The sequence below is a fragment of the Silene latifolia genome, chromosome 3 (assembly GCF_048544455.1).
Source record: "Silene latifolia isolate original U9 population chromosome 3, ASM4854445v1, whole genome shotgun sequence".
Lineage (NCBI taxonomy): Eukaryota > Viridiplantae > Streptophyta > Magnoliopsida > Caryophyllales > Caryophyllaceae > Silene > Silene latifolia.
Window position 1 is genome coordinate 104813332 of NC_133528.1, and position 72089 is coordinate 104885420.

Genomic DNA, 72089 nt, shown 5'->3' on the forward strand with positions numbered 1-72089 from the left:
GCATACAAACTCATGACTATGGAAGGGCAACTCATACATAAGCCTTGGAACATTACTCGGCTAAAGGGGTACTACATTTAGGTTCTAGCTGCTGAACCACAAAAGCCTTATCCTCAGAAGGTACACAACTATACGTATGACAAACTTTGAACTCGTACCGTTAGCGCCTGAACTAAATCTCTTGTAATGAAACAGTATTCATCTGAAGGGGTACAACGCACATAATTCACCCGCTGGAATCCCAATCCAATTTCTTAGTAGGTATGACAGGAGAAGAGGAAACCCAGAACTTTAAGTTATGGCACCAACTTCTTATTTATTCGCCTAACCAGGTATTACATTGTTGCTTTTTGCAACTCAACAAAAGGAACATTATCTGCCCGACAAGGCATGTCCTTCAAAACGTACGTGTTAGCCACCTTGGATCTGTCAGATACTGCTAAAGGGGTAACAACTTAAAACACGCTCTCAAATTCTTCCCAAATATTTCAAATTCTTATTTTTTCCACCCTCGAGTGTTATCTGTCAACAAATAGCGCTATGGGAATAAAACATGGGAGTCACATCTTTAAGACTTCTTGCAAAAAGGGCCCAGATTAAGTTTTGTTTTCTTTTAAATTTTTGGTTGTACTATTTGAAGGAGTACAATTTTTACTCCTGGAACAATTTCTTTTTTAATCCACTCCCATTTGCGATTCACTTTCTTTTTTAGGGTTTTTGAGAACTCTTTAAGTTGGAAAATAATCCCCGGCAGTCTGAAAGAAAAAAAGGACTAGCAAAAACTTCCTCCTGCAGGACGTACATGGTGCGCGTGGTTGGATAGGGGCCTAAGCATCCCGTAAGGACAGAAAACCCCAGGACCACCAAAGTCACCCCAACAGAACAGTGAGCAGGCTAACATACAATGCATGCATGACAAACAAACCGCAGTACGCACAGTAAGTACATAACAAAGAGAAAACTTAAACATTACTGTCCCCCAGATGGGAGCAGAAGCAAAAAACAAATGATTGTTCAAAACAAAGAAAAAACAAAGCCAAACGCCTCATAGGGCTGAGGCCAAAAAGCAAAAAATTACAATTAACTAGAGGGCATTCCCTTGTCAAATCAGCCTGATCTAGAACAGACACCTCATCAGGAACAACAACAACAGATTCAGGGACGTCTTCCTCCACCTGCACCACCTCTTCAGCAGGAACATCCGCCCCCTATCCAGAGCCGCTTCCTTCTCTGCCATCAGGTCATCGATAATGCTAAAATCAGGCTGAACGGGGAAGGTCTCAGCAAACTGCCTCTCCTCCTCTACCAGATTCCAAGTGGTGTGCATACAAGCTTGGAACTCCCGCATGCGCTTGATCTTTGACTCCCAGGCAGCATACAACATGGCATCCAGAAGCAGCTTCTTCAGGGTCTGCACCTGACCCTCAGCAGTAGAAAGGTTATCAGCCAAAGAGGAATTAGAGCTATATGCATTCACCAGCTGGGTTTGAGTTTATGCCAACTCTGAATGGGCGGTGTTCTTCTCCTCGGCAGCAACAGAGAGCTTAGCCTCCAGATCAGGAACCCGCTGGTTAAGGTTGTTCACCTCCCCCATCAGACGAAGAACCTCCTTATGCATGAACAGGTTCAGCTGAAGACTCTGCCAGAATAGAAAACAGCTATGAGCAACCACGTCAGCAAGAAGAAAAAATAAAATACAGAGACAGATGCGCTTATAGCGAAGGCAGTTTCCACTGAGATGTCCAGCATCTTAGGCATATTCTTAGTACTCAATTTCTGGATCGTGGCAGGAAGCAAAAACTGTTCTAGCTAAGGCCAGAATAGAATACCAGCCTCACCACCATATCCATAAGGGAAACGGATGAGGGTCGTAGAGTTGGGCAGAGGCGTCCTGGGATGAACCGAGGCCAAGGGAGGAACAAACTTCGCTTCTGGCTCAAGAGCCGGAACAGCTTTCTTCTTTGGAGCGGGTTGGGAGAAGGAGGAAGCAAGCTTTCTTTTCTTCAGTTCCATTGCAAAGTCAACACTGAAAGGGGCTTTACCTAAGAAAAGCGATTAACACACCAGTCACACAAAGCAAAGTAAACAGAACGGAAAGAAAAAAACAACAGAATAATGTCTCACCAGAAGACATCGAAGGTTCCGTCTCAAATTCCTTTTCTGGGTTGGAGGGAGTCTCTTTTTCTTCGCCTTATTCTTTGTGAGGCTCCTGATCCTCTTCTTCCTCTTCGTCTATCTTAAGCAGATGAGAGGAAGAACCCATGGTCTGCGAAGCAAGGAGGGCGGGGAAGGTTCTAGCTTGGAGAGGGAGACTGAGGAGCCTGGTCACCAAAGTAAGATCCTTGGTAGGAATTGGTTGCACCAAGTCTGCAAGAAAAAGCTAGTAAGAACAGTGAGATTAAAAGGAAGAACAAAAACACTGACAACAGAAGTTAACTTCAATAGGAGCCCACTTATCGAACAAATAATTGAGGGTAGGGGAGATTGTGTTGATTTTGACAAAGATGCAGCGCTTAAACCAGCCCTCATCCCTCACTTTGGGAGAAAGAATCACCCCCGAGTTCATCTTATTACAGGACCTAAGGGTCACTTGACCATGCTTGACGAATCTATAGGTATACAGCACCGCCAGATCGCCAAAAGTCAGACCCAAGTTATAATCCTTATCTAGAATGCACAAAGAGACTAGCACACGCCATCCATGTGGTTTAAGCTGACAGATCACCAGCCTATTAAAGAAAAGCACCCGCTGAACCAGAGAAGGCAGGGGGAACGAAAAACCCAGATGAGATGGATACTCATAAAGGCAAGTCCACCCTGAACGATTGAAGTCAGGAGCTTCACCAGGTTGGGGGAGATGAATTTCCACCTGGTCGTCCAGCCCAAATTTTTGCCTCACCTCTGAAACATTCTAGTGAGCATAGCAGGAACCACACAACAACAGTTCAGAAAGAACCCCCGTGGATTTGAATGAAGTAGAGGAAGAGGAAGGAGATGGTGATGCGTGAGATAAAGGACGGCGAGTAGATTTTTTGGTCATCTTGAATGGAAAAAGAGTGAGAGAAAAGAAAGAGGGAGAAAATACCTGAGAGAAAGCGTTTTTTGGAAAAGAGAAGTAAAGATAAAAGAGGGTTGGGGGTATTTGTAAAGGGGGAAGTAGAAAGGAGAAAGTGTTGGAAGTTGAGAGGGAGATCGTGGGAAAGTGGATAGAGGTAGTTGAGGAGATAGGCGGCGTGGTATTAATGGGACTCCTCTGACAGTCCGACTTTTTAGGGAAAGCAATTCCTATCATTGCATTGGGCAAGTAGACGGCAATTACTTTGGGGGTAATTGTCTAGTTTATTTTTACATAAAAACCCGCTTGATGACGTGGCAGCTAGTAATTGGATCAAAACAAAAGCAACGCATTAACGACAAGGTAAAGAAATATCTTAATCAAGCCTCACATAAAGCTGCGGTCAAATACAAGTTAAACAGAGCCTGTGAGACTCGCTCCAACAACAGATCCCACGAAAATAGGGAAGTTAAGAGAAACAGGGAGTAGGCGCTGAGGCGGAATGGGTTAAAGGGAACAACTATAAATACAAAGCAAAGACAAAACAGCAAGGATCGTTCATTCATCCACTCACTCACTCATAAAATCTCTACTCCAGAAAATCATCATCATTATTATACGAAGCATTAGTCAATATTTCCTTCATAACTGTAACATTACACTGTTCCTCCTCAGTACCCCATAAAGTCATAGTGCATACATTTGGCGGGATACCAACTCCCCCCATGGTTTTTTCCACATTCAGGTTTTCCACGGCACCAATTTCTTGTGTCCTTTACTTTTTTGCATTCTTTATTTCATTCCATCAGTTTGCAGGTACAATCACACTACCATAAAATCGACTAACAATTGACCGCTTTAACCCACCTAAGACAAAGTAACTATTAGGTAATTTTTTACCAAAACAATTGTATGCATTATTGTTATATGAGGTGATTTCGTAGAGGAGGCTTTTTGATCTGTTGCTATTGTTGTTGGTGATTCCATTTCAGGTAGGGTGGTCCTTACTCGGTTACTGTATAATTGATTTAAGTTAATGTGATAGATGAATTACATGATTATCATTGGGGTCATAATTGTATTTCTGGGTATTGGCATGATTATCAGTATTGTGGATTTTGGTTGTAATTGTCTGTGGTTCGCGATGTGCGCCCTCAGCTGAGTGGAGTCATTTTCGGGAATGGCTTCACGCCCTTGATTTGCCCCTTGTGGTTCCCATCACAAAGGGGGTGTGCACATTAATGGTCATGGGTTATTCGCTCTACGGTTTTGAGCGGGGCTTAGGTGGTAAGGCTGCGGTCACCACTTGCGGAGTGGAATATCTATTGCGATGGGTATTCTAGCAGGTCTACACACTTTAGTGTGTAGACAGGTGATTGGTGATGAACTGGAGTTGGAGGAATGTGCTTATGTAATTGGATGTTGTTGTATTGCTTATTTTGATTATTCAGTAACTAACCCCGTTTAAATGTTTTGAAAATTATGGTGATTCATTCAGGGATGGTGAGCACTTGAGTAGCAGGTATTTCTATGGAGTATGCACAATTTCTAGTTGAGGATGGAGTCATCAATAGTATGAGTCTTTTAGTCTTCCGCTGATAGTATATGACAGTTTTATTTGAGTTTTGGATTCTAGTATGAGACGATTGTAGTTTTATATTTCTAGTTTTTGTTTTAGGTTGTACGCACTTTTAACTTTTAAACTTCAAGTGTGTTTCTATATTGTCTCCTTTGATTAATATACCTCGGGTAACCGAGATGGTAGCGTCTCCATGTGCTAGGGTGGTCTTGGTAAGGCACATTGGTGTTTGAGGGTGTTACATGGAGCCCCTGGAATCAATTTAATCTGAAGCTCGATCCCTCTTATCGGTGGCAAACTAGTAGGTAAATCATCCGTGAATATATCTGCACTTTCAAGAAGCAACTCATTGATAGTATCGTGCTCACTTACTTGTGGTTGGGGCTAATTTATGGCTATGAGCGCATAAACACACCCATCATTGTCGAGCATCTGTTCAACCTCCCTTTCGTTAGCAAACATCGTTAAGCTTGACTTCTTACCCCTGCCCGATTAGATAGAACGAATAGCTTTCGGGGTATGGGCTTCAATGTTACATTCTTACCATCAGAGAACAAAATGTACTCGATGCTCCTCCCACGGTGCGTTACATCCTTATCAAATTTCCAAGGACGTCCCAATAGAAAATGGCACGCATCCATAGGTATAAAATCGCATAAAACCTCATCCTTATAAGGACTCATTGCAAAACACATTCGAGCCTATTTCGAAACCTTTACCTTGCTTCCGTCATCAAGCCAATGCAAAGTATAGGGCTTTGGATGCGGTGTGGTCACAAGAGCAAGCTTATCAACTAGCTTCGTAGCAGCAACATTGGTGCAACTCCCACCATCGACAATCACGCTACACCACTTATTACCCACCTAACATTTTATGTGAAAAATCTGGCCACGTTGCTCTACTAACAACGATTCAACTTTAGAGTGTAACATTCGTCGTAAGACCAAGGTATCATACATAGGTGCTTCATTAGACAACTCCTCATTCGCGCCCTCCTTCTCTTCCTTCAACACAAATAGTCCCTTCTCCTCAACAGCCAAATCATATAATATCTCATCACGTAAATCCATGGTTTCCCATAAAGTAATATTCCATTTATTAAGGTAATCACTTCGAAAGTGACCAAACCTTTGACATTTGAAACAACGGACCTTGGCCATGTCCTTTTCTTTACTACTCGATTCAGGTTTGTCACAAATGAGCGGTTTTGGTGTGGTGGCAGCGGAAACTACAGTAGACACGGCCCCTCTAGACCTAGCTCCCTTGGGTTTAGACCATGCATTACTCATAGGGGTGAAACTTATGGTAGAACGATTCACCTTCAACCGATTTTCAACTTTAAGCATAATTGGCATAACATATCAAACGAATCACACTGCTCCAAATCTACAGCCCGAACAATGTTCTTATTTAATCCCCTACAAATATCGCCACCTTTTATTCCCTTAATTCATCCAACTCACTCATCAAAACGAGTTTTTAAAATTCAGCAATATAATTGGCTACGGACAATCTGTCTTGGCTTAATTTAATAATTTTTCTATAAAGATCGATTCTATGGCTTTTCAGAACATACCCCTGTCTGAGTTTTCATTTTACTCCATCCTAAGATTTCAGTTTCTCCTTGCTTTCTCTTGCTCGTTTGGCCTTAAGATTCTCGAACCATAAAGAAGAATTCTTCAGCTGTTTCAGAATAGCGAACTTGCAACGCTTCTCATCAGAAACCTCCTTTAACTCGAACATCCTTTCTGTGTGTCGTTCCCATTCAAGGTATACCTCCGGATCTGTATTACCATCAAATTCTGGCAACTCCGTCACCTTGAACTTGCCCATAGGCCTTGCATTCCCAAAATGCCTATCATTACCAAAGTTACGATTCCCTAAATCTGGGTTTGCGCGAAACAATTCACGCAATTGCTGAAAAGATTGACGCCGTCTCCCATCACCCTTGCTATGATTACCACAAATGATATAAAACGCGAAAGCAATTAAAAATTTCTATAAGACAGATTTAGGCTTGAAACGCAGCAGCACAATAGTACAAGATTAACGAGTCAAGTTTTGTTCTTTTTGTATTTTTAGCGTGATAATAGCTGTAAAATAACAAGGGAACCAATGGAATTTGCAGAAGCGAAATAACAACACAATTATGACAGTTGAATAACGAAAACAATATCAATTATGACAAAGAACACATCACAAACAGAGATATTTAGCCTTGAGATTCGACCTGAATTAGCAGCTAATAACGAAGGAGTTCGGAGCCCGAACAAAAATTGCGAAAGACTTGAAGTACGTTCTCAAATCTAGGGTTTGGTGATAACACTTGATCGGGTTTTCTGAGTTTTATTAATAGTTGAATGAGGAAAAGCATCAGCTATTACAATACCTTATATAGGCTGAAAAGTAAGCTAATAATCTGACCTAATATTATCTCCTATGAGATATTATACTTGCATAAAAATATAAGATAAATAAACTCCCAAAAACTGAAATATGAAATAACAGAATAAGGAAATAACAAAATATAGAAAACAACAGAGTACGGAATAAATAAAAGCTCTTAAACAGCAGCTCTTCTACACGCCTAAGTCAGCTCCTCACGTGTAACTTAAGAAACATCGATGACCAAGGCTCCAGTTCCTTGGACATGGAAATGCGAGCCCATGTAAGCACTTGTTCGAGAATTATCAACAACCAGCTCTTGTTCACTTGTTGGCCCAATCGTGACCTCCTCTTCATCAATTGCATCCATAATTAAGATGAATGTCAATTTAATGTTATTTAAACCATTATTAAGCTAGTTTAAAATCGGGCCATGCATCGGGTTGAGAAAATATCGGGTCACGAGTCGAGTCGAGTGGGTTAAGGTCGGGTTCGGGTTGGAAAAAATAAGGCTGCTATCAGTTATCAGGTCAGTTCGGGTCGGATCGGTTCGATTTCAGTTCACCCAATTTTCGGGTTGTGTCAGGTCGGGTTTCGGGCAGGTCGGGTCGGGTAAGCTTTTGCGAGCTCTATCCAAACACACCGTAAAGGTTTGGGTTGACCTTTACCCTTCCTTTATATTTTGATTTAACTTCCTCACATTTGGCGTTGATTTTAATTGAATAACTACTTTCATATGCTGGTATTGATGGTGTGTTCCATTTGACTAGTTATTTATCACTTTATCCTAACATTTGTAGCCTAAAAAGAAGTTATGGGTGACGATGTGGAATCAGCTAAGAGCATCCACAATAGAGAGGATGAGACATCCTTTTAAGAGCATCCTCTTAGCACTATCACTACTACACAACCCTTACATTAATGACGCTTTGGTATCGACGCTTTATAAGGCATCGAGCCTAATTATTGGTTTAAAGTAATTTGGCCAATTGACTGCCTCAAAATATGAAGACCCGCTCATTTTAACATTCACAAAAAGCTTTATTGAGCGCAACATTGAAAACTTCAACCGCCTAACTTTTACTCCATCCTCTAACTAAGTGCACACCTAACTTGCTTGTTGATGCCTCTTGCATATGTAGGGATCACCATCTCCCCGGGGGAGTGGGCTGTTTCCCCGCTGAACCCTACCAGTGGGATGGCTTTCTTTTGGAGGTCTCCTTCATTAAAGCCTATCCTTTTCAGTGTTTTTAGCATGATTAAATTGACTGATCTTCTTGTATCTACCAAGACTTTCTCCAACCGTACACATTCCTATGAACAATGTTATCACAAGTGCATCATGATGAATGTCCTCAAAGTCACGAGCGTCTACCTCGTCGAATATGGCGGTCGGTAGATATTCATGTTGACCCTGTAGGAAGTTTCTGGCCTATTTCCCTTCAGCTGAGTGGCATGCCGTTTTGCGGCCGAATATGTTAGGCCACAAAGATCTGAGCCTCATATTATCACATTTATAGTTCTGGTGCAGACTGGGGTGGTGAGGGCAGAGTCTGTCTTGTTGAGCTAACCTTGTCCTGTTTGCCCCCACGTGATAGCAGGTGGTCCAGAATCCAGTGATTGTACTGGACGTTCACCTCCCTTCGTATAGTGATCAATCTTACGTGTTATGCCCTATGTTATGATAGAACTCGCATTTCTTACTAGCGTTCTTTATGAAGGCTTAGCCCTCAATGGGTGGCTTGGACCACTTGACTTTATCTCCTAAGTCTTTTAATGCCTGGAGGAGTCCCTATATTCCAGTATTGAATCCGTACTCCTCGAATTTTGGTGGCAGCTTCTGGTCATTCTTGTAATCCCTGGTGACTTTTGCGAATAAATTGTTATAGGGTTTTGCTTTTTCCTCCCTCTTGTCTGATGTCTCCCTTTTAGTATTTCTCCTAACCGCTGGAACTTTCCGCCTGACTTTGACATCTTATTCATACCTCATAGCTGATTTGGCCATAACCGGCACATCCTCGAACCTATGGTAAGGATTTCTGGTCAGATCTTTGTATAAATCTGAATCCGGATAGAGTCCCCGAGGAAATGATTCTATTGCTGTGGTAATGTCGCAATTTATTATCGATATCTTTTCCCTGTTAAATCTGTTGATGAAATCTCTCGTTGTCTAATAAAATCCTTGTATTATCCTATGTAGATCGCTAGTTTGCTTTTCTGGCTTTCAACTGCTCGAGAATTGCTGCGTGAAGGTGTTCACCAGTTCAGCAAATGAGGATATGGATTTATTGGGCAAGCTTACGAACCATTGCAGGGCAGCTTCTAATAGCGTTGAACCAAATCCATCAAACATGCATGCATCTTTCAGGGATCCTATCGCCGCTATCACCATCATCTTCTGTTTGAATTAACTTATATGGTAAAAGTGTCTGCAGTCCCGTCTTAAAGAGTCATCATTGGCGCGTTAAATCTCTTGGGGACTGGTGTTAACGCAATCTGGTCTATGAAAGGGAAATCTGCATAGCTTTCTGGCGTTGCTTTCTCCATGGGTGCAGGCATCCCTGGTGTAACACCCCAATCTACGAAGGAGAATTAACATGACCTTTCCAAGCAGATAAGGGAGTAAACATCCCGGTTGCCCGAGGAATAGTAAATATCAAACGTCAATAAAAGAACAATTAAGTTATTACAAGTTATATCAACAAAGGAATGTACAACTGATGACAAACTATCAACTACATGATACGATCCATGCAATGACTCATGATAGACTCGTCCCTCCAGAGCACCCAGCTAAGCTCCAAATATGAATATCTGCTAAGACAAACTGCTCACCATAATGGATCACGGCAGACACAACACAAGAAGAAAACACAGACAACACCACACATGGCCAGTAACTTAAGAACAACACAGAACACTAATTACAACATACACAAACCCAACACCACCTCCAATCATCCATCACACCTCTGACTACCCGAAGGTCAAGTCCTGCGAGAATATCCATATCAACAGATATCCCACACCGCCAGTGGAGGACCGCAGCCGTTCCCACCTAAGCCCCGCTCATCTTTACCGAACGAAAACTTATGTTCCTTAATGTGCACATCCCTCTTGTGGCGGGTTCCACAAGGGGCAAATCAAGGGCGTAAAGACACTCCCGCAAGTGACTCCACTCAGCCCAGGGCACACCTCGCGGACCACAGACAAGCAACCACAACCAATTTACAATACCAACAACAATACCAAAACCAATTAGACAACACAACCGACATACTAAACAATCAACGGTACTAAGTAGGAAAACCTACCATTAGCAATCCGTATCAACACCGCATATGACCGTATGACGATAAGCAACCACCATTACCACCTATTGCAAGCAGTATGACAAACCTTATTGCTACTAACACAACCATAACCAAAACTAAGTAAGACGATGATGATGATGATGATGATGATGATGATGATGATGATATTAATGATGATGATGATGATGACAACTTACCTATACTCAGCGTTCCAGCGATTAGAGCGCTACCCGACTCATGCTTCCCATCCCCATGGTGTCTCAACTCACAAATAGCTCCAAAGGATGAATATTGGTGAAGGAGATAGATGTGTCGACATTTAGGTGTACGAGAAATGATATGAAACTGATTTTGGTTTCACAACTTCACGATATATTTTAGCGCTGAACTCTACTTACTCGATCGAGTATGGGACCTACTCGATCGAGTCACAGAGTTACTCAATCGAGCCTCCTAATCCCAAAGGTTATTATGACGTAAGTTCGAACTACTAAGGCTTCCAGAGGTCTAGACATATGTCTAAGGTCAGTCAATGACGGTCAACGATTCCCTAACAGGGCGGGTATTACAGTCTTCCCCCCTTAAAAAGAATTTCGTCCCCGATGTTCAACTTATCATCTCCCACAACTCAAGGTGTAACATGAACTAAGGTAACCGATGATAACTCGTTCCGACAAGAACAATCGTAACCATTCCCAACATACCACCTAACTGGCCAAGCCGACTATTCATCATCATCATCTACTTCCGCAAAGGTAACCATCAAACACAACTTCCTATCGAGTTATCAACCACGTATCGCATCCGAAAAGACACACTATCACAAACTGCTACTTCCATCTTATTAACCAAATTTTAACACCGCACGACTCTATACACCATACATATCATACACATTTGGCATGAACAATCTACTTACTCATCCAACAATTAATCATTTAACATCCAATATGCAGTAAATTATCAACCAGTTACTCAATAAATGATTCAACACCCATTTAAATTATTTAAACAACTTATATAGCACAATAAATTAAATTACTAAATAACTTTCACTTAACAGTTACCTACATTACTTTACTTACCCGAAATTCAAATTTTATGTTAACAAAATGGAGTACAACATAGAAACCTTTTACCAACAATTTACTCCAAACATGTTGTTTTTGGCGTTTTTCTCACTCGACGTTACTCTTCCCCTCTTAAAAGGAACTTCGTCCCCAAAGTTCACCTTCAAGACAGATTATAAATATTACACGAAAATGATATCTTCCCATAATCCTGACATTTCTAAGTGATCCAACATATAATGAAACAAACAATTACCACCTCCTTTGACATTACGTGTGTAACATGTGTGCCTATGTGTACACTAAATGAAAACAACGCAACAATGGATATATGGAACACCGCGTTACCAAATCAATATATGAGGAAATTAAGTACTTGCTTAAGGTGACATTACTAAAAACACGATCACTCAATATATAACCAGCTTTGGAATTACCATCAACAACGATATGACTTAACCGCCATTTAAAAAGATAAACAAGGAAACAATTAAGCACATAGGATTAGAACTAGTGTAAACCGCCTAGATATCACATGAGTGCAAAGATAAAATATAGAAACGTGATTAATAACCATGAAACAATATAAAACAACCAAATCCTCCCATAATCCCCAAGGAAACGGAATGTAAGGTTTAACATGGGCACTCGATCTATTTGATCGAAGGCACTCGATCGAGTCCGGATTAGGCTACTCGATCGAGTACCTAGAGGTCAGAACACTCCCTCAAAGGTCCACAGCAGGTACTTGATCGAGTATCTGCAGGTCATATCACCCTCCAAACACAACATTAAGCCAAGGAAACGTAATCAATCTCCGGGCTTTCACCCCGACATCACACACCTGCATAACGAGTTCAGAAAAATCTATCAAAATGCGGCCTTATGGTCATATACAACGAAGATAAATCCAAGTACAATGAAACGAATGTAACAAGTATCATAAGTCTGCTAAACAACAACAAGAAGAAAATCATTCGAGGTCGCAACCTCGGTCCTCCTCTATCTCCTCCTCCTCCTCCAGATGTACCGGCTTCTGACGTGCCTCCTCCTGTGGTCGCTCTAGGGTCTCCTCCTATCGTCCATGGCGCAAGACATCTGTACGGATAGCTCTCAGGGACTCCGCATGTGGCATGGTCGACTCCATAGGAGTGAAAGACACCACTATCGTTCCCGACACCTCGCCACCAAACTGCATGGGCAAGTTGGGGCCCACCCCCTGCATGTATGCCATCTCGCGAAGGTTCTGGAGCACTAACGCGTTAGACACCCTCTCTGCGAGCTCACTCACCTGCATCTCGGGGCTAAAAGAGGAAGGGTAGTTAGGTTACTGATACCGTGGTGGGACGGGCTGCACTGGCAGAGTTTCTCCAACCATCTCTCTCACCCTCCTGGGGCCTCTCCCCACCCTAGCTACCTGGTCCTCTGGTCTAGCCTGGTTTCCCCCAACCGGTCTTACATCTCCTTCAAAAGGTCATCCATGATCTGGTGGGTGTGACGGGTAGGAGGGGGCTCATCATCATCCGAGTCCGACGGAACCACAACCGCAGTTAACGGCTCAGTCACTGGAAGATGATTCGAGTCGGGTAATCTCAACCAACTCTTAACTCTCACCCTCCGCTAACCCACCATCATCCAACACCCTCAGCCATTTCTGGTCGATGAAGTAAGCCATGTTCATAGTTGGCACAATCGGAACCAAGGGTTTGAGAGCTGATGAGGCCTCAAAGCTAGTCAACCTCTCTGTTAAACGGGTGGCAATAGCGCCACAACTCAGGTATCGGGTCGGAGACTTGGCCATGAAAGCCAAACTGGCACACACGATGGTCGGGGCACTATAAGCAACAAGCTGCACTCGGCTGGGGTTCAGATAGGCGACCAATTACATAACCTCATGCGAGTTGAGCTTACTCACATCCTTCCTATCATAGAGTAAACAGGTTAGGGCTTGGAGAAAGATCTTCAAAGTAACATGCTGAACATCATTAATCAAGATATTACTTGAAGTAGGAGCAGGTCTACCGGTGAAACAAGGCATGTAACTACTAGCACCACAGTCAGTCGGGACATCTCTAAGATATCCCTTCTTGGGTCGAGAAAGCCTAAGGTGATCAACGAATTGGTCCATGGTTAGGTAAAAACTGGTGTTCATCAGACGGAACTCTACTGTCTTCTCCACCACATCATAAGCAAAGGAACTCATAAACTCTAAGGTCAGAAAAGGATAAGAGTGTTTCCTAAGGTGATATAACCTCTCCAAACCCAGATTCTCAAAGATATGCCTGACATCAACCTCTATTTTCAGGTCCTCCAAAATACCCGTGTCGATGCACCTAGTGGGTCTCATACGGCGACTCATCAACTCAACAAAAGTATCCCTTTGCTTAAAATCAGCAAAGACTATAGTGGGGTATTCAGTGGCCGGTGGAATAGTAGGTCTCTGACTCCCCTTCCCTACCTCAGGCTCAGCGGCTCTCGACCTCTTGCTCTGGCGTGTTGCAGCTGCAGCTCTTGGCATCTATTTCAACATGTTTTTAGCCACACATATCGGGTTTTACATAAACAAAGTGAACTTTTCATGGGATTCGGGTGGAGAAAAGTATCAACTGAAGTAAAACTTTTAAGACAAAATAATAATTCCCACTTCTATTTACCCTTATAATTTCATAAAAAGACGATTTCCAATTTTCAAACATCAAGTTTTCACAATTGATAGAAGTATTTGGACCTTAATCCCTCAATATAAGCTTCAAAAAAAAATTATTATCACAAAAATTAGGGCTAAAATTTAAGTTTGGGCACTTTTAAGACGGTGTTTTAAGACGAAATTTTGGATGAAATTAACCAAAATCAAGCACTAAACATGATGTTAATAAAATTCCTTACCCTATTTCAACCTTTATTTTTTTTTAGACAAATGTGTACTATTTTATAAAACTATAAAGATGAGATTACACAGTATTAGATTATAACCAGGAAAAACAAACTTACAATACAAACATAGAAGAATTAGATACCCCGAAACTACTAGAAATAGAACTAACCGAGCGAAAATTACAAGCCAAACTAACAGAAATTGAAATACGAAATTTCTTAAAAGGTGGATGATAGTAGTCCTCGAACTGCAGTAAGTCCGCCTCCTTCCGTTTAGACCTTTTAATTGCAACATCATTAGAAGTAGCATTTCCTGTGTACCTGCAAAAAAAAAGGTAAACTATCAACAGAAACCCGCGATCTTTTCCTCGAATTAGCACCCGACCTAACCATTCGACCCTTGCGAATGGAATGCTGCACCTTGCGACAACACTTCATGCTCGATTTCTCTTTGACTGCAACAAATTGTAACTAAACGAATGATACTTTGCTAACCACAGACGTATCAGACGAAAGCCGTTTCTTCTTGGCAATATACGAATCAGCCTCCTCTAGACCCAACTCATCACTCTCAGACCCCAAATGCGAATCAGATAGCTGACGCTGATCTTCATGTAAAGGATAAGGAATGTGAACTGCTGCTTCCCTTGAAATTTCTTCATGGGGAGTTCCTGTCGGAATAAAATTTGTGGAGATATGGGAACGAACCTTGAAGGATGACAAAGATCATTGATGGAAAAAAACAATATTCCTCCCAAGTAACAAATTCTCATAATCTTGGGATGACAAAATCAAATTATTATTAGGATGCTTTTTGTTGGAGAATGAGTATTTTCCATGTCTTGAGATAAAAGTATTGGAGGGATTAGTGTCATCCTTAGCTGGCAAAGCAGGATAAGCCTCATTAAGGCTTTCCGAGTTCAAAATAATGTTAGAACCAGAACCAGTTGCAACAACTAGATTTTCAGAGTCCATATTAATTTCAGAATCACTCACAAAAGGGATTTCGGAATCGAGAGCAAAAGTTGTAATTTCAGCCAGAGAAGAAGAAACAGCATCTGCAACCAAAGGAACGCTACTACAAGACGCTTCATCCAAAACAGAAGGGATTACAAACTTATTAACCACATCATTGGCAAGCAAAGATTTCTTACCTTTCTTGACTGAGCCCAAAGGGTTGAAAGGATAAGAGACTCGTTTCCCATTAACATTTAAAACTAAAAGGTCAGCCAAACAAAGGAGTTCCCGATTAACATCTTTGTTATGCGGATCAAATTTTATGGCAAGTTCAAAGTCACCAAGAGCCTCGTTGAGAATATTCAAATGCTTAAAAGATAGGCCTCTACGAAATAAGGCCTTAATGTTACTCGGATCAAAAGATAAGACGAAAGTGCTATAACAAACAACCCGATTATACTGATACAACTTTAACTCACAACCTGCTAAATTAGGGACAAGGGAGAGGCAGAGGGAAGTGGCTACAGGCTGGTCATGCGCGGGTGGAAGGCCTAGGAAACATAAGAGCTTAAGCGCTTGAGTGTAGTGACGAGCAGCCAAGACGAAATTCCCTTCCTTGAAAAGGGAGTTACCCCTATCTTTGACAAGATGAACATTAGAGATAGAAGGAAACCCCAATTCCATAACCAACTTAGCAAGGTCATCATCATCGACACCATCATCCACCACAACAACCTTTAAAGATGCAAAAGATGAACAAAAATCAAACTTTGAGAGCAAACCCCTAGAAATTTCGGTCCACATATGATCACAAACCGGTTTGATTTTTCACTTTCTAGCATCAACAACAATGATTTAAAGTGATTTCTACCAACATATAACAATTATAATACAAAACTTTTGGGTATAAATAAAAATTTCAGAAAATCCAATACTACCACATACTACCAATTGATTAAATTCAAAGAAAAGAAATAGAAATTTTACCTTGAATGAGTTGCAATTAGTTTGAGTGAATGAACTAGAAGGATTCAAATTAAAATCAATCACAAATTACCCCAAAGATTTTGAGAGAAAGGAGTTTGATGGGATTTTTAAGGTTTTTGAAAGTTAGAGAATGAGAAAAGAATGAAGGAAAAGGGAGTATAAGTCCCGATAAAGCCCGTGTACTGTAGCATACTTACTCGATCGAGTGACTTGGGTACTCGATCGAGTAGCCTCTACTCAATCGAGTTAGGGTTACTCGATCGAGTTTCCCCTGAGCAGAATAAACAACGATTTTGCTTTCCAACGAATTCGATCAAGTGACCCACCTACTAGATCGGGTAAGCCCTACTCGGTCATGTAAGCACTTGTACTCGGTCATGTAAGATTAAAACAAGGACAAAGATTACAATTCGATTAATCGTTTCTGCAAAACAACAACTCGTTCGGAGTCTAAGGTATACTTAGAACTCGTCACTGATTATCTCCATATGATTACTATCAATTAACATTAACTTGCATCTAACACGATTACCGTAATCAAACATTAAAAATACCACTCTACCCTATTTCAAAAAACACACGATTCAATCTGACCATGACATACTTTAACTCACATATCTATCTTTAAGAATAACATTACTCTACTTATACTTATGCATACCAAATTCTATCATCCAACATGTGAATTTTATTTTATTAAACATTACAATCGGTAAATTAACTACCACTTATTACTCAAACTTTACTCTATTACTTGACATATCTCAATCAATCCGGTGATCACATGTTATAATTCACATTTTCAGCATATTCACAACGGTATTCTACATCATTCATCTGTTAAATTCCACATCACTATATAACAAATTCATATATCTAAAACACATATAGTAACTTGTAACTCATTACGAACTTTCACGTCATCATATATTCTCATGCAAGCTTTCTACACACTCTACCGTTTCTCAACATACATACACACATACTCAACTATACAAACAATTACACACTCCTACTCTACCACTTGCACACCCACAAGGCATCATTTAATACTCACATATTCCTAGATCCACTTCGTATACTACACACATATGCACACACATAAAATTCTCAACTCAATATTCCCATTCGGAGTGGTTGGCTTAAGCATATTGGGGCCAGGATTTTGGAATGAAGGCGCATTCCCACCCAAAATCAAGCAATTGCCAGGTCTCCCAATACACATACACCAGGTTCATTTTACTAGACTCACTATGTTCATTAAGTTCATTGGTTAAAAGTTCCAAAATCGTCGCTCTAATACCACTTTGTAACACCCCCCATCTTTCAAGGAGCCTTAACAAGACCTTCCCCAGCAAAGGGTGTTACCATCTCGGTTGCTCGAGGAATAGTTAATATCAAATATTAATAAAAGAACAATTAAGTTATAAAAAGTTATCTCAACAAAGGAAAGTACAACTGATGACAAACTATCGACTACATGATACTATCCATGCCATGACTCGTGATAGAGTCGTCCCTCCAGAGTATCCAGCTAAGCTCCACATATCAACACCTGCTAAGACCGACTGCTCACCATAATGGATCGAGGCAGACACAATATTAGAAGAAAACACAGACAACACCACACAAGGTCATTAACAGAAGAACCACACAAGACACTAGATACAACATACACAAACCCAACACCACCTCCAATCATCCATCACTCCTCTGACTACCCAAAGGTTAAGTCCTGCCAGGATATCCATTGCAATAGATATCCCACACCGCCAGTGGGGGACCGCAGCCATTTCCACCTAAGCCGCGCTCATCTTTACCGAGCGAAAACCGATGTTCCTTAATGTGCACATCCCCTCTTTTGGCGGGTTCTACAAGGGACGAATCAAGGGCGTGAAGCCACTCCCACAAGTGACTACACTCAGCCGAGGGTGCACCTCGGAAACCACAGACAAGCAACCAAAACCAATTTACAATACCAACAACAATACCAAAACCAATTAGACAACACAACCGACATAATAAACAATCAAGAGTACTGAGTAGGAAAACCTACCTTTAGCAATCCGAAACAACACCGCATATGACCGTATGACGATAAGCAACCACCATTACCACCTATTACAAGCAGTATGACAAACCCTATTGCTACTAACAGCACCATAACCAAAACTAAGGAAGATGATGATGATGATGATGATGATGATGATGACTTACCTATACTCAGTGTTCCAGCGACAAGACCGCTACCCGACTCATGCTTCCCATCCCCATGGTGTCTCAACTCAGAAAGGGCTCTAAAGGATGAAGATTGGTGAAGGAGAGAGATGTGGGGACAATTAGGTTTTCGAGAAATAAAATGAAACTAATTTTGGTTTCACGACTTCACGATATATATTTTATCGCTGAACTCCACTTACTCGATCGATTATGGGACTGGCTCTACTCGATCGAGTCATAGAGCTACTCGATCGAGTAGCCTACGCTAGATCGAGCCTCCTAATCCCAAAGGTTAATATGACGTAAGTTCGAACTACTAAGGCTTCCAGAGGTCTAGACATCTGTCTAAGGTCAGTCAATGGCGGTTAGCGGGTCTCTAACAGGGCGGGTATTACACCTGGGATCTGGAACATCATAGCTTTGAGTTCATAATACTGCTGCTCCAAATACCGTTGATTGTCTGTTTGTGGGCCTTGCACGAGCTGATGTGGACCTGGTACCTATCCTCGGTCCAGACATGCGCTTGGCTTTGAAGCTGCGTAATAGCCGATTTTGCTTAATAGCCGCCTGCAACGGGGGTGGTTACCATGGCCTGGTGATAGCTTTGATCCGGTGTTGGTCCTCTTGCCTGGTAATAACCTGGTACAGCGATTGGGATTCTATTCAGATTGTATCCGGGTATGGATGCTGGCGTCATGATGGTTCCTGGCATCCACCCTATTACCTGTTGACTATTGAATGGTGCAAAAGGTACACTTTTAGTAGTAACCAAATCAGTTTATGGGACACTACCTGATTCGAGTTCTTCGTTTGTTCGTGGTGTTTCTGGGTTCAGAAACTCTAATCCGGCTGAGGTGATACCACTGCCTGCTGGCGTGATTCCTAGATCCAACCTGGTTACCAGATCTGAGGGGAACAAACGTGATGGTTCCTAAGTAGTGGATGAACTTGGCTTTTGTATTACTTCTAGCACCCTGTTTTAGGGGTTCTGGTCTCTGACCTCTGCCACCGGATTTACCCGCATGGAATTTATTTGCGTCCACATCTCCCTATTTTCTTTTATAGCTTTTGCCCTCAAGCTCTTGTTTTCCCTTTACGCTTGGGCTCCCATACTTCTTTTTTCTTCCCTCAGGTCCTCCATAGCCTATTTTAGCGCTTCTAGTGTACCCATCACATTCTGCACCGTGTTGGGTGACGGCTGCTGGTATTTCACTTGGCCGGAGGGCTTAGCCTCCTCTGTGAGATTGTTGCCTCTGTCGGAGCCGAGCCTGCTCCCTTTTCTGTCCTTGGTTGGGTTGCGGCAACTGCCTTATCTGTTGGTCGCTGCAGAGTTTTCGGAGAGTGGGTCATCTTATGTGGGAGCCTCGATGTTTGAATCGGAGGTCTTGCTGACGTTGCGGTCATTAGACTAATTGGAGCAGGTGACGGCGGACTCATCTTTGGTTTTGAGACAGGTCTTGGACTTCCTTCTTTGCTTCCTGACATAATGTTCACATTTTCTTTTGGCACGATTATTGGTGACGACTACCTTGCCCCACGGTGGGCGCCAAACTGTTTTGGTTAATTTACCGCTTTTAGTTGACGGACGGTGAGTCAAAGTAGGCTTATTCTATAATCGATTATATATATGTTCGGTTGATTGATGTGATTGTATGTAAAGAAATTGAATGCGGAAAACGCTAAAGGGAACGGCCGCGGAGGGATACGGAATCCCACCAAAGATTTCACTAGCAATTGAATAGGTCACGGGTACAATTAGGCTAAACGGTTAATTGCTAGTTTATGATTTTGGAGCTTTCTGTATTGTATGTTTTCATGATCCTTCTTCACGTACTCCTTTGCTTTTATAGTGCACAACCCTATTAGGGTTTCTTAACTTGCTCCTCAAGACATCAATCATGGGCCGTTGGACCCATATTGCCTATTTATGTTCTTCTTTTGCTCTGTTGCCCATGACCCGTCCGCTGACTACCCTAGCACCAGCCAACCTCAACTGCCCTGGCCTAATGCAGAATTTTAGGCCCATACACTTAACACAATATCATCAAATCACACGTTACATTCACATTACAATCGACAATTCCGTTGCAACTTAACAACTTCTAGATTCGTTCATTCAAAAGCTACGCATTCTACATCAATGGCGCTCTATTGCCTAAATTGAATTGTTTCCTTTTTGTTTAATTGAGTGCACTTTATCGCGGTAAGAATTGAACCCCAACCTTATAATTGGTTGAAAAAGAAGAGTCTTACCACTTAAGTTAACGATTATGTTTGCCTAAATTGAACGGTAAGAAGTATGTATGAAATATGACCCAATCATTAGTAAAACCAGTCCCTAATCCCATTACAGAGGCTCTTGCTTATTCTTTTTACTTACTGGTCATCATCAGTTAACACTAACTAAATGGTTTTGTGCAATAATCCATATGCGCCCCTTATTTACGCCCCCTGCTTTCATCTTTCATTCATTTTATTTATATTTTTGTTCTTTTGACTTTTTATCCCTCCTACTATTTCTTCCATTAGTTTTATACTCTCTCTACAACTTGCCATGAATGCCATCAACAAACCCACTCTTCTTATAAACTCCCTTACATTTCTCTCCTTGACTCATGTACAACTACAAATCTTCTTTTAAACCACTTTTTCTCTAACTTGTCCCAAAAATCATCAACAATTCAAAGAATTCTGTTTCTCGGTAAGTTCTTTATTAAAGGTCTTGTACTAGAGATGTCTTAGTCTATTTATTAGTTAAGATAGAAGGCGGGTATTGTAGACAATATGTCAGAGGTTCGATTCCCCCTCTCCTCTATTTTAATGCGACTAAGTGCACGTTTCGTTAGACCCAAGAAAAAAAAATTAAGGTTTTGTACATTTTTGAACTTCATGTCATTAGCAATGCCAATACTTACCAGATGCGGTATCTTATTTAGTTAGTTTTTTAATTGTTCGAATACCTGTCATTTTTACTTTAAATTATAAAAAGAAGATTTTACATGATTAAGAATCGAGAGTTTTATGTAGGTACTGTGAAAATAAATTACAGTGCACGTTTTAAAACTTGCAATAATTAAGAAACTAATTTTGCATGTAACTTCCAGTAATTTAGAAACTGATTTTGAACATTTGTAAAACAGAGTGTCCAAGCAATACAAGCATGGGAAAGCCCAAGGAAACCCAAGACAATAGGTACGAACACGCATCAGATTCGGGAGGGAGTGTGCGATCACAATCACGCGTCACATTCAGTGATAACAACGAAACGAACGAGTACGTGGAGATCACGGTAGACATACTCGAGGACGACACCGTATCCATGAAAGACATTAAGGAGGCCAGCGAGGTGGATAAAGGGCGGCCAATGAAGAATTTGAGTTCTCAGCTTTCGGCTAAGTTCAAGCAGGTTTCACGCGAGCTGAAGAGGGTGGCATCTTCGAACCACCGTGTCGGGTTTGATAAACTTGAGAGGGCTAAGACCACTGCAGCGCGTGCATTGCGTGGCATCCAGTTTATTAATGATAGCGTTGGTGATCAAGGGTGGGAACAGGTTGAAAAACGCTGGAATAACTTGGCTGTTGATGGTTTGCTGCTTAGGTCCCGGTTTGGTCACTGTATTGGTACGTCTAGCTCACTTATTTGTTTATCGTATACTCGATCCCTCTTTCCTGGTCATTTATTTACCTATTCTATTTTTAAGTGTCTTGTTCAATTATTTACCTTTCTATTTTGGGAATGTGTTGGATGAAAAATTTGAAAAATTAATATAAACGTTAGAAAAACGGTTATATTAATTGAACATAAGATGGAATATGAGAAATTAGACAGTGGTAACTGGTAAAACCCTCTTGTGTAACTTAGAAGGAACATACTATGTGTGAATACAGGGATGAATGAGAATGAGAATGAATTTGCGGAAGAAATATTTGATACATTGGCTCGTAGGAGGGGAATTGTAACTGCAACAATAACAAAGATCCAACTCGGTGATTTTTGGGAGCAGCTCTCTGACCGCACTTTTGATGCTCGCGTCCAAACCTTCTTTGATTTGTAAGATTTCTTAAATCATATACGGAGTACTCTGCTTATTCTCCTTAAGTGGATAGCTTAATAACTAGCTTTAATTGTCAAAGTCGTTAAATGGATAGACCATATTTTTTTTATTCATATCATGTCTTCAAATCTTGTCATGGCAAAAACTATTCTTGTGCCTTAATTTAATTGAAATAAGAGGTACGGAGTATACTATGTACAATAGTTGCTAGATATTCAGTGGCGGTTTTTGAAAACTTACTCCAATAGACAAATACTCCGTATCGTTCTAAAATAATCGTAATTAATTAGTTGGTTGAAAAGGTTTTAATTTTCTCAAATTGATAGTCCACCATGCATAAACTAAACTTTGCAAGCTGTATTTTTGACCAACACCAAAACTAGTTCAATCCAGAGTTTTTGCATTATTCTTGATAATAATGTATTTTGGATTTATATAAATCAATCGTATTAGAATAGTGTTCATAGATCAACGTACCCATGTGACATCAGTGACACCATGCATAAACTAAAGTATGTTTTGCACCAATGGCATTACAATATTTTATTGTAAAACCGTTTTACGTTATCGTTTATTTTTATTAAGATTGAAGAAGGCAAATGTATGTGTTAATAAATTGTAGGGTGGATAAAGATGCAGATGGTAGGATCACAGAAGCGGAAGTGAAAGAGGTAAAAAAAATTGATTGTTCTTCAGTCAACATTTTATTATTCTTTGGGAAGAAAATTGACTACTATATAAGGGAGTAGGATCTTAAAATTATGCAATTTTGTAGATTATCACACTTAGTGCATCAGCCAATAAACTCTCAAAAATACAAGACCATGCTCAAGAATACGCGGCACTCATCATGGAAAATCTTGACCCTGATTCCCTCGGTTATATTCAGGTTTGTAATCTTATTTTTTTTCCCCACAAATTATTGAACAATATTTTACAAGTTTTGTCTGCAAGGGTGGAGTCTATTGTTAAAAAAAAAAAAAAAAAAAAAAAAAAACTTTACTAGTTTTATCAATATGAATATGTGATTAACAATTCGCTCGTTAATGAAAGTATGCAAATTTACCTTAACATGTATTACACGTGTCATTTGTCAACTCATTATTATAAACAATCCGCATAACGAATGTCCTTGGCACCATGGATACAATCCATACTAGCCTTATTACACTACCAATTACATAGAAATATTACGCTGTAATGCTCTAGACACTTCTATTATTATACTGTATTACCTTAACTCGAGAGGAAGGAGTTATAACTTGTACCGTCAAACTTTGTAATGAAAAGCTCTTAAATATTGTATGAGTGGTGACAATAATTATTTTCAATAAAATGAACCTTGACTTGTATTCCGAAATAGCCAATGCATAATAAACTATCTACGGAAGCTTGTAAAATAAGAATCACAGTAATAACCGCGATTCGGAGCGCGATGGACGAGTCGAGGACAATTCCACAACACCGTTACCACAACTGTGATTTTAAACCATGACCTAGATTGTTTTGGTTGACTCGGCTTCTATGCATTTTGCAGCTGCATAACTTGGAAATGCTGTTGCTTGAAACCCCAAATCACCAAAATAACTCAGTCACAGAGAGTAGAATGCTGAGCCAAATGCTTAGCCAGAAACTAGTTCCAACTAAGGAACCCAACCCGATGAAGCGAACTGCGAAAAAAATTGGATATTTTATTGAGGATAACTGGAAAAGGATATGGGTCATACTCTTATGGCTTAGCATATGCATGGGCCTCTTTACTTGGAAATTTTTACAATACAGGAACCGTTATGTGTTCCATGTCATGGGGTATTGTGTTACTGCTGCCAAGGGCGCGGCCGAGACTCTCAAGTTCAACATGGCTCTCATCCTTCTTCCTGTGTGTAGGAACACCATCACCTGGCTTAGGAGCAGGTACAATTTCTAAACATAATTTGAATGCATACATCTATGCAACTAACCACTTATCCTTCTTTATCGAGTTAATATTCTAGGTCGATACTTGGTAGTTATTGAATTCTAGTTACCAAACAAGCTTTAAAAGTCTCCTATTCTTTGTAATCAGGACAAAGCTAGGAATGGCCGTGCCTTTTGACGACAATATTAACTTTCACAAGGTGGTAGCCATAGGAGTGGCGGTTGGGGTAGCCATACACGTCCTTTGTCATCTCATGTGCGACTTCCCGAGACTCCTCAATGCCTCGGATGAAGCCTATAGACCGCTCGCACAATACTTTGGAGAAAAGAGACCTCCCAATTATTGGTGGTTTGTCCAAGGAACAGAGGGTTGGACTGGCGTAATCATGTTAGTACTAATGGCCATTGCCTACATATTGGCACAGCCGTGGTTTAGGAGGAACAGAGTTAGCCTTCCTAGAATCCTCAGAAAGCTAACTGGGTTCAATGCCTTTTGGTATTCTCATCATTTGTTTGTCATAGTTTATGCCCTCTTCATTATCCATGGGTGGTTCCTCTATCTTAGCAAGACATGGTACAAGAAAACAGTAAGCGTCTAAATCCCTTTTGTAAGATATCTTACCAACTAGTTGTTAAGTTCGACTAACTTTAAATGGAAATAAGGAATGACTCTGATACTAAAAACAAAGTACCTTCATAATCTATGAATTATAGCTTGGCCTCTTCCGGCTTTAATCTAAGTCACCATTTTGTTGCAGACATGGATGTATCTTGCTGTGCCGCTTTTGATATATGCATCTGAAAGACTGCTCCGGTCTCTAAGGTCAGGCTACGAGACTGTTCATATCCAAAAGGTTAGCCTTCATGTTGGAATTTTATCCACAACAATAAAATTTTACCAAAATGATGAATCCTTGATTGAAAAGCTTTCATTTTGAACATAAAAGGTTGCAGTCTACCCAGGGAACGTATTATCACTACAGATGACAAAGCCTCACGGATTTAAATACACAAGCGGACAGTACATTTTTGTTAATTGTGCTGATATTTCTCCGTTTCAGTGGTAATTTTTTTTACTTCTGTTCTTGTTACACTTGAGAATTAAGATTACGCTCCATTATTAGATAAAACGTTGTGTAGTAACATGAAACTGTGTAATGGTTTAGGCATCCATTCTCCCTGACATCAGCTCCGGGGGATGATTACATAAGCCTTCATATTCGAACATTGGGTGACTGGACTTCTCAGTTGAAATCACTCTTCTCCAAGCTATGCCAGCCACCTACAAGAACGGACCAAAGTGGTCTCTTAAGGGCTGACATTGTCAATGGATCGTCTTACATTCCTAGGTAATCGATCACACCCGACTGTTAAAATCATCTCTATTATTTGTGTGTAACGTAATAAAGTTGATTATGAATTGTTTGCGCTTCTTTTAATGTGTAATAGCAACTAGTCGACCAAGATTTCATTATCTTTAAAAACAGTATCTATAATAGACGAGAGTATTGGAGTGAAATAGTTAATGTCGTTGCATTTGTGCATATTCTAATTCTCTAGAAAATGCGAGTAATGCTAAAATGCTCAATGTTTTGTTCAATCTAGAATGCCAAGGCTGAGGATTGATGGTCCATATGGAGCACCAGCACAGGACTACAAGAAATATGATGTCCTCTTGCTCGTAGGTCTAGGGATTGGAGCAACGCCCTTGATAAGTATACTTCGGGATGTACTTTACCACATCAAGCAACAAAAGGATGACATGGAGACCGGAATGCCTAATACCAACCATGGTGCTACTAATGGTAGTAGTAGCAACAAAAGGAAAGCCTTTGCTGTGAAGCGTGTCTACTTTTACTGGGTGACCCGAGAGCAGGGCTCCTTTGAGTGGTTTAGGAGTGTTATGAATGAGGCGGCAGAGAATGATCCAGACCATGTTATGGAGCTACATAACTATTGCACAAGTGTATATGAAGAAGGCGATGCCAGATCGGCTTTGATCGCCATGCTTCAGTCCCTACATCATGTTAAGAATGGCATGGATATTGTCTCCGGGACTAGAGTTAAAACACATTTTGCTAGGCCTGATTGGAGGTCTGTTTTCAAGCATGTTGCTATCAACCATACTGATCAAAGAGTTGGTAAGCATTTCTCGTACTTCTAACATTGTATATGGCCTCTCAAGTCTAGCATGTGGTTAGGTGTATGTTTGTTTATTTCCTAACTGTTGCTAATGAACCAATCCAAGTCGGGAGGTTTCTATTCTTTAATCTGCCTTCTGGTATACTTTCCGGTGGAACATACAGGTACTCTTAGTTTACCTGGTAATGGCCGTTGTTTAGGTCTAGTGACATCCAGTATAAGTTATTTGAGGTCCTAGACGGTTTGGGCGGTTAAGAGTTGAGTTATTTCGGGTCATGGTCGGGTCGTTTTGAATCATGATTCTTACCTTTTTCTTCCAGTTAGTCATTTAGGTGTTCTCATGACATTTGAATCATGATCATTCAAGTTAGGGTAGCTCCATGCTGGCTTCCAACCGGGTTTGGGTTAAATCGGGTTGTATTTTAACTAATGTTCTAGTAATAATGCAGCTTCAGATAGCTTTGTTCAATTGTTCACCATCATAACTGTGGCTTATAAATTATAATTGTTACATTTTTGGGACTCCAGGAGTATTTTATTGTGGTGCACCTGGATTGACGCAAGACCTCAGACATTTATCACACGATTTTTCTAAGAAGACGGGAACAAAGTTTGATTTTCACAAGGAAAATTTTTAGAAGATGTTCGCCTTTAATTTAGATTGGCCTATGGTTTACATGACAATTAAGTTCACCCAACATGTATATAGAAATATATTTTATTTATTCTTTTATTTGTGAGAGATGAATGTTAATATGTTTTCTCTACTAACTGTCTGTGTTCTTTTATAAGTTCTACTTACCATTAAATTTGTTTTTTCATTAAATAAAATTATTTAAAGTTGCATAACTCATAAATTTATCACTAATATATTTTTCTATGACATATCATAAACACAAAATTACGATAAAATTAAATTTTGAGACATATTCACTACTCATGCTATTGATATTCCCGGTTTGTAAACATCGACGACGCTTTAGTAATTATCGGCGACATTTTCATTTTAAAAGACGAAAATACCCTCCGTCTCTCACTAACTCTTAACATTTCCTCTCTAATTCCAAAACCAAAAAAATTGAAAATAAACCTCCACCACCACGACCACCCCCTACCTGCCGCACCACCACTGCCACCACTCCATTGCCGCACCACCGTGAACAAGTAAGTCCTTTTTTTTTAATCAAATGTTAGAACCTTGAAATTAGGTTGTTTGTAATTGTTTGTTTCACTTTTTCTTGTTGTTAATCGATTAGTTGGTGATGTTTTAATTGAATTAGTTGTATATTACTTGTTATTGTTAATCGGCAAATGTTAGAACCTTGATGTTTTAATTGAAAATTAGTTGTATAATTAATTTATAATATAGGTTAATTTCAGTTTTAATTGAATTAGTTGTAGAATTGTTGGTGAAATAGGCTGTCTTTGGAACTTCGCTGCCATTGTTGCGTATATGGTCACGATGTTGAAGGAGTTGAACACCATGGTGAAAACAATGAGATTCATTGTTATATCCTTGGCAAAACGTTCAAACTGAACGTTTAAACCATGCTCAAACGTTGGTGATGGACGTTTCATCCATGTTGAACAATCAAACTGACCGTTTGATCCATAGTGAACATTGAAAACCAACTTTTGATCCATGGTAACCGTGGAAACTCATTGTTTGGTCCATGGTCGAAAGTTGAATTTCAACTTTCGTCCATGGTCAAAAATAGAAATTCAACGTTTCGTGTTTTTTTTAAACCGTGTTTATTGCTTTTATTTGCCGATTTTTTTAATTTTATAAGTTTTATAGTTTATGTGGGGTATTTTTTAAAAATTTTTATTTGTTTAATGCAGATGGAGATCAAAATGATAGAGAAAAGAACATTATGATAAATGGGGGCGTTATATTAATTGTCCGATAATTATAAAAAATATTTATTATCGAATTTGAGAGGTTAAACGGAAGCAAAAAAAAAACAAGTTAATTGTCCGATAATTATGAACGATAACTATAAAACATATTTATTATTGAATTTGAGAGGTTAAACGGAAGCTAAAAAAAAAAAAGTTAATTGTCCAATAATTATAAAATATATTTATTATCGAATTTAGGAGGTTAAACGCAAGAAAAAAAAAAGACAAGTTAATTGTCCGACCATGGACTGAAAGTTGATATTCAACAATCGATCCATGGCCAAACAATTAGATTCATTGTTCAACCATGGGCAAACAAGATCCTCAACAATCAACCATGGCCAAACAATGAGGATCAACGTTCTACCATGGCCTAACAATGATACCCAACAATCAACCATGGACTGAAAGTTGATACTCATCATTCAACCATGGCTAAACAATGAATCTCATTGATCAACCAAGGCAAAACAATGGATTTGAACATTTACCATGGGGCAAACGTTGGGGATCAACGTTTACCATGGCCAAATTGTTGGGATTCATTGTTCGGCCCATGGTTGAACTTTGAATCTCAACTTTTCGTCCATGGTCGATTGTTAAGTTTCATTTTTCAGTCCATTGGTTGTATAATACGCAAAAAACACGCAATGTTTATTTTAATTTAGTAAATACGTAACGTAATTCAACTAACGAATAGATTAATTAAAAAGATTAAGTTATTTACGTATCGTTGATTGCGGATCCGTCATGTTAATTGTTGTTCTTAATTGTTGTTTATAATTTTTTAGATTGTTGTTGGTGATTTTTTTTTTTTTGTAATTTAATTGGTTTTACTTGAATTTGAGAGAATTTAGTTTAGAGAGAGAAAGTAATGTAAAAGTGCAAGGGACATTATCGTCTTTTGGAATGAAAACGTCGTCGATATTTACTAAAGCGTCGTCGATGAAAATCAGCCCTCTTGATATTTTACTCTTACTAATGAAACAATAGTAATAGCATTTCACTACTTGCCCGTAATCATTGTTACTTTCACTACTCCTATCGTAATTATTGTTATTGTCACTACTGCCGCATTAATATTGATAATTTCACTACTTCCGCCGTAAATATTGTTACTTTCACTATTGTCGCATTAATATTGCGTATTTCACTACTCTCGTTGTTGTTTCTACCACTTTCACTAATCTCGCTGATAATATTGTTACTTTTACTATTCAAATGGGTGATTAATATCATATAATTATATCCAATGTTAGTACAATTCTTTTCTTTACTGACGAAATTACTTTTACTACTTAGGCATGTAATTTTAAGAGGATTATATATTTATATAAATATATTACATATATGAATTAAATCGAATCGAAAGAATTATGCAATATTATATATTATGGAATCTAACTTGAATTATTTATAACCTACTTATTATATTTTTGTATGTTAAATAATTAACATCTCTATACATCTAATAAACTATAAAGTTTAATAAAATTGCATAGATTTTAAATTTAATATATAATTTTATGATGATAATAATTAATACCATAGGTGTGCATGTTTACTAATTAATTATTTTATTTTAAAGAAATTGACCATCTTCTAGTCTTCTATAAATATTTAGGAAAATTACCAAGCATCTTCTTTCTTTTAGTCTCCTTGAAATTGACCATCTTAATTAATTATTTTATTTTAAGGAAATTGACCATCTTAATTAATTATTTTAATTTAAAGAAATTGACCATGTTTTAGTCTCCTACAAATGTTTAGAAAAATTACCAAACTTCTATATAATTTAATTTTAACCCAAACTATATAATATTTGCATTGAGATCCCTTAATCGGGTCCATCACACGGTACTATTTATTTAAAACTATATAGTATAATTAATTTATATAACTTTTTTTAATTACATTAAAGTCCTTTGGTTTCTGAAATTAATATATAGTATTAATATGTATTCCGTAATATGTTAACATGAGGATTATATGAGTGAAAATATTAACGACGCGACTAATCCATTCACGGCTAAGGATGCTAGTGGAAGCCAAGGAAACTTGTTGTGGGATGTTTTTCCTCACTTTGTTGAGCATCTTTGTAATTTGAACTCGTTAAATTGCATCCAACTCTCCCCCAATCCCCCTCCAAGAACTTTCCAACTCTTTTGTTTTTCTCGTCTATTCAATATAAGCTCCACTATATAAAAAAAATCCATTATACTCCCTCAGTTTCAATGAATAATTTACAATTTGTTTTATTTTCCTCTAACAAAATAAAATAATTGTAAATTATGTGAGATTTGTGTGATTGAATGCTTGAGTTTATTCATTGATATGCAAGAGTATATATACAAGTACAACGATAGGAAGATGGAAAACGAGATCTACCCTAGACAATATATGCAAGAAACTAATCTAAAATAATAACATTTCCTAAATACAATATACAATTCCCTAAATACAAGAAACGAATATTATGTACGAGATATGGAAACCGGTGCTGAAATATCTTTAACACGCTCCCACAAGACGGTCGGCCGGAGAGTACAACCAGTCTTGGAGAGTAACGTAAAAAAGCGAGATCAGGGCAATGGCTTAGTAAGAATATCAACAATTTGATCAGAGCCATTAATATGTTGGACGCGAAGAGAGCCACTTTGGACCTGTTCACGGACAAAATGAAAGGAGAGTGCGAGATGTTTCATACGGGAGTGGAAAATCGGATAAGCGGAGTAGTGCGACGCTCGCAAGTTTTCACAGTAAACAGTCGGAACATGGGAAAGTGACACTCCAAGTTCGGTTAGAAGAGCACGAAGCCATAGAATCTCAGCTGTAGTGTCGGATATAGCTTTGAACTCAGCTTCAGTCGAGGAACGGGACAGAGCGGCGCTGCTTTTTGGCAGACCAAGACATGGGATTCGAACCAAGAAAGATAACATAACCTCCAGTAGAAACATAGTCATCCATATCACCTCCCCCCCCCCCCTCCCGGTCAGCGTCACAAAACGCATGAAGAAGCAGCGGAGAGGAGCGATTTAAGTGAATACCGAGATGAAGCGTACCTTTGAGATAACGTAATAGGCGTTTAAGTGTCATCCAATGTGAAGTTGTCGGATGCGTGAGGAATTGAGAAAGATGTATCAGGAAGTGAAAGATACTGCAAACTGCCAACCAGTGCACGATATTGAGATTCATCTTGCACGGGTGCATCAGGTTGTCGAATAAGAGTGAATTCGGTGGACATTGGAGTAGAAGCAGGGCAATAGTCTGCCATGTTATATCTTTGCAAAATGTCGGATCTATATTTAGACTGATTAATAAGATGTAAACCATGATTCGTTGGAGTAACTTCAATACCCAAAAAATAGGACATAGGCCCTAAGTCTTTGAGCGAAAACCGGCGTGAAATAGCAGCAATAAAGTCGTTAATTGTAGAGAGACGAGCCAGTGACTATTATGTCGTCAACATATACGAGAACATAGAGACGAATAGTGTCTTTAGCAAAAATAAATAAAGAAAAATATGAAATAGAATTTACAAACCCGTAAGAAGTGAGAAAAGTGCGAAGTTCAGTGAATCACGCCCGAGGGGCTTGCTTGAGACTGTATATAGCTTTTGATAATTTGCAGACATGAGTTGGATGACCTGTATCGACAAAGCCTAGTGGCTGAACCATGTAGACATCATCGGATAAAGTACCTTGTATAAACGCATTATTGACATCAATTTGCCGAAGTGACCAATTATTCGTGATAGCAATACTGAGCACCAAACGAACTGTAGTTGGCTTGATGACCGGACTAAAAGTGTCCGAGTAATCGATCCCAGGACGTTGATTAAAACCTTTCACCATAAGGCGAGCTTTATACTGCTTAATCGAACCATCCGGATTATTTTTTATTTGACAAATCCATTTACAACCTATAACATTGCAATTGGTATATGAGGGAACTAGTGTCCATGTTTTATTTTGGTTAAGAGCATCATATTTATCGAGCATGGCTTCACGCCATCGGGGGTCGACAAGCGTCTGTTTGATCGTGGTAGGGGTGATATATGGGGTATGAAGGGCGGCTATATGAGCAGATTTGCATAGGGGACTTAAGTAACGAGGATTTGATTTGACGATGTTGTGGGATAGGCGAGTGGCTGGTCGTGGGGGCGAGGGTGGAGGTGGAGGAGGAGGTGGGGATGGGGATGGGGATGAGGATGGGGATGGGGGTGGGGATGGAGAGGTAGTGGGAGTAACACGAACAGTGGAGGGAGGAGAGGCAGGGGACGTGTTGGTGGGTGAGACGGGTTAAGTTGCTGGGGGTGTTGTTGTGGGTGTTTTGGGTGATGAAGGTGACTGGGAAGGCGACGAGGAGGAGGAGTCAGTGAGTAGGACGGGTAGTTGGTAGCCACTGGGTGGTCGAAAGAGTTGGAGATGAGGTTTTGCCGATGAGGTGAACGTAGGGAAACTCTGTTTCGACAAACCGAACATGACGCGAGGTTTATACACGAGACGTTTTTGGGTCAAAACAATAAAAGGCTGACTGGGTGTTGTAATATCTAAGGAAAACGCAGGGAGCAGAGCGTGGGTCAAGCTTATGGTGTGTGTATGGTCGGAGCCAATGGAAACAAAGACAGCCGAAGGCATGCAATTTAGTGTAATTCTGGTGTTGATTAAATAGTTTAAAAAATGGAGAGTCATTTTGTAGAGTAGGTGTCGAAAGACGATTAATTAGGTAGGAAGCTGTGGTAAGGGAATATGGCCAAAATTCAGCGGGCAAGTGTGCGCGAGTTTGCAAAGCTAACCTGGTTTCGACTATATGACGGTGACGACGCTCCGCAAAACCATTGTGTTCGGGAGTATGCGGAGGCGAGGTGAGATGAGACACACCAGAATCTAGGAGAAGAGGTTTTAATTTATGAAATTCACCACCGATGTTGGCGTAAAAATGAAGTACATGTCGATTAAATTGTTTTTCGACAAGGGCACGAAATTGTTTAAAAATTGTGACGGTGTCCGATTTCTTTTTGACAGGAAAGAGCCAGATGTAGTGAGTAAAATGGTCGACAAACAAAGCATAGTATTTGTACAGCTCAGTCGAATGAATGGGAGCAGTCCATAAATCTGAAAAAATCAAATCAAGAGGAGCATTCGACTCAAGAGTAGAAGTTCGGAACGAAAGTTTCTGACTTTTATTAATTAAGCACGGAGTACAATGGATAAATTCGGAAATACGAAAGTTAAACGAGAATTTAAAAGTTTGAGTGTGGCGGATGACGGATGTCCTAATCGGTGATGCCATGGTGTAGAGGAGACGGATGCGACGTGTGCACGAGGTGACGGTGGAGTCCACTCGTATGTACCGTGGTCCTTGGAGGAGTACCGCTCCCGTTGTGCATGCCTTTATATGAAAATAAGTAGGTAAGAAAATAGTGATAGGATCGTTATCTTTACAAAAATGAGGAATTGAAAATAGATTGCGGGAAATTTTAGGAATGCAGAGAACATTGTTAAAAATTAAAGGAATAGATGGTGATGAGGAATAAATAGAAAAGGAACCAATATGAGTAATAGAAAGGGAGGAACCGTCACCTATTATCAAGTCATCGGGGCCTTCATAAGGTTGTGAAGGGAAAGGGTGTTAAGGTCATGGGTGATATGGTGAGAGGTGCCCGTATCAATGGTCCATGTGTCGGTGGGAGGTGGCGGGGCATGAGTGGCAGTGTGAGCATGCGGGGGAGGAGCACTATATTGTCAAGTGGGAAAGACAACTATGGGGAAATCTGCTTTGAGTTTCCTATAGTCGGATGGAACATGGCCTTTCATGTCACAGTAGTGACAACGACCACGATAAGAGGAAGGTTTGTAATCTGAGTTGGGTGCGGGGTTGGATTCAGGGTTGGGTGCACTATACGCGGGTCGTGGTTGATAAGCAGGACAAGGGACATATGGTTGACGAGGATAGTTTGGACGGGTTTGGGCAGGATTGGCAGATAGTTGAAGGTGGTTGAGATGACGGGTTTGGTGCGGTTGATAGTGAGTTCATGTTGAATGAGTTTTTCTTGGAGATCTTCTAAGGATATAGGGTTGTCACGAGCTTTTACGGACTCAATAACGGGACCATAGAGATCGTAGTTTAGACCTTCAAATACAACAGTAAGGATGTCTTCGATGCCCATAGGACGATCAAGTTGTGCAATATTATCGGTACACGACTTGACGGCTTGCATAAACTCAGCGATTGTGGCATCACCGAGCTTGAAAGACTAGAGGCGTGCTTTGAGTTGCAGTTTGCAACCGCAGGTCTTGTTGGCGAAGGTGCGGGAGAGGGTTGTCCTGGCTTCATGGGATGTGGTAGCATGGACGATGAGAGGTGCTACGGTTGAAGAGAGAGTGCCGGTTAGAACACCAAGGATAAATTGGTCTTAGAAGTAAGGTAGGTAGGGTTAGGTTTGGTGACGGGGTCGTCTTTTTTTTGTTTTGGGGGCCATGGTGATTATTTTGAGTGGAGCTGGAATGCTGCCTTCGAGATAGTGGAAGAGACATTGGTTGTTCATCGTGGCTTGGATTTGAAAACTCCATTGTTTGTAAGTTAGTGTGTCGGTTAACTGGATGCAGTTTTGGAAGGTGATGACGGAAATACGTTTGCTTGGTTCAGCGAAATTGGGAAGAAGCATGTTTGGGGTTTCTATAGGGTTTCCGAATAAAAGACTAACGGATGGTTGATTAATTTGTGATACTCGTTGATACCATGTGAAATTTGTGTGATTGAATGCTTGAGTTTTGATGTGACTCATATTTGAGCACATTTAGTCCCCAAATTAACCTCGTTCCTATGCTTTATAACACTTATTTGGGTCATTTACTATCTTTAGTTTCCCATTTTGCATATTCTTTGAGGTTTTGTTCCCTTGGTAGGAAACGAGTGCTAACCTTGCATTTACAAGGCGAAATGGAGCTAAATTGATGGCATCTAATGACCAAGCATCAAAGAGACGACAATACTAGAAGGCCTAAGTAGATAATAAAGTGAAATTGGCAATGATGAAAGGATCCTTGCATCCTCAACACGATCCTTGCGGATTGTTAAGGAGAAAAAAGAAGAAAAGTATTATGTCCTAGGATCCGAGCGGATTGTACACAATCCGGGCGTCTCTGAGCAGCAAGATCCGAGCGTCTTATGCTCAGGACGAGCGTCCCTCAGCAGCCTGATCCGAGCGTCTCACCATGGATCCGAGCGGATCACAAGGCAGTACCAACCGTGCTTCAGCACAGGACGAGTAGATTGACACGGAACCAGCAAAGGGATCCACTCATTTCCTTCGAGAGGAGCATTTCCTCAACTTTTCTTTGGGTCTTAATAGTCATTTAAGCCCTTAGTAACCCTAATCCTTGTACCTAATCTTTAGTAAAAATGCCCCATCGTACTACTTAGATTAGCATGCTCTCTTAATCAAGTTGTAATCATCCTTTAATCATGTAGTAATCTTGTAATCAATTCTTAATCAAGTTATAATACAATATTAATCTTTCCTTAATTTCTCTATTGTTCTTCATTTATTTTGGGTAATTAGAAGATTATTTGGGTTTATTTGGAAGATTGACAACCTTCCATCAATCATCAAGTATTTCTATTATTCTTTACTTTATTATTTGGAATCATCTTCATAGGTATAATTCTCTCTTAACCTTGTTTAATTATTGTTAATCACTTTCATTTATTCATCATGTTTTGCCTTGCTAGTATGATTGACAACCTTGTTAGCATGTTGAACTTGATAATGAGTGAGTAGTTTCCTTAACTAGGGTTAATGGGGAATTAGGGGAAACCAACATGGGGATTGATTCATGCTTAATCTAATAGGTTTTTATAATTAATTTTCTTGCTTGTTGTGATTTCAATTTATGCACATGTTATGTTTGATGAAGTGTGAGCCTATGAATCCTTGCATTAGACCATGCATATAGTTGAATGGGAAGGACTAAGTGGACTTGTAGGTGTTGTACAATCTAATAGATTCGGCTCCGGGACTCAAACCTTCCTGGGGATTGTAAGCTTATACACCAACTCGATCCCATCACAATAATAAGTGCTTGTATCTAGTAGAGAACATGTTTGTATTATCAACTCCCATGAATCCCCAATGAACCCATGAAACCTTAGTGCTTTTAATCAATTTTTTACATCTCCTTTTAATCATCTTGCTTGTTTTCATTACTTTACTTTTATATTGTTGATTAGTTTAATTGATCTCCTATCTCAACCCAAATTGTGACACCCTAAGACATAACGATTTACATTTGAAAATCCTACATCAATACCCGTCCCTTGGGATCCGACCTTTACTTGCCTATTTGCTAAGAGTAGTTTGCGAAGTTATAAATATTGTTTTGGTTGGTAGCTTTTAACGACGAGTTTTAACCGGACCAAAAATGGCGCCGTTGCTCGGGACAGTGTTAACTTGATTTGATTTTCATTAATTATTTTTAGTTGTGTCTTTCTTTACCTTGGAAAAGTCAATTTCCTTAAGGTTGTTCTAATTGTTTTCGAGTTGTTTGATATTTTACATGTCTAGGAGACCACAAGGTAACTTGTTACCCATTGATCTTGAAATTGAAAGTACCTTAACCAACAATAGAAGAGTTTCTAAAGGTACTTTAAGAGGTATCGGGGAAATTGTGGACATTCAACCAAATAACATTGAGTTTACCAAACCTTTTTCAAGAGAAGGAAAGGACAACCCAATACAAAACCCACCACAAAATCAACCCACAATGCCTAAATTATCATCACATTCCGTACCCACCGAGGAGAACCTACCAAATGGTACTCCTATACCACCACATTTAACCTGTACATTGCCAAATCCGCATTCATACAACTAGTTGAGAGAAGTCAATTTGGAGGGATGCCTAGTGAAGACCCTCACTCACATATGGAGACTTTTTGTGACTATTGTGATGCGATTTCTCAAATAGGAGTTACTCAAGACCAAATTCAATGGGTCTTATTTCCTTTTTCTTTGATTGGTACTTCAAAGCAATAGTTGAAAACTCTAGACAAGACTACTCTTGGTTTTGATTAATGGAAGAAGTTGGCACTTGCTTTCTACAAGAAATTCTATCCTCCGGAGAAGAGTAACATGTTGAGAGCCCAAATCACCGGGTTCAAATAAATGGATGAGGAATCATTGTATGAAGCATGGGAGAGATTTAAGGACACTTATCGTTCTTATCCACACCATGGACTTAGCGAGTGGTTGCTTGTGCAACAATTTTGGAATGGTCTATATGAAGACTCCCGAAACATTCTCAATATGGGATCCAATGGTATGTTTACCGAAGTTGATGACAATCAAACATGGGCCAAAATTGAAGAAATGGTGGTTCATAATTCACAACATAGTAGGCCTCGGAAAGCTACTAGAAGAGGAAAGCATGAGGTAGATTCCATCACTCAATTGGGTGCTCAACTAAGTGCTCATATTAACACCATCAATTTGAAGTTTGAGAAGGCCATGGCTAAGCTTCATGAAGCTTCCAAATCACCTAAACAACATGTTAATGCTATTGTGGCATCATCCTCAATTCCAAGTGGAGTATGTGAGAGTTATCGAACTTTGGGACATGACCAAAGTGAATGTAGGGGAACAGGTGAACAAGTGAATGCTTTCCAAGCATACAAGAGTGGCACCCCTTATTCCAACTATTACAATGAGAATACCAAATTTCATCCCAACCTTTCATACAAAAGCCAAAATGTTCAAAACCCTCAACCAACATACACCCACCTCCAATGAGAAATCAAGCTCAAAGTCCCTTTTACAACCAAAGCCAAGGTTATCAAAATCAACCTTAATACAATCAATCCAATGACCAAAGTTTTGATGTTCAAAAAGCGGTCCTCCAAATGCAAAAGAACCAACAAGAATTTTTCACCCAAATACAAAAAGATAGTCAAGCCAAAGACATAACCATCAACAACATACTAGCCCACACCAAAATGTTGGAAACCCAAATGTCTCAATTACCATCTTCTAGCTCTCAAATACAAAAGGGGCAATTACCACCTCAAAGTAATCCCCCAAGACATGAATCGGTGAGTGCCATCCGTTTGAGGAGTGGTACAAGATATGAAGGCCAAAGAAGCAAATTGAGGAAGACATTGTAGATGCTAGTGACAAGCAAAGAGTTGTGGAGAGCTCTAAGGAAGTAGATCCTACCACCAATGAAGTTTCAAAGAAGAAGAATGAAGAGAAGGCTAAAGAAAAAGAGCCTATTGTGATAAGATTTCCATTCCCAAGTCGTCAAGCTAAGCCTAAGTTTGATGAACAACTTGGAAAGTTCATGAAAATTGTGAATAACTTAGAAGTCTCAATTCCATTCACGGAATTGATCAATCATGTTCCGGCTATGCAAAGTACAAGAAAGATATTCTTACCAATAAGAAATCCATCCGAAAGCTAGAGACTATTGCATTCACTAAAGTGAGTAGTGCTATTCTTCAAGGAAGTTCACCTCCAAAACTCAAAGATCCGGGAAGCTTCTCTATTCCTTGCACCATTGGCGACACTACAATCAACAAAGCTTTATGTGACCTTGGAGCAAGTGTAAGTGTCATGCCGTACTCGGTATGCAAGAGGCTAGGGATGGGAGAGCTCAAATGCACTAACATTACTCTTCAAATGGCGGATCGATCAACAAAGATACCTTTAGGGGTATGGGAGGATGTGCCCGTGAGAATTGGCAAATTCTTCATCCCGGTAGACTTTGTCATTGTAGACATGGAGGAGGATTCCAACATTCTTATCATTTTAGGAAGACCTTTCTTGCACATCGTGGGAGCGGTAATTGATATGAAACATGGAGAAATTACACTTGAAGTGGGGGATGAGACAATCACTTTTAATCTTGACAAGACAATGAGAGCTCCCCGACTACATGAGCCATGTTTCAAGATTGATCATTATAGCCGAGAAAGTGATAAGAAGAAGTTGGCATCTCAATGCAAGGATCAAGCTATAGGTAAAGAATCACCACCGATATGGAAGAAAAAAGTGGATAATCCTCAAAGTGCTCTATCTGGAGAGCAAGAAAATTTCATCAAAAATGAGAGCTTGAATAGCTCACCATCACCCATGACAAGTAATGAAGAAGGCCTCATTAGCCATGACAACAAGAAAGAGGAGTTGCTCTTATCAACTCATGATAACATTATTAGGGAGCAAGCTAATGAAGTTTGTGGTCTATGGGACGACGAATTTGAAGGATTAGTTAATTCTTATATTTGTAATACTATGACCTTAGACCAAGACTTTGGTGATCATCTTGGCTCAAGTCACCACATTGAAGAACACAATGTGCAAAGCTCTATTGAAACTCTTTTTAATGACAATGAACAAGCCTTTCACTACTTCTACAAGGTGTTGAGCAACATCAACAACACCTTGGCTATGCCCCCTTGACATCTCAAACAAGAATGAGAGTTTGGTGGAGTCCTCCCTAAACCACCATTTGTAAATATTCTAACTCCTTAACTTGCATTTTACTTCTTGTATTGCATTTTTGTCAATTTTAGATTTACATTTTTATATTTTGATCAAGATTATCATTATAAGAAAAAGTGAGGGAGGTATTTTAATATTTCTTGATGTGTAGTGTTTTATTTAGTGTGGGGATAGCAATTGCCTAGGCTATCCAAGCCTTCATAGTGCACCCACAATGACGAACAAAGGAATGAAGGAGAAATGACATGGGAAATGAAGAATCCCCACGGGTGGAACTTAACCCGTGGGTACAGGAAAAGATCCGAGCGTCCCAGAGGGAATCCGCTCGTCTTGGGCATAATCCGAGCATCCTGGCTCCTAGCCGCTCGTCTTGGAAGAGCTGGAAATTGAAGAATCCTCACTGACTATGAATCCGAGCGTCCCCAGCTGAAATACACTCGTCTCAGACTAGAAGACGCTCGTCTCAGTGGAAATCTGCGCGCCCTGGCTGCTTCAAAATTTAAAGTTTCACACTGTCTTACAATCCGAGCGTCCCAAGGGAAAGACGCTCGTCTCCAGCTGAAAGACGCTCGTCTCCTGCAGAATCTGCGCGTCTCAGCACGGGTTAGAAACTTCAAAGCTGACTGTCTTATGATCCGAGCGTCTTCTAAAGAATCCGCTCGTCTCCTGCTGCTAAAAGCTATAACACGGGATTTAAAACCCCTCTTCCCCAATTCATTTCATTCTTTCGAAACACAAACACACATTCAAAACCCTCAATCCCCTCATCCATAAAACACAATTTCCTCAACCAATTTCAGCCAAATCAAATCCAAACTTCCTCAAAACACAATCAAATTACTCATTTATCAACAAAAGGCCAGCAAAACACCAAAATCCTCAAAATTTGAATCGATTTTCTAGGGTTTCAAGGCAAAATTCAAAAATCCTAAATCGATTAGGGACTCATTGGAGCTTGAGGATACTAGAAGCATTCAAGCAAAACTTTGGTTTGTTGATACAAACTTGAAAGGAGAAGAACAATGGCGAGGACTAAAGGTGGAAACAAGGCACCCACAAAATCAGATCTTTCAAAGAGGCAACAAGCTCTTCAAGGCTCAAAGGCTATGGTGGTACAACAAGCAAGAATGGAAATTCAAGAGGTTCCTACTCCTATAGTGGAAGCTACTCCTATTCCGGTTATTGAGCAATTACAAGAATATCTGGAGGCAAGTTTCACAACCGATTCTCACAGAAAAGCTTTTATATCTCTTGCTAAGAAAACAATTTTACCCACCAAGTTTATATGTCAAGATGCTTTAGCCAAATTGGGTGTTCTTGAGAGGACCAAGAACTTCTTCGAGTCTATGGTGTTGCTTACACTATTTGAAATGCAAGAATTAACTTACCCCTCCCTTACCATGGAATTTATAAGCTCTTTGAAAATCACTAAGGTAGAGGCTCGAAAGAATGTTGAATTCCGCCTAGAAAATAAGGATAGAAATATGTTTTTGGATGAGTTTGGCAAGGTGTTTGGCCTTAAAGACCATTCTCCTTATGTGAAGAAGCCCTCAAAATATGACCCCGCCCCTCTATGGAAAGCAATCACCGGAAGAAAATTTGAATCCTTCCATGAGTGCCGTGCCTTTTATGTCCACCATCCGGGTATAAGAGTATGGCGCAAGGTTGTGGGAAATACTCTAATTGCAAGGAAGGGCACTAATCATTTCACCGAACTCGACTTCATATACCTTGAATCAACCATGAATGTTGACAAGAAGTTCACCAATGAATACAATGTACTTCAACTCTTACTTGAAAGGTGGCTTACAATTGACCATGGAAAATATGGGGTGGCCTTTATAGTGAATGGAGGATTAGTAGCATGGTTAGCCAAACACTTTAACCCAGATTTCAACAAGGATAAGACTTACAAGCCGGTTAAGGGAGGCAACCTTATTGATTTAGCCACTATGATCAACAAATTTCATTGGGTCAAGAATGATAACCTTGACAACAAATTTGAGTGGCTCACCAAAGATGCTAAGTCCTTCATCTTGCCCAACAAGATTTGTCGCCTCAATGTCCGAAGCCCAAACTATCTTCTTCCACTCTCCAATGAAGCCGAGTTGATTATGCAACAACATAGGAAAACTATTGTCGAGCCCTCCTCCTCCTCTATTGTGACCCCACCCTATCCGTTTACCTACCAAGAATTCCGACCCAAAGATGTTGAGGTAGGTAACGATCACTTGACCCAATTGATGCAACATATGCATAGGAAAGCTTATGAGGACCGGGTCAATGCTTACCGGGCCCAATATCCGCCCCTCCTACACTTAGCTAGGCAAGGACTCCTTGATCCATCATGTTCTTTGCCTAGTTGGGCGGATAGGGAAGTGTTCTTTCCTAATGCTCCTAGAGATGCTAGCATGGGTGGTGAGGTTACCAAGGGGAAGGAGATTTTTGTTGAGAGTGATGAAGAGGAGGAAGAAGAGGAGGAAGAAGAGGAAGAGGTTCAAATCTCAAGTGATGATGGTGAATCCTCCGGGTCCATGAAGGTAGATGATGATGATGATGATGATAGTGAGGAAGTTGATGATGATGGCGATGGAAGTGATGAGGATGTCGCCATGAGCGACAATTGAGGATTAGCAATATTTTTGGAGGATGCCAAAATCCATTGTGAGTCTCCTACACCTCCTTTAGCTTTGTTCATTTCTATTGTTTTCAAATATTTTTATCTTGATCAACTGTTTGAGTCCTAGCAACACTCAAAGGACTCCCACCTCGATCTCATTGAGGTGTCTTTTATGTTGGGAAATGTGTCCTCAACAATAGTGCGATCACATGATTTAAATATCATTATTAAATCTCATTTTAAGAATACATGTGGGATGTAATATTTTACAGTCAACTGGTCCACACATATCGGTAATGATTGGCTGACTAGAGTTTGACATTCTTGTCGTGCGGACGGTGGTGATCAGTTGATCCCCTTAGGTCATACCTATAGGGAAATACTCTTAATTGATTATTTAATTAATCGTATACCGATATGAGTTAATTAAATTACTTAAAATTGACGGATGATTTTGTGAGTATAATTTACGTATCTTATTGTAAATATGATTAAATAAGACACGGTCTAAGTAATTGAATTATTTTATTACTTGGATGAAATTATTGTTTAAAGAAACAATTGAATCGGAATGAATAAATTATTATAAATACAGAATGTTGTAGTTTATAATTTGGAAACCTTTTTGGTACAAGTAATTGCGAATTACTAGTCGATTTTGTATATGACATATTTTATGAGTATGTTGATTTTTAATATGTTAAAAATACATTACAATTTCATATGTCAAGTAACATGTCACATATGTTACAATTGACAAATGACAAAATAAAATGGACCATCCATTTTATTTTGTATGTACCGAAATAATAAGGAGTTAGTGGAATAAAATTGTGTTAATTGTTTAGTGGTAGACACAATAATAAAAGCTAACTAGTAGGTTTGCATGCCTAGTCTCTTGTGAAGAGCAAAGATGAAAGCTATTGGGCAACCTACCCAAGGCCATATTTTCGGCCAAAACAAAAGAAAAGAAAGAGTTTTCTTTTTCCTAAGTATTCATTCATACAAGAAGATAATTTTCTAGTGTGAGAAAATTAATCTATACTCTCTAAATATTATGAAATCTAGAGAAATAAACTCACAAATATTTCCATCTCTTGACCGAAATTTCAAGAGTGATAATACAATTTATATTGTATCAATTTTATTGTAAAACCATTATTATTACTAGATCTAAATAGTATTGGTTTATTAAGATGTATTCCTTGGGTATATGCTTTTGGGAGGGATTCTACACTTGAATCCTTGTTCTTCCATTTGGAAAGCTCAAGAACAAAAGAAAAGGAGATTTCTTTTGTGCCCATTAGAACCGAAATCACAATGTAAGGATGATTTCTTCTCTATTATATTAATTGTTTGCATGCATAAAATCCACCTTTAATTTTATGACAAATTAATTTTAACATATATGAGTATGTTAGTATGTATATGAATCTACATTTCATTCAATCGGTATCATGAGCCACGGTTGTTTGCATGCAAATTGGTTAAAAGTTTTTCCGAGTTATATGAATAACAAAATAAAACTTGTAAAATTTGTGTTATTATGATATATCACGAAATTATTACATGCATGTTAATATTTCTGGTCCTAAAATGTTTTAGGATATTTTGGTTAATTTTTCGGATTTTTATTGTTCATAATTTACAATAATGGCATTTAAATGTGATTTTATGAATAAAAATGTCATTTTTGGTCGAAAATTAGCTATACTTCGAATTTTAAGTTGATCTTTGGATATGTTATCACATATATTATTTTGAGATAACCTGTTATCTTTCATAATTTTTGCACTTGTTATGCTCGAAAAATGAATTTTTCATTATTAAATATGGATTTAAGAGAAAAATAGGTTAATATGAGTTAAATTTCGAATCTGGTCATAGAAAATTAATATGCTGTCACATGCAATTTTACAAAATGTGTGTAAAATAATTGGCTATAAAGAAGTCTTTTAGCATGATTTATGAATTTTTGAAGAAAAATTAGCATAAATAGTGACATTATTAGTGTAAAATTAATAAAACATAATCTATGACTTAGGAAAAACGTCTAATGTTGCATTTTATTGTATTTTTCAGATCTAAAATTGAAAAGTTAATGAAAATAATTTTTCCATGTTTTTATGATTATTTTATTAAATATCGATAAACCGCAACATTGTTTTTCCGGAAATTTTTCGAAATTTTTAACCTAAGATTTTGAACATTATGAGTGTCATGGATTTTTCCAGAATGTTCATGAATTTAAATTTCAAATTTTGAATTTATTTGAAATTTTGTGATTTATTTGAAGTTTAATAGCTTATTTTTGTAATTTTGGTCCATTTATGAACAATTTTGTAAATAAAAGTTAATTATGGTCAAAATTATTAGTGAAGACTATATTTTGAGTCCTAAGAGGTTAGGGTAATTAACTTATGCATAAATATGAGTTTATGTATTTTTGTGATTATAAAATGTTGAAATCACGCAAACCGTAAAAACCGAGTAATATATGATATTGGCTAATTAAAGGCGATTTAGCATAAAAATTGAGCATGTTCATACATATTATAATGCTGCATTTTTCTTTATGATTGTCATAATTTTAATTTATGTAATTTTGAATTATGTAATTTTACTTAGTATGGCCTTAGATTTTAATTGGTATTTCCGAAATGTATGGGAATATCGATTCGGTTGTAATTTTTATTGTGATCTCGTATCACCGTTTTGTAATTTAATAGATTTATTTTATTTTAGTTACAAATGTATAATAGGAAATTATGTAATTTATTATGTAATTTTATTCATTAGGAGTTCCAAAAGACGGATTTCTTCAAGAATGGCGATACATAAAGACGGTGTTACCTCGAGATGTGTGCCACAACCCAAGTTCAAGGGACCAATGGAGTTGGTTTCCGAATATGTAATAGATTAATAGTTTTTCTATTTTAGGGAAGGCCATACTAGGATTTATTTATCTTTATGCTTGCATTTTATTTTATGTCACATGCATCGCTAAATCGCCATAACTAAAACATGCATCCTTATTTTATCGAGTTTAATCGACCGTGTCAATTAGAATTATCGTAGTTCACCGCTTTAGTTCACTTAAAACGTGATAGATAATAAATTGACATGACCTCTCGCTAAAACAATCAATTGAGACATAGCCTTACCAAATAGTAGAAACCATGAAAACCTATTTCGCGAGGGAGTGCGCTCGGCCCCACCGGGGTACAAACCTTGTTACGTAGGGGAAGTGGGTGATGAATGTTAATCCACCGAATTCATGTTGATGAGGGATGTATCGGCCACACCGTGCCCAAGTTAATGTGGGTTTGGATCATGGACACATTTATTCGAAATTTGGATTGAACTCAACAAAAGTATTTGATAAGGGATGTATCGGCCCCACCGTGCCCTTGTCGATGTGTTTTGGGCTATAGATAATTGTTAATGTAATGTTATCGACCAAGAGTTCTAAAAGTAGAATCGATTAAACGTTAATCCACCGAGTTATATTGATAAAGGATGTATCGGCCCCACCGTGCCTAAGTCAATATGAATTTGGGTCTTGGAATCATTTATCATAGTTGGGTAGAGGTCACTATGTAAATGCTATACTTGTTATTTACAAGTATTAATAAAACGATAAATGTTTTGTTTTCCATTATTCCATTATCATATTGTTCTATTTCTTTACCACAATTCATATACGATATCATTTCGTTTTTGATTCAAATCTCCATTAAAACATCGTAACTAAAGACAAATATGAATTTGCTTCTAAAACCTCATACGAACCATTGCTAAGGATCTCTTGTAAAGAGTATAGATTAAAGTTATTCATTATCAAACAGGTTTTGATTCTTGACTAACACTTCTACTTACAATGGATTATGTTTCATATACTTAATTGAATTAAGTGCCTTGAAGCGATAAATTGTTTTGGTGATTAGATTTTCAGAATTCGTAATTGACCAAAATAACGCAACCACTTCAATGAAAGTTTTAAGACTAAACGAACAAATGAAGAGTAATCTTCATGAGTTCAATTTTGCTTCTCAAAGCAAAGACACATTGAAATGAGTGGGAGCATTCTCTTAAACCGTTAAGATGAGGACGAGGTTCAAGAAGTAAAGATATAATGGAATTGATACAAGGTAATGTTAAAGGTAAAGTTGTTGAGAATGACGATACTAAACCTATCAATCCCGATCGATAAAGTTTCCATTGTCTTAAATGTTGGACACGAGAAAGGAAACTGCCCCAAATTATTGAAGAATCAACGAGTTAGTTGTGGGACATCTAATGGGACCTTCTTCTTTAAATGTTTATTTGATTAAACATAAATTTTGCTAGTACTACTTCGTCAATATTAGAAACCGGTGGTGGTTTACATCGTTGTACTTGATACATAGAATGATTAGAATATGACGACTAGCATCAATAATGACGAGAGATAGAGTAATTGTGTACTCAATCTAGTTTTTGGATTTAAAGTTGTACTTAATTATGACTATTAAGTGCATTAACTCTAAATAAGAATATAAACTTGTTAAGATACAAAAGAGGTTTCACTTTTGTGACCCTATACACCACGATTTGATGTATGGCTGGCCCATTATCAAGGTGAATATATTCTAAACCAAACTAGAATGATATATCATGTAGATGATGTAAGACTCAAATTGGTAACCCAAGATTAAACCTTAATTTCTGGAATGATGAACGCAAAGAGTTATCGAGTACTCTTGAAACCATTAGATTGTTAATGGTATATGCGTATCTTGTATTCAAAGCAAGATGTCTCGTGCCTTTTGGTTGAAAAGGAGATCGAGGTTATAAATCATTGATCCATAATAGGTTGATCATTATCTTTTACCAACGATTTAAGTTGACACTAGTGTGTTCACTTAATAAGGTAAGTAGAGAAATCTTTGAAGAAGTTCAAGAGTTCAAGGAATCACGATTTAGTCGCGATGGGATTATCAAAGTAAAGACTTTGATATAAGCCAAAGGACATGTGATATAGTATCACAAGTTAATCTCTCTTAGCACGCATTATGAAATAATGTGTGGATGGATAAGAATTCAAACGCTATTCAATATGATTTGGACTTCAATCAAGTTACTTTGAGTTACTTGATCCTTTTGGGGATTTTATCATTTTGTCTAAATTATTTTTCCACTAAATCGAATCATATGTGATATGAAATGGTAAGGGTACCATGTTTGTAAGTTTTCACAAGAAACAAATGCTCATTTTTCCCTCTTAAATTATCACGAATACTACGGGTTTGCGGCTCGTGAAGCTGTCTTTCTAAAATACAAGTTTATTTTTAGAAGACAGAGGGGGAGAAATTATTCAAGAGCCACAAAGAATGCCACAGAGAATGTTATGTCGTAAGAAACTGGTCCTTCTTGGCTACATGAGACGTTTTGTGTAAGACATTGTTTCTTTAAAACCTAGGAGGTTAAATTCGTCACTTGTCAAAAATGATGAATTCATGCTACTTTTAAGAAAGTAAAGAGCTTATAACTTACAAAGAAATTGTTTGATTCAAGTTGATTACTTCTGGAAAGTAATGAACATATGACTTACATAAGAGTGTTTAAGTCACAACTCAATACAAGGCTTAGAGCCATGAAAATCCGAAACATAAGGGCTTGATTAGTGACAAAGGCTTTTGCACTAATAAAGAAATATTTCAATGCAAGATTGGTTGCAAAGGGTTTTGCACTAATTGAAATACTTAAGTCTATTTGGATCTTCTTAAAGATTGTGTTTCATTATGAGGTTATGAAATACGTAGCAAGTAAATCTAAAACCCGCTTCTTCAAAAGAAGGAATGTATTCAATACATGTCATGAGTTTTGTAGATTCTTGCAATCCTAAGATAATGTGAAACTTAAGAGAGGGTCTTAAGTAGGACATCAATGAGTTGGAATCAACATTTTGATCATGTGATAAAACGTTTCTCGATAAGTCGAGAAGTTGTGTTTATACATGGAGTTTAGTGGGAGTTACGGAATTTTTTTTTTTTTTAATTAGTCCGATATGTGGATGACATATTGATCATTGAGAATGATTTAAGACTTTTGGAGTATTATAATACATCTTGAATATCCGGATTTATGAAGATAAATCCACATGATATTAGCGTCAATAAGAAGTCTTATGTTGATAAGATTCATGACCAGTTCAATTAAATTGAACATATTTGATTGGTTTCATTTGCTTCCGCTACCGAATCAATTAAAAAGAAATGATGTATAACACTTCATATGCTTTGAGCATGATGAGTTGTTTTCAAAAATCGAATTTAAGTAATCTTTACCAAGTAAGCTATAAAGATTACCCTTAAGTGCTTCTTTGAAGCATTAAGGAAGTAAAGCAAAGTGTTTATGATGCAATTTTGTGTAAGGGTGTTACACAAGTGACAATTGACAATTGAGGTTGCGCATGGTTTCCGACAAAACCATAATCAAAATACATTAGGATGGTTAAGATACCATTGTGGCTATGTTAATTAAGAAGTAGATTTTCTAGAATCGTTCTAGACAATAAAGAACAATAAGAGATATTTATAACGGAAATTGAGTACACTTGTGATCATGAGATGTGCAAGAAGGATGAGTCCCGCACACTGTGAAAACAGTGGGAGCTATTCTTAGGCTAGAGGGCCTATGTCTTGATTGGATCTCGACACGTACTCAGAAAGTTTTGTAATGCAAATGTATACATTACAAAGGAAAACGAGTATGTAGTAAGGTTGAGTAAGGTACAAGAAATTGATAAAACCTACTAACCAAAGCCTTCTCAAAGGCTAAACATGATGAGTCATGTCATTTCAATTGAATTGAAATGAACAACTACGTACAAGATCAAATTAGATTATAGAACATGAAATAGTAATCGAGCATTGACTATTCATGTGTGATAATCGCATTTGTCGTTCGAGTTTTATTTTAAAACTCTTTTATTATACTTTGTTACATCCAAACGGGTTGTGGAGACAATTGAACCCCGTTAAAGTGAACACGGATTAGCATTGTATTCGCCCATAGTCACTTGTATGAGGTGACGTCTCGAAGTGACTAGAGTGTGATGCGATTGATGGCAAGTTCAAGTGCCATACAGTCATGAGAGATGACTAGTCGATCACATAGGCAGATGTTAGGAACACCTTGTCGGGCCTTATGACCGCTTATAGAGTTCTGGCAAATTTATATAGCCTGGTCGTGGCGAGAGCTGCTATAGTATTCTAATGAGTCGATTCTTTTGACTAAAGACTATTCACCTAAGATGGCTCAGTTTCAGATTAACTTTGATTTGTGTTACTACGACCTTCGTAAATGGGGTCAAATGGGCATATTTTGGGTTATGATGGCTGTGGCTAGTCGAAGGGAATGAGTGCGATAGGAATTGTCCACCCCCTTGTCAGGGTTAAAACAATATCTCAGGGCCACTCGAGGAGTAATGAACTGGAAATGCGTGGCCACGCTCGGAAGGTATCCAGAGTGGATAAATCCGGTCAATCAGTTATTCTCCAGATCGAGGAAACCACTCTCGATATGATCACTTGCAAGTACGACCGAAAGACACCTTGCATTGAGTGGGAGATAGTAATAGGACAAGAGAATTGGTGACGCACACTTGTCGAGGACAAGTGGGAGATTGTTGGGAAATGTGTCCTCAACAATAGTGCGATCACATGATTTAAATATCATTATTAAATCTCATTTTAAGAATACATGTGGGATGTAATATTTTGATCAATGGTCCACACATATCGGTAATGATTGGGTGACTAGAGTTTGACATTCGTCGTGCGACGGTGGTGATCGATTGATCCCCTTAGGTCATACCTATAGGGAAATACTCTTAATTGATTATTTAATTAATCGTATACCGATATGAGTTAATTAAATTACTTAAAATTGACGGATGATTTTGTGAGTATAATTTACGTATCTTATTGTAAATATGATTAAATAAGACACGGTCTAAGTAATTGAATTATTTTATTACTTGGATGAAATTATTGTTTAAAGAAACAATTGAATCGGAATGAATAAATTATTATAAATACAGAATGTTGTAGTTTATAATTTGGAAACCTTTTTGGTACAAGTAATTGCGAATTACTAGTCGATTTTGTATATGACATATTTTATGAGTATGTTGATTTTTAATATGTTAAAAATACATTACAATTTCATATGTCAAGTAACATGTCACATATGTTACAATTGACAAATGACAAAATAAAATGGACCATCCATTTTATTTTGTATGTACCGAAATAATAAGGAGTTAGTGGAATAAAATTGTGTTAATTGTTTAGTGGTAGACACAATAATAAAAGCTAACTAGTAGGTTTGCATGCCTAGTCTCTTGTGAAGAGCAAAGATGAAAGCTATTGGGCAACCTACCCAAGGCCATATTTTCGGCCAAAACAAAAGAAAAGAAAGAGTTTTCTTTTTCCTAAGTATTCATTCATACAAGAAGATAATTTTCTAGTGTGAGAAAATTAATCTATACTCTCTAAATATTATGAAATCTAGAGAAATAAACTCACAAATATTTCCATCTCTTGACCGAAATTTCAAGAGTGATAATACAATTTATATTGTATCAATTTTATTGTAAAACCATTATTATTACTAGATCTAAATAGTATTGGTTTATTAAGATGTATTCCTTGGGTATATGCTTTTGGGAGGGATTCTACACTTGAATCCTTGTTCTTCCATTTGGAAAGCTCAAGAACAAAAGAAAAGGAGATTTCTTTTGTGCCCATTAGAACCGAAATCACAATGTAAGGATGATTTCTTCTCTATTATATTAATTGTTTGCATGCATAAAATCCACCTTTAATTTTATGACAAATTAATTTTAACATATATGAGTATGTTAGTATGTATATGAATCTACATTTCATTCATTTTATTGTTCCCACTTAAAAAATCCAAAATGACAAAACTAGTTTCATGCATTGTATATTTGTGCATGAACTTTCCCATTTTTGACACTAAAAATGGTGTCTCATTTAGTTTGGGGAAGTTCAAGCACAAGCATTGGGAGTCAATCCAAATTGTGCTCTCCAACCAACAAATGCATACATCATATAGTGTAGTGTAGTTTGCATCACTTATTTATATGTCATGTAGTTTTCATTTAGTGTAGAAATCATGCATTCACATTTAGCTTTCATAATTTCCTATCGTATTGGCCATTGAGGACAATGCCCATACTAGTGTGGAGATGGGAAATTCTCTAACTTGACTCTTAAATCAAAAACCATAAAAATTGAATTTTTTTTGAAAAATACAAAAACATGTTCATTCCTTTATAGTGTAGAATTGTATATATTTTGTATATATTTTGTTTGTTTGTCCTTCTATCACACTGATCGACTACGCCACATCCGAGACATGAGGATCATGAAAACCGCAAGGTATTGTAACCCCCTCATTTATTCAGGAGCCTTTAGCTAGACATTCCCAAATAAATAGAACTGTTACCATCTAGGTTTCCCGAGGTTGTGAATAACAAAGTCCAACTCACCAAAGTACTTTAAATTAAAACTTAATGATTACATGTTTATCACCAATTAACCAAGTAAACTTAATATAAAATAAATACAACTCGCAGTGGAAATAAATAAAGTGATATAATTGTTCTATGTGATCTAGACTTCAACTATGGTCCAAGTTGAGCTCTCATCCCAATGCTCCCGAGTCAGCTAATCTTTAGTACCTGTCAAATCTGCTTCCATAAAACGGTTTACCGCAGGTGTTCACGAATACACTGTCAACCGCGAGGTTGAGTAGTATATTCCAACAACAAAATATACGATAACAATCCAATTTCCTTTTTACATTGCACAACCCCCTGACAACGTGCTCCTTCCTTTTTCTTAGCACACCGCCCTTAATAACGTGCTCACATTACTTTGGTACCTCTCCCTTAACAACGTACCGCCAACATGTAATAGTACCCCTCCTTCACAACGTACATATTACCATCACCTCAATGTACAAACTCCCTCAACAACGTACAACTGACTGTCGCACAACTTTTCACAATAAACACATTCACAATCAACGATAACAATTCAAATCACCTCATCAATATTATCAACACAAATCAATATAACTCACCCATCCAACATTTACAATATTATCAACCAACATATACAATATAATTCTCCCTTCCAATAATTACGATAATATCAACCAACACAATTCACATATGATCAATTCAGTCATCCAACAAACCAAACATTACCGAATAAGAGTTGAGTAGGATTTATCCCTACCAGGCAAGCAATTCCAATTACGCAGCTCAAGCAATCCAATAAATAAAGCAACTCGATCCGATTATAATTCTTCACAACCGTCACCTAATCAAAATATTATACTTTAATTATTAATTATTTAATTTAATTAGTAAAATTACCGAAAACCCGACATACACAAACACCGTGTAAAGAACCCCTCGCCAACACCACCACAGCCACCATTACCACCTCTGGCCACCACTGTCTCATGGTGACTCCATGGATGGTCTCCTTTCCCCGGTACAGTCACTAATGCGGCCATAGTGCCTGTCTTAAGACAGCCTCGACAACTCCTCTGTTTTCCCCTGTTTCACCGCCACCACCGCCACAAACCACCAGCTGACACCACCTCGACATCTCCAATGTGGTCGACTAGGCCACCCCAACACAGCCCCACCATTCCCAGGTCACGACATGTCCAAACAAGGGTCCAACTCGCGGTAACAATCACACAGCTACAACCCGCCTATGCCATAAAAACCACCCTAATAACACCCCTACACAGTCAACGTCGGTCAAGGAAGGGTCACGTTAGAGGCACGGTGGTGCAAGGTTGTCCTAGGTCAAGGTCACGAGTTCTATGTTGGTCTATAGGTGTTAAACGGTGGTCAAACGTTATTATGGTTATAAGCTTTAAAACGAAATCAATTAAGTTTAAGACGGTTTTACCTTTTATCGTTAAATTGTTCTTCCGTCTCCAAAAGCCCATTCTTTCAATTTGTGATTAATTTTTCAGATTTAATATGGTATTTATAGGGTAAGATTAGAGAGTATGTGAGGCCAATTAGGAAACTACCGCAATTACCTTATTCTAATTATTTTAGGAATTGCCATCACTAAAATTATATTATTATTATTATTATTATACTAGTCTTACCATAAGTAGTATTTCCTCATACTATCTTTACTAATTTATTATTGCCATAACTTTCTTATTATTATTGATATAATTATTATTACCTTTATATATTATTATTTCCATATTATTTTTATTAATTTCTGATACAAAACCCGATCACACCCCTATTATGCTAATAAATTTCGGTCCATATAATAATGGCACACGACCCAAAGCTCAAATATTAGCTAAGCCAAATTCCCGACTTGGATGCTTAATTTATTATTCAATTAACGTCTTACTTGTAGTTATTATTAGAAATGCCCTTAACTAATTATTTAAATTACATAAATTATTCTCATTACTTATTATTAAATTATGGGGTATTACAGGTATGATCTTTCCAATCTCCCTTTTCATCTCTATGTTAATGACTATGTGGCTTTATTTTGGTTGATGAGGTATACACCAATGTGATCTTAGAAATTGCGTTTAGATTATATGGCATATTAGGATGTATATATTTTAGTTGCATCATGGCATGTAGTTGCATTTTAGGAAAATTTTGTGAAAACATCTATTTGGGAAGCTTGACAAGTGTATATAAGGCCCTTGTAGATACTTTTTCTTCTTAAAACTTTGCTCATTAGAATACTTGTAAAAAACCCTAGGATGTGTCATGCTAGTATCCTTTGACCCATGGATTGAGGCCTAGTCAAGAGTACCTTGTGGTGTGATAACTCCTTGGCTACCGTTTATTTCAAGGTGACCCTTGAAACCATGCAACCATCTTCCACATTCTACCACATTTTGTCAACAAATGGGAATGGGCACAAAAATTGTTCAAATTTAAGTTCAAGCATTGAAATGAAAGTCAAAAAGTTTGCAATTTGCATCAAAAGAAAACAGGAGTAACAAAAATAAGAACTCATATGCTTTAAAAATAAGCACCCTCACTACAAATGGGGTAGCTTTGAAAATGTACAAAAGAAAATGCAAAAAGTTGAAAGTTGTCAAGTATTGAAATGCCAAACATCAAAAGATATGGCAAAAAGAAAGTGTTCTCAAATATCAAATGCCACAAGAAATTGGGAGGAATAACAACAACGAAAGCAAACTCCCACATGAAACTCAAAATTCTATTGATCCCTTTTCCATCGAATCCACTTTTATTGCATGGTAGAGAGGGGACGAGCCTTCTTCTTGTCTAGGAAAGAAGAGGAATTCCGCGATCCTCCAGTGTTTATAACACCATAGGGAGTCTACTCTCGACAAATGCATTTAACAATTGAGGACAAAGGTACCCTAGCTTGACACAACTTGGAGGTGATTTATTGGTATCCTTCTAGGCTTAGTAGTTTGAAGAAACCGTATCTATGATGGAGTGTGTACCCATAGATTGCTTCCCTTGTAGATAATTTCCGCTGCTTAGATGAGGAAAGTGGCTATTTATTTTTGTAAATGCATCCATTACTTGTTTTGTGTGCTTAAATGCTTGGATGTATCCCCATTTTGGCAAGCCCCACCATGCCTTGCAAGAAGGCATCCTACCTCATGGTTGTCTTGTTGTGAGTTGAAGGGGCGGAGTGAGACCCGCTAATTATCTCGCATCGGCTATATTAGTAGGTTAGTTTAAATAAAGGTCCTAGTTTTGGTCACCACTTTACTCGGGACGAGCAAAGGTTCGGTTTGGGGATGTTTGATGTGACTCATATTTGAGCACATTTAGTCCCCGAATTAACCTCGTTCCTATCCTTTATAGCACTTATTTGGGTCATTTACTATCTTTAGTTTCCCATTTTGCATATTCTTTGAGGTTTTGTCTCCTTCGTAGGAAAGGAGTGCTAACCTTGCATTTACAAGGCGAAATGGAGCTAAATTGATGGCGTCTAATGACCAAGCATCAAAGAGAAGAAAATACTAGAAGGCCTAAGTAGATAATAAAATGAAATAGGCAATGATGAAAGGATCTTTGCATCCTCAACACGATCCTTGCGGATTGTTAAGGCGCAAAAAGAAGAAAAGTATTCTATCCTAGGATCCGAGCGGATTGTACACAATTCAGGGGTCTCTAAGCAGCAAGATCCGAGCGTCTTGTGCCAGGATGAGCGTCCCTCAGCAACCTGATCTGAGCGTCTCACCATGGATCCGAGCGGATCACAAGGCAGTACCAACCGTGCTTCAGCACAGGACGAGCAGATTGACATGGAACCAGCAAAGGGATCCGCTCATTTCCTTCGAGAGGAGCATTTCCTCAACTTTTCTTAGGGTCTTAATAGTCATTTAAGCCCTTAGTAACCCTAATCCTTGTACCTAATCTTTAGTATAAATACCCCATTGTACTATTTAGATTAGCATGCTCTTTTAATCAAGTTGTAATCATCCTTTAATCAAGTAGTAATCTTGTAATCAATTCTTAATCAAGTTATAATACAATATTAATATTTCCTTAACTTCTCTATTGTTCTTCATTTATTTTGGGTAATTAGAAGATTATTTGGGTTTATTTGGAGGATTGACAACCTTCCATCAATCATCAAGTACTTCTATTATTCTTTGCTTTATTATTCGGAATCATCTTCATAGGTATAATTCTTTCTTAACCTTGTTTAATTATTGTTAATCACTTTCATTTATTCGTCATGTTTTGCCTTGCTAGTATGATTGACAACCTTGTTAGCATGTTGAACTTGATAATGAGTGAGTAGTTTCCTTAACTAGGGTTAATGGGGAATTAGGGGAAACCAACATGGGGATTGATTCATGCTTAATCTAATATGTTTTCATAATTAATTTGCTTGCTTGTTGTGATTTCAACATATTCACATGTTATGTTTGATGAAATGCGAGCCTATGAATCCTTGCATTTTTTACCCATCACCTATCTTTTCAATGAGACTTGTAAGATAATTCACCAACTCGAGTCTCATTAGACCATGCATATAGTTGAATAGGAAGGACTAAGTCGACTTGTAGGTGTTGTACAATCTAATCGATTCGGCTCCGAGACCCAAACCTTCCTAGGGCTTGTAAGCTTATACATCAACTCGATCCCATCATAATAATAAGTGCTTGCATCTAGTAGAGAACATGTTTGTATGATCAACTCCCATGAATCCCCTATGAACCCATGACACCCTAGTGCTTTTAATCAATTGTTTAAATCTCCTTTTAATCATCATGCTTGTTTTCATTACTTTACTTTTATATTGTTGATTAGTTTAGTTGATCTCCTATCTCAACCCAAATTGTGACACCCTAAGACACAACCATTTGCAATTGAAAATCCTACATCAATACCCGTCCCTTGGGATCCGACCTTTACTTGCCTCTTTGCTAAAAGTAGTTTGTGAAGTTATAAATATTGTTTTGGTTGGTAGCTTTTGACGACGAGTTTAACCGGACCAAGTTTATTCATTGATATGCAAGAGTATATATACAAGTATAACGATAGGAATATGGAAAACGAGATATACCTTAGACAATATATGCAAGAAAATAATCTAAAAGAATTACTTTTCATAAATACAATATACGATTCCCTAAATACAAGAAACGAAGATTATGTATGAGATATGGAAACCGGTGCTGAAATATCTTTAACAAATTATTCATTGAAACAAGGGAAATGTTTGTTCTAGATGATTAATGAGTGATGAAGAAGTTAACGACTTTCAAACTATCTACTCCGTAAAAGAATGTAGGTGAAAGGTAATCCTACCGTAATCACTCTCAATGTCTCATCATAAATTTATTTGGAATTTACAACGTAAGAGTAAGGCCTAGTTATTTCTGGCTTTTTAGAGCTGAATCGAACTGAGTTGAACTGAATAGATCTAAGCTGAAGTGAAATGATTTGAACTGAACTGAGTTGTGAACTGAACTAAATGGAGCTGAGCCGAACTGAACTGATCTGAATGGAGCTGAGCTGAACTAAACTGAATGGAGCTTAGCTGGACTGAACTGAATAGAGTTAAACTGAACTAAGTTGATTGGAGCATAATTGAACTGAAATAATAATAATAATAACAATAACAATAATAATGGCTTATATACATCATAAACCCCACACGGGCCTATAAGTCGTGTGCCTAATAAAGTAATTAAATAACATGAAGAACGAGAATAGATAGATGGAAGTTTTATGTGTATTATTTGATAAATTCAACTGTAAGACAATACAGAGGCTTATATTCATCATAAACCCTCCAATCTTTTCCTAATTACAATATACACAAATAAGGTAATTGGTATATATGCACTAATAGTAGCTAAGATACGATATTATTACGATACCATATAATATCCTTCTATACTCCCCCTCAAGTTGGAGCATTGGGTAAACCAATGCCCAACTTACCTTTCAAGTACTCGAACGCTTCTTCTCCAAGTGCTTTTTTAAATAGGTCCTCTACTTGCTCCTTACTCCACACATGAGAAGCTGAGATTGTCCGGGCTAGTAAATGATGACGGATAAAATGAAAATCAATTTAAATATGCTTGGTTCGGTCATGAACGACAGAATTCTTTACAATATGTAACGCAGCTTGATTATCACAATAAATGGTCTAGGCTGCGTGTGATTAATGCCAAGCGATTGAAGAAACGATTTCAACCAAATTAACTCACTTGTTACGGCTGCCATTGCTCGATATTCCGCTTCAGCCGTTGATTTTGCCATAGTTGCTTGCTTTCTTGCCTTCCAAGATATAGGAGTAGTACCCAATGATGCAAAATACCCAGTTAACGATCGGCGTGATAACAGGCAACTAGCCCAATCGGAATCCGAATAACCATAGAGCCGTAAATTTGAATTTCTTTCGAGAATAATGTCTTTGCTAGGAGTACCTTTGATGTATCGTAGCACTCGTAATACTGCGTCCATGTGTTCCTTCTATGGACCATGAATGAATTAGGACAGTATGTGCACCGCATATACTAAATCAGGCCTTGTAGATTAGTCGACCCACCAACCTTTGCTATTTCATTGGCTCTTTGAGAAGATAGCCATCTGCTATTGCCAACTTGTGATTTGGCTGGATAGGAGTTCTAATTGGTTTAGCTCCTTCCATTCCTCCATTCTTTATAATCTCCATCGCATACTTTTGCTGACTAAGGAACAAACCCCTCGGTCCAGATGCAACTTCTATCGCCAAGAAGTAAGTACTTGAGGCACCAAGGTCCCTAATCCCGAAGCTTCTGTCAAGGAAACCTTTGAGATGGGTGCATGCTTCATCATTATCACTGACGATAATCATATCGTCTATGTAGACAAAAACTCCATGAAAAACACCATTATGATTATATGTAAACAATGAATAATCGACAAGTAATTGTATGAACCTGTATTTCTTCAATGATTAGTCAATTTGGCAAACCAATTTCTTGAAACTTGCTTCAAACCATACAACAATTTCTATACTTTACATACCTTATTTGGTGATTCGAAACCTTGGGGAAGTCGCATATATATACTTCTTCATCTAAATCTCCATGGAGAAAAGCGTTGTTCACATCCAACTAAGCGATTAACCATCCTTTGTGTATGGCTACTGCTAGAAGACATTGGACACTAGTCATTTTAGCAACCAGAGCAAACGTTTCATGGTAATGGACTCCTTCTATCTGTGTGAAACCTTGTGCCAAAAGTTGAGCCTTATAGCGTTCTATCGTGCCATTCGCCTTGCATTTCAACTTATATACCCATTTGCATCCAATGGCTCACTTTCCCATTAGCAAATTGACAATTCGCCAGGTCCCGTTGGTTTCAAGGGCATCGATTTCGATTTCCTTTTCCATTTCTTCTCTTCATTCCAACTGTTTTACCGCTTCAAAATAATTCTTTGCCTCCTTAATCGCGTCTAGGGTGGCTAGGAAACTCCTGTGAGCAGAAGAAAAACAATTGTTTGCGATATAATTAGCTATTGGATAACGAGTAACAATTGTTCGGAGTGAGCTTGGTGCGTGGGGTTTATTATCCTCGTTCATTTGCACACGTAGTCTTTTCTCCAAAAGGGTTCGAACTTCTCTCGAGCACCTCGTCCCATTGGCACCTCTGCCTCGACCTGTTCTGCCACCACATGTTCTGCCTCGTCTTCTGTCTCCACGCCACCCACATTCTCTATTTCCCTCTCATTAATCTCATCATCACTGCCCTTATCTTTCACATCTTCTCCATTCGGTTTTGCTATTGGGTCACAATCCAGTACCACAGGTTGATAAAAAAACGGACTGCTTATTGCTTAAATTCTATTGTGTATTGTCAATTCCACCAGTAATTGCCAAAGGAAATACGTGTTCATTAAAAATTACGTCGCGCGACTAAAAAGTAGTACGACGTGTAACATCATAAACATTCAAAGCCTTCTTACTGTGGGGATACCCTATAAAAATGCATCGCTTACCTCTTTCATTAAATTTGTTTTTTGGTTTTTCTTTGTTGTGAGCGTAACAAAGACAACAAAAAACCCGAACATTATGAAGACAAGGTTTTTCACCATAAAATAATTCATAGGGATTGAGACCATTAAGTATGCGAGTGGGAGTGCGATTAATCAGGTATGCTGCCGTTAGTACACATTCCCCCCAAAAATTGATGGGTAGGTCACGTTGAAAACGAAGAGCTCTAGCCTTCTCTCAAAATGTGTCTATGCTTAGGCTCTACCTTTCCATTTTATTGTGGGGTATCTATATTACTCGTATGGAAAACAATTCCATGTTTACTATAGTACTCTTTCATTGTTCCCGAAAGAAATTCTATTCCATTATCGCTTTGAACAATTTTGACTTGTTTACCAAACTGTATCTTGGTCATCTGACAAAAAAAATTTATTAGTTGGCTTACTTCCCCTCTATCTTTCATAAGGTATACCCATACTCTCCTAATATAGTCATCCACAATGGTCAGAAAATAATGGGCACCTGACAAGCTACTTGTTCTATATTTACCCAAAATGTAGCAGTGAATAAAAGCAAACAAATCAATACTTCTCTTATTATTTAACTTAAAAACTGAGCATGTTTGCTTAGCACGACAACACGGGTCACAAATATCATAAGACTTCCAAGTTAAATTCTTGATTAAATTAGAAAAGAAGGTAAAATATTATTAGACATATGACCAAGCCTCTTATGCCATAGTCGTACATCGCTGCTTGCTTGGGTCCTTGCAATGACTTTCTGACCATGCTTCAGATAATAAACCCCATCCTTATGCTCACTCCATCTAATCGTCTTCCTCGTAGATTTGTCCTATATAACTCAATAGGTAAGGTAAAATGTCACAATATAATTATTTTCTTAAATTAATTGTTAGGTTGAAAATAAATCACAAGTTATGTTGGAGGGTGCGTACCAGAACGTTTGTGGAGCCAGTCCACCTTGAAATTAGGTGTTTAAGTTACTTGGTGAACCCTCCGTTGGATGCGGCATGGGTGTTGGTAGGTTAAAGATTTGTCGGTAGTAAGCATCTTCAAGTCGGGCGGTCGTTTTAGAGAGACTAGCAGTAGTTCCCTTGATTTGCTGAAACATGGCAAGCATGGAGGTGGCGCTAAACATGAACATGTCGTCCAGGGCGTCATTTCTCAAAGCATTGATTTTGTCTTCAATAGGTGAGATAAGGTGTGAGCAGTCCAAAGTTGGTTCATCATCTGAAATGGCGTGTATCCCCAAGGGGTTGGTTTTGTTGTTTGGCATTGATGGTGGAGGTAGGGGTAGCTCTCCCTTCTCAATCATGTCTTGGATGGCGTTCTTTAGCTTGAAGTAAGTTTCGGTATCATGGCCTTTGCCTTGGTGATATTGGCAATAGGCGTTTGGGTTCCAAAACGAGTTTTTTGCTTCAGACGGGTCCAGAGTGCGCCCGATTGATTGCAATTTTCCTTGTTCCATGAGCCTGTTCAGGGCGCTGGCATATGTCAACCCTAAATTGGTTAATGTCTTTTGGGGACGTTCGACTTTCTTTGCACTCGGTTCAAGGAGGTTGACCTCGTCAATTTTGTTGGTTTGACAACAGGGATGGGATCCAGTTGATGTAGACCCTTGATAGCCTCTACCCGTGGTTTTGGCCAAGACACCCTTACGTAGGCTATCCTCAATACGGGTCCCAAGGATTTAAAGATCCTGGAAGGTGTGGATGTTTTGGTACCTTAGAATGTTGGCATCTACTGGACAGAGATTGTTGACGAATTTCTCCACCAGGGTTGACTCCCTCGGTTTGCTTACCAATTGGGTGCTCACCCTTCTCTAATGATATAGGAATTCGGTAAATCACTCCTTGTTATTTTAGGTTAGGACCTCAAAGGTGCGGGTATTGGCCTGAATTTCGAGGTTATTGGCGTATTGATTAGCAAAATCAACGACAACTTCGTCCCAAATGGTGATGCTCTTTGGGTCAAGGGAATAATACCATTGACAGGGAATCGACTCTAGAGATGACGGGAACATCCGGGTAAAGAGTTCCTGTTTAACTCCCTTGATTGACTTATAATCCTTGAAGGCACGCATATGGTTGAGTGGGTCCTCCGCTCCTTTTAACTTGAGTACATTGGTTAAGGTGAAGTTGTCGGGTAGTTGATCTCCGACGGGCTCGAACCTTCCAATTTTTTCAAGGTGGATGTTGTTCCCACGGGCTAGCAGTTGCTCTTCCAAGAGCTTAAGCCTTTTCTCAGTTTCGGTTAAAGGTGGAGGGTTATGTTCTGCGCACTCCTTGCTCTCTAAAGTGTCGATATGGGTCTCGACACGGTCTAGGATGACTTTGAGAGCTATGACCAGAATGGTTAGCTGAGCATTTGTGAGATCTTTGTTGTTATCATCATTGTTGTTAGACGAACCTGAAGACAGGTCTATTTTCTGAGGCAGAAAACGGCTCATGTTACAACTTAATCCGACACGGGTTAACTATTAAACACAAAGATCGTAGGGCGGAAAAACTTCCGGACTTAAAGAGACGAGAGTGGCCATAATGTGTGGCGCCTCAGTGCTGACTCGATTGATGGTGCGACGGTGTTGACTAGACCTTGACTCGGGTTCAACATGTTGGCGTGACGCCGTTGAACATGTCTCGATGGTGAGCCGACTCATAAGTAAAGACCCATAAGTACGTTTTATTTGACTCGGAAGACACGAGGCTTAATCGGAGTGGTGGACTGAAATTTTCAATTTTCAAAAATATATTTGTTGTTGTATAGACGGTTTCCGAAAATAGGGATCTTCGAAAACTAACTAGTTGGGAACGAAAAGGTTGTCATAGGTTTGGTTTCAAAAGACGGTGTAAGATAAAGTTGTGACGGCTTTGAAAACGGTGCATTGTTTCCGGAGACGGGTTTTCGAAATTCAAAAGGTGAATGTTTTGAAAATCGAGGTTTGAAAAGTTTTAAATTGTTATGGTCTCGAAAACGGCGCGTCGTTTTTAGGATTTGAAAAGGCCATTATGTCGGCGCAAATATCCATTATCTCAGCGCAAATGTGTTTTGAAATGTAAAAGATTGTTTTGCAACGGTCAGCAAAAGTCCGAGGTTTGAAATGGCCATTATAACGGCGCGAAAAGGGTTTTTTCAAAGTTTAGAAACTACACGGAAGGACTTATGATCACTTAGCACATAAGCACTCATAGTTCATTATATTATGCATAATGCTGACACGGGATTTAGCTTAAGAAGGGTGGTTACACACCAAGCGATCAGTCCCCGATTTTCGAGAGGGATGTCAATCCAAACAAAATCTGTAAGGTTGGTGCCCTAGCCTCGTTCACCTAGGAAGTGATTGCTCTTTGACGAAACAGAAATGTATGACGTCAATGGTATGCTTGACGCAATCGGGATTTGAAACGCAGGGATGATAAAACTCATGCCGACGAGACGAGCCAATTGGTCGATAAAGGTTAGGTTGTGGACTGGGACAACGAACCTGACTTATGACCGTAAAATCAAATGATGTACTTCAACCAAGATCTCGTTCGATTTTCACCATCTAGGGAACACAAAGAAACAAGTGTTCTATTTCTCCCCAGCGGAGTCGTCAATCTTTCTGTGGACATGGTCCATCCGCACGCGAATCTGTGGACATACGACGTTCGAAAAGCCACGTTCGGGGACGTAGAAATGCTCTCGACCAGATCGCTTTAGATCGGTCGATTTCGTCTCGATGAAGGTCTCTCGAAATGATGTAGAGATGTTCAGTGTCACCATCAAGCAATTATGGAATGCCTAGAAACCGTTCGAAGCTACTTTATACCTCAGTCAAACGAAGCACAAAACAGTGCTTGACATAGGTACTAAAGATAAGGACTCGTCCCTCTTTTAGCATCTTATCGCTAGAATGACTCTCGTGCGCCCTGGATAAGGCCATCCACTATCCAAAGGTTCTGAGTAAGAGTTGAGGGTACGTATTGGGAAGCTCTTTAATCGAACACGCAATCCCGCCCGCAGTAGCGGCCTCTACTGATCGATCTTCGTTGGTTTAGTGCATGAATGCGCATCCACAAGTTTAAATCTAACATGTGAGATTTGCTATGTCGGTTGTTTATCTAAATATCAAGTTATTGATGTCGAGTTGGATTTAAATGTTGATTTGCATGCAAAGACAGAAATTAAACATCCATTTACCAAGTTAGGTTTACGGTGCTTAACATGATCCATTTGTATTAGAAAATTGCTTGAAAGTGATAAAATAAAAAATATGAACTCGTCAATCTGATCCGTCATATATCCGGGTTAACCGAAATTAAGATCATCCTGGACAAGTGCTGGAAATGAAGCAGAACCTGAGAATATTCAAGGACTTACTTATGAAAGTAAGGAATGCCTTATTGAAAACTAAAGCGCACTCTAGAAAGTACTTCAAAAGGCGCTGGCGCAAGGAACGAGTGCGGTCTTCAGAACAAGTCTAGAACCTTCTTCTTATTACTAAAGGTGGTCCAGAAGCTTCAAGCAAGATACGTGGATGAAGCAGGCGTCGAAGATGTAGATGTAGAAGTAGTTTCGGATGAGTCTAGGCAGAATCTTTGGGGCGCGAGCCGATGGGGGATGTAAAGGGGCTTCCCTGGTTTTGCAAAAGGCATAGAACAGAAAGGCATTGGAGCGCGTGTCAGACGGCAGCCCAAGTGAGCCTGCTAGGCTTGCAAAAGGTTGTAAAAACCGTTTTAAAAGGTTGTTAAACCGTTTTCGTTGAAAAGGTCGCTAAGATCGCTTTTGTTTTAAAGTGCAGAACATAACTTGGAATAATCACTATTATGTTGGTAATACTCGTTGTCGGATTTGAATTTGCAAGTTTGACACGGTTTGTTTTGTAAATAAACAAGTAAAATGTATTTTCTCAACTGTTTCATCACCGTACTCGAAATAAATCGACATAGTACTTATGTTAGCCAAGGATGACATGCAATATGGTCAAGATAAAGAGAAAAATAAGATGAAATAAAATGAAAAGTGTTTGATATGAACTAATTATATTAAGTTCATTACTTTGTAATTAGTCGATATTTATCATCGTACTCGGGATGAAATAAAATGAAAATTGTTTGATATGAACTATACCAAGGATGATCATGAATATGACTAAAATGCTTGAAAATATGAATAAAAGAAAAAGTGAAAGAAATAGGAGATGAAAAGATTCAAATCTCCGTAAATTTGTTATTAACCAATAATATCATCGTTGCACGAGATAAAACAGTCATGGTATAAATAACCAAGGATGATTACGGTAATGGTCAAAAATGTTTTATCATAAAAATGATTTGAAATGGTAAAAACCATTTGAATAAAGGAAAGAAAACATGAGGAATGATGAACTCAAACACGTTGAGTTCTTACCCGAGGAGCCATATGAGGCACGAGCCCCTAGGCGAGGCAACAAGCCTCTGTCTCAGGCCAAAACATGGTTTTGGCTCGATCTTTCCAAGTTTTGAATCGTGTTATCCATGATTTATGATGTTAAAAGCCATGAAAATAGTAAAAAGAACATGAAATAAGAGGATTAATTACACCCTCATACTTACATGCTCGGTTACTTGATAAGAAATAGACAAAGTATAAAACTTATGAGTCGTAAAGCTCGATTTGAAAAACCGTTTTGTAAATATGGAGTGTTGCTTTTCTTTAGTGTGGGTGTAGTTGGTCGAAGTGGTAAGTCAAATGTTTTTAATGCACGATGACAGTACCAAACAATGTGAACAACTCGTGTTTTCATTCGGTAGGTCAAAAAAAAAGAAACAATTTTTTACTTTAGAAGTCGAGGCCTAGAACTTTAAAGGAGGAAAAAAGGGTGGACTCTCACGTGGTTGTAAAGAGTGGTGCTTGAAGGGTATTTATAGAGGAATGTGTAGTGTTGTGCGTTTTGGGCTAAGTGGCCATATAGGCCACCCATTGAGGCGCGAGTAGGTGGTCAACACAAGGAGCTGTCTTGTCCCTTTCGCAAATTTGAAATTTGTGGTTTGTTCTATACTAGGTTTAGTTGGATATGTTTTGTGGTTATTGTGTTTGCACCGTCTACAATAAGATGTGGGTGATATTTGGGGTGAGTGTGTTGTGTTTGACTCGTGTTTGAGTTGGGATTTGAATTTTGAGTTGGTTTTTGGTCCGGTGTCGGTTTTGACTCTAATTACTGTCATTGCGACCCCGTCGTCGTGCATAACACACTCTAGGTATTTTTTACATTTTTTAACATGTTTTTCATTTTCAAATGTTTTTCGAGCTTTACGACACACAGTTATACAAACTGTCGATCAAACGTAGCGATTTCCAAAACATGTTGTAGTTCGATAATCATCGGGTGTTTGTTGGGGATTCCATAGATACCGGGTCTCTACAGTTTGCCTTTGTATAATTTTGAAGTAAGGTTGTGAATAAGTTTGTGCTTTGTCTTACATTTGGATTTCTCTCTATATAATCATTAATATGTGACATAAGCTAGAAATCATGGACACTAGTTTTCTTATATTAATTTTACACAACTTATAATCAAGCGCAGCATATCATGGTAGCGTCAATTAATTGTTTTGATGTTTTTGTGGAATTATTAACCCTTAATATACAAGTCTCATTACATTATATTTTCTAATGTTAATCATGTTATACTTGCAAATTACAACCTCGTTTTCTTTTAGTTTTTGTTGCATAATGAAACCGTGGGATGTCACTTGAAATACATTGTGTTTATACTTTAACCCATGTTTGCTTTCTAGTGTATTATCGACACCGCATGAATATAATTATTATTATTTTGGTAATTTAGGTATCATATTTTGGACCTGAAATTCCTATATACGTGAACAACGATTTTTGAAAGTGGACATATCATAAAATTTTGGACCTGAAATTCCAAAAAAATGTATTTTACAAAGATGAGAGATATGTCCACATTATAACTTTGGCCTGAAGTTCAAAGTCTTAAAAGTGTATAATAGTTTTACACCGTTCATACAATAGATTCATATTGTATAAGTATATGTGGCCAGAAGTCCACATGTGAATGTTAGTGGCTCGAAGTCCACATTTATGATTTTATGCACCGCAATTGAGTTTAAAGCGGTCTTTATGAAAGGTGACTTTATTTATGAGTTGATTCTTGTTCACTTGATGTTGAACATTATAAAGAAATATGAAATTTGATCCATTCCTTGAAGGAATGTGACCTCTCATAAAGACTCTGCCTGTAGCAAAAATCGAGAATATGGCATTATGATAAGCCTAATATTGCAGCCAAAATTGAGCATGGTAATGTGGTCTTATTGAGCTAAGTAAAGAGGCCTTAATTGAGCTTAATGATGTAGCCTCATTGAGCCAAATTCGTCATCATTGAAAGAACATATCTCATGAAAAGTCATGTGAGACTCATATATGCACGAAGTTCGATATGAGAGAAGGAAAAAATTATTTACGAGTTGAAATTTGACATTCACACTGTGGCCTGAAGTTCATAGTGTTTGCAAATATTGAACAATAGGTCTTCGTATAGACGGGTGGGGCGAACAGACGGGTAAAGACCTCTAATAAAATGGGTAGGGGGACAAGGTGGGGCACCCCCCATGTGCTTCTCAGTTTATGGCAAATGAGTATTTTGTGAGGGGAAATGGTATCCGTCTATACGTATAGACGGATAGTGTCCGTCTATAATGAGAATTTGTGAATATTGAAACTATGATGCGAAGTTCAAAGTGTTTACATATACTAAATTATGACTTGAAGTTCGTAATATTTATTTATATTAAAACTGTGGCTTGAAGTTTACAGTGTTTGCAATTCACATTTTTCGTACAGTGAATATATTTTGAGTTTAAAATAAGAATAAACTCGGGGTTTATTCATTGATTTCTAAATCCCATAAAACTATGGCATATCATATTTATTAAGTACGAACCATGCGTTCGAAAGTTTAAGTTGAACATGTCTTATTACAAATTGATTACTCATATTGATCATGCAATATACTTTTCATTTCACTCATATAAGGTAGTCTTGAAGACATAATATGATGTAAAAAAAATGATTTAAACCCTTTACGAATGATATCTTGTCTCCATGAGACATTATGATTTTATTGGAAGAAATTATGCCACCGGTAGTGATAAAATACAAGGACGTGATGCATTTATTTTGAAACACTAATATTTCAATCGAAAGTGGACAATTACTTAACTCTTGAAATAAAAGAGATAATGTGACCAACATATGATATATTGTGAAGTAAATGGTTAACAGTACTACGGATTTAAAAGTTGTTGAATATTTATCCTGAAGGGAATAATTGATTCGTAAGTTGAATTGTGATCAACTTACTTGTATTATCATGCTATATCACATATTCAAATGTTGTGATAAGCATGTGTATGTCATCATTGTATATATTGACGATTATATTTGTTGGTCATATGAAAATACTCAAAGAGTAATATAAATTCCCTATTAGAATATTGAAGAGTCTTGTCTATATATATGAGACACCTATTGTGTCCTATGTCACATCATTTATCTGGCCGGATAGAAAAATTTAATTTGAGATTATATGATACAAGTATTGTTATCTATAAGATTAGCACGGGAAATATAGTCAACTAACAATGTGGTGTGTGACAAGTCGAATTTTTGAAACGCGGCCAATGCTTATGGAATATTGTCATGGATTGTGGGCAACGTAAAGAAATTAGACATAAAATGGTTAAAATGTAACAGTTGAGGCCATCCGGGTTCCTATTATACCCGTTTTGATAAACCCGATGTTTATCATAATGAAATGATAAGTGCTGAAACTCTCTCATGTGGAATTTTTAAAGGCAAGACGCTACACCGAGACTGAGTATATTTGATATTGGAGATTTAAACATTAGTTAGAAGGTTTATTATTAAAAATGACCTAGAGATAGAGAGAGAAAGTGAAAGGAAATCCGTCATCTCCACTGTGAAAATTTCATTGATTTTTGAGCAATCATGATAAAAAAATCCACTGTTAGAAATTCTAATAAGCATCATAGTTCATCCAAAAGTTCTGATACTTCTAATGCAATACATTTAGAGAAGGTCAAGATCCTGAGTAGGCCAAATCCAGATGAGAGGCATAAGTCAAGAAGTATCCATGAATTCAATGGGATTCTTGCTTATGATGTGAATGAACACCTGGTAGAGGATGTGGATGAAGAGTCTGCCTCAAAAACTGACATTGAAAAAAATGAAAATGAAGTTTGGTACCAGAGGTATGGTAAGAAAATAATGGCTATAATAGAAGAGGATCCAGATGACTTACTTTAATTGACTGATCATAATGTTCAGGAAAAATTGGAGTATTGGGAGCAAACAGTCTATGGATTCATTGTAGGAGCAAATCCTTTATGGCAGATCTTAGAAGGGTTCCTGAAACATATATGGCAAAGTATAATTTAGAGAAGATCTCCTTCTTGACCAATGGAGTATTCTTAGCAGGAATCAAACCGAGGAGATGAAGCGGGTTGTACTCAATAGTGGACATTTCTTATAAGATAATATGCCCCTCATTCTCAAGGTCTGGCAACCTGATATAGAAGTAACTAAAAAGGAAGTTAAGAATGTCCCAGCTTGGATTAGGCTTCATAGGCTACCACTAAAATTCTGGGGTAAGAGTTTACCCAAATTGGCAAATTTAATTGGTGATCGGTCCCGCTAAGTGTTCACAAATTAATAGATGTGGTCGTTGGGTCACGTCCGAATCAAAACACATTTATAATACTCAACAAACAACTAGTTAGCGGTAAGTCGAGGTCGATCCATGGGACGGTGTGCTTTGGGTTCTAAGTCTATCTATCTCATTTTATGCTAGTGTCATAATTTGTTTGGGTTTGTAGTTGTGTCTAGACTAATGCAAACGATAAGGTAAAACAAGCAATAAATAGAAGAGATGTAAACAAATGATTAAAAGTGCTAGGATATCATGGGGTCATAGGGGATTCATGGTATTGATCATACAAACATGTTTACAATTATATGCAAGCAATTAATATTGTGGAGGAACCGAGTTGGGTTATGTCTTACGGTTCATAGGAAGAGTTGGGTCCCGGAGCCGAATCGGTTAGATTGTACAACACCTACAAGTCGACTTACTTTCCTCCTATTCAACTTCTATGCATGGTCTAACAAGACTCGAGTTGGGTTATATCTTACAAGTCAAGTTGAGTAGATAAGAGATGGTAAAAATGCAAGGATTCATAGGCTTAGCATTTCATCAAACATAACATGTGCATAAAGTTGGCATCACAACAAGCAAACAAATAAACCATGAAAGCATATTAATTTAAGCATAAATCAATCCCATGTTGGTTTCCCCTAATTACCCACTAATCCTAACTAAAAAAACTTACTTACTCATTATCATGGGAAACATGTCATTAATGGTGTCAATCATCACAACAAGTATAAACATGATAATAGAATGAAGAAATGAACAATAAAGATTAAAGAGTAAAGGAATTATACCAACTTGAGATGATCCAAATAATAAAACAAAGAATAATAGAAGAAACTTGATTGATTGATGGAAGGTTGTCAATCTCCCAATAATAACCCAATAATCTTCAATTACCCAATAATAAACTTGAATGATAAATTTGAACAATAATTAAGAAGAGATTAATGTATAAATTGTGGAAAGATTAAATGATAATTTATTCTAATCTACTCCTAATCTAATCTAAGAGAATTTCCTCCTAAAAACCACACACTTGATTAATTACAAAGATGGGGTATTTATAGTGGAAATTAAGTGGAAATTAAGGCTAAAATAGTAATTACACTTTTTAGATTGAGCAAGGAGGAGCCGGTATTTTTCGAAGGAAGGGCTTCTTTCTTTGTAGCTTGGAGAAGACGAAAATGCGCTGGGCTGGAATCCGGGCGGATTAAGGTCGGGACGGGCGGATTCTGCTAATGGAAGACGAGCGGATTTGATGGAATCCGGGCGGATTCTGTCGGAGCAATCCGAGCGTCTTTGTGGGAATCCGCTCGGATTGTGTAGTGGGGAGACGGGCGGATTGGAGAAATCCGCTCGGATTGTTCTTCAGCAGTGATTCTCCTTCTTTTCTTTCCTTTTGCTCATTCCCATTTTATTCTTGCGGGATTGGTCTTTAGTCTTTGCTTCCTCTTCATACTAGTCCATCTGGTATCGTCAAGTAGCTTCAAAATATGCACGAAAGACGGGAATTTCCGCCTTTTTATCTCCTTTTCTACAAAACATATGAAATGCGATAGAAAAGCAAATAGGAAGGTTTTGACGGATAAAATGGCCATGAAATGCTATAATAGTATGCAAAATAGGCTCAATTAGGGGACTAAATGTGCGCAAATAATGTTCACATCAAATATCCCCAAACCGAACCTTTACTCGTCCCGAGTAAAGAGGTGACTAAAACTAGACCTTTATTTAAACTAACCTAATAACATAGCCGATATGAGACAATTAGCGGGTCTCACTCCGCCCCTGCAACTCACAACAAGACAACCATGAGGTAGGATGCCTTTTTGCAAGGCAAGGTGGGGCTTGCCAAAATGGCGACACATCCAAACATTAAAGCACACAAAATCAAATAATGGATGCATCTACAAAAGAATAGCCACTTTCCTAATCTAAGTGGCGGAAATTATCTACAAGGGAAGCAATTCAAGGGTACACAATCCTTCATAGATGCGATTTGTTCAAACTACTAAGCCTAGAAGGATACCAATAAATCACCTCCAAAATGTGTCAAGCTAGGGTACCTTTGTCCTCAATCGTTAAATGCTTTTGTCAAGAGTAGACTCCCTATGGTGTTAGAAACACTGGAGGATCGCGGAATTCCCCCTCTTGCCTAGACAAGAAGAAGGGTCGTCCCCTCTCTACCATGC

At 38.3% G+C, this 72089-nt stretch overlaps 1 protein-coding gene and 1 non-coding gene across 2 annotated transcripts; one reads left to right on the forward strand and one right to left on the reverse strand.

Moving 5' to 3' along the window:
• Positions 1 to 21689: 21689 nt before the first annotated feature.
• On the forward strand, positions 21690 to 27260 carry LOC141646213 (respiratory burst oxidase homolog protein B-like). The gene is made up of 11 exons (XM_074454189.1): positions 21690 to 22061; positions 22329 to 22491; positions 23118 to 23166; positions 23271 to 23384; positions 24033 to 24409; positions 24561 to 24999; positions 25171 to 25266; positions 25360 to 25475; positions 25579 to 25761; positions 26018 to 26553; positions 27083 to 27260. Exons 1-11 carry the CDS (start codon positions 21761 to 21763, stop codon positions 27190 to 27192), a joined length of 2484 nt encoding a protein of 827 aa, XP_074310290.1. The 5' UTR covers positions 21690 to 21760; the 3' UTR covers positions 27193 to 27260.
• Positions 27261 to 37592: 10332 nt separating this feature from the next.
• LOC141650318 (small nucleolar RNA R71) lies at positions 37593 to 37699 on the reverse strand. The gene has a single exon (XR_012546359.1). It is a non-coding gene; the product is annotated as a small nucleolar RNA R71 (small nucleolar RNA).
• Between the last annotated feature and the right edge of the window lie 34390 nt (positions 37700 to 72089).

Bases quoted from the DNA above. Each gene is read 5' to 3' on its own strand.
- LOC141646213 (XM_074454189.1), top strand. From the start codon at position 21,761: ATGAAAGACATTAAGGAGGCCAGCGAGGTGGATAAAGGGCGGCCAATG. The intron at 23,167-23,270 runs GTAAAAAAAATT...GCAATTTTGTAG, and splicing joins CAGAAGCGGAAGTGAAAGAG to ATTATCACACTTAGTGCATC. The intron at 25,000-25,170 runs GTAAGCGTCTAA...ATTTTGTTGCAG, and splicing joins AGACATGGTACAAGAAAACA to ACATGGATGTATCTTGCTGT.